The following is a 72,089-nucleotide window of genomic DNA, read 5'->3' as shown; positions in this document are numbered from 1 at the left end:
GAAGCTCGAGCTGAAATTAGTTTAGAATACCTTTTAACATTTAGGGAATGTATTTTGTTTAATTAAGTTGTATTAATTTTAGCGTACGCCGGGCCCGCTTAACAATTTAAATTACGAAGGTTACGTAGAAGATGTGCGAATATTAATTAATAAAGGTAATTGTCCCACAATTAAACTTAATTATAGTAACTTCATAGTTTCAAGAGTACCACTATATGGCGTAGACAGTTAAAGTAGGACTTGTCTATCTATAATATTTGAGCATTCCCGAGAATTAACTCGTTCAAATTAGATTGCAATTTACAGGTTTAATCGATCACAGCTAAAAAATTAACACTGCCGTAAAAGTTCCATCTCCCATTTTGGAAAGGTTGCTACAATTGTGATAGGGAAGGCTGCTCTAGTTGGTTTCTTTCAAATACCATTTATTTGTAAAAAGGTATCTTTTAATCCCACTTTAGCCGGCTGACTGGCTGGCTGACTGGCAGCAAATGTACCTACCACGCTCGTGAAGTTAACAACTTTAGGGATGAGTTTCCATGATGTGGGGTCGGCGACATCTGGGCGCCATTCCAGCCTGCTATACTAACGTGGTGATTTTTCTCTCTTCTGCTACAGTTTCGGTTCGATTATTTTCAAATCAGTGTCGTCACAAAGGTCTTGTAAACGCGCACAACTCTTTCCCGATGGAAATTTGATTTTTTCCGAGTTAGCTTCTTAGCATGAGCTAATATAGCGATTCCGATCACCGTTTTTTGGACATGTCAAAATTCCATAAAAAATTCGACGACGTTTTAAGCAACTTTCAAAGAATAAAAATTTTTCCGTCTGTATGTAAGTACGTATGTTGGTAATTTTCCGAGGTACCTAACGGCTCGGCGGATTCGGTTCAAATTTCGGTGAAACTTTTGGATAAGTTAAAAAACTAAAACTTTTGTTCGCCCAAACTAAATAAATTTTAATTAGGAATTACAATTATTAGTTACCTATATGATGCCTTGTGACATTAAAAAAAATAAATAAAATCAACAGATAAACATGAGCAAAAATAAAAAAAAAGAAAGGTGTTCCCAAGCGGTCCCCCGTCCAACTACTGACTGCGCCCCTTGTTGCCTTCGGTGATCGAGACAACTATTGTTCTAACGAAAACAATAAAATTGTGTATCTTTTTCTTAGAAAAAGAGCACACGAAAAGGATGTAAAAGCCATTTGGGGCTTTGAGCACTTTTTCAAAGATAGTTAAACAATTTTCGCATGCTTGACGGAAAGTGCGTCAAGTTCGCAGAGGGAAAATGCATTGAGTCCTGTATTGAGAAGAAGATGCACAAAGCAATACAAGGAATCCAAAACAAAGCAATTCTCAATTATGCACCAATAAAAAATTGACCAGAATTAATTATCGTTTCACATCCAAATTACATTGAATTCTGTAAAAGGTCAACAAAAATCTTCCTGTGGGAATTTGAACAATTTAGTATTTAGTAATAAAACGGCGCATACAGCAATTTGATCAGACTTTTGGCACTTTTGTGGAAATAAGACTGGAGTCGGCGACATCTGGGCGCCATTCCAGCGTGCTATACTAACGTGGTGATTTTTCTTCTACAGTTTTGGTCCGATTATTTTCAAATTGGTGTCGTCGCAAAGATCTTGTAAACGCGCACAACTCTTTCCTGACGGAATTTTGTTTTTTTCCTAGTTAGCTTCCTAGCATGAGCTAATGGTAGCTATTCCGATCACCGTTTTTTACACATGTCAAATTCCATCGAAAATTCGACGACGTTTTAAGCAACTATCAAAAAATAAAATTTTTCCGTCTGTATGTACGTACGTATGTTGGCAATTTTCCGAGGTACCTAACGGCTCGGCGGATTCGGTTCAAATTTTGGATATGTATATTACGCATACGGAAACGAAAAATAACGGGGCGGATTTTTGAAAAAAAATTTGAGCGCCGCAACGGTATTGAATTTTTTTTTCAAAAAGCAACCTAACATTTTTATTAGGGTATTCGAAAAACTTTACAAAAATTGTGCCAGGTTTTATTTAAAAAAAATGTCAAAGTTAAAAAACTAAACTTTTTTTTCGCCCAAACTAAATAAATTTTAATTAGCAATTACAATTATTAGTTGTATGATGCCTTGTGACACTAAAAAAAATATAAATAAAATCAACAGACAAACATGAGCAAAAATTAAAAAAAAAGAAAGGTGTTTCCAAGCGGTCCCCCGTTCAACTACTGACTGCGCCCCTTGTTGCCTTCGGTGATCGAGACAACTATTGTTCTAACGAAAACAATAAAATTGTGTATCTTTTTCTTAGAAAAAGAGCACACGAAAAGGATGTAAAAGCCATTTGGGGCTTTGAGCACTTTTTCAAAGATAGTTAAACAATTTTCGCATGCTTGACGGAAAGTGCGTCAAGTTCGCAGAGGGAAAATGCGTTGAGTCCTGTATTGAGAAGAAGATGCACAAAGCAATACAAGGAATCCAAAACAAAGCAATTCTCAATTATGCACCAATAAAAAATTGACCAGAATTAATTATCGTTTCACATCCAAATTACCTTGAATTCTGTAAAAGGTCAACAAAAATTTTCCTGTGGGAATTTGAACAATTTAGTATTTAGTAATAAAACGGCGCATACAGCAATTTGATAAGACTTTTGGCACTTTTGTGGAAGTAAGACTGGAGTCGGCGACATCTGGGTGCCATTCCAGCGTACTATACTAACGTGGTGATTTTTCTTCTACAGTTTTGGGGCCGATTATTTTCAAATTAGTGTCGTCGCAAAGATCTGACGGAATTTTGTTTTTTTCCTAGTTAGCCTCCTAGCATGAGCTAATGTAGCTATTCCGATCACCGTTTTTTGCACATGTCAAATTCCATCAAAAATTCGACGACGTTTTAAGCAACTTTCAAAGAATAAAATTTTTTCCGTCTGTATGTACGTAGTTATGTTGGCAATTTTCCGAGGTACCTAACGGCTCGACGGATTCAGCTCAAACTTTGGATATGTATATTAAGCATACGGAAACGGAAAATAACGGGCCGGATTTTTGAAAAAAAAATGTTGGAGCTTTTTTTTTCAAAAAGCAACCTAAAATTTTTATTAGGGTATTCGAAAGACCTTACAAAAATTGTGCCAGGTTTTATTAAAAAAAAATGTCAAAGTTAAAAAACTAAAATTTTTTTCGCCCAAACTAAATAAATTTTAATTAGGAATTACAATTATTAGTTATATGATGCGGGACAGCGCCGACATCAACAGAAGGCCTACATACGCCATAGATGTATTAATATGTAATTGATTTTATGTGTCTCAGAAAAGGGCAATCTTGCTGATATTCCTAAAATCTATTATTTTAGTTAAACGTTGACCATTTGACATGTGGTGACTGAATTTTATTTTCGCCTCAATTTTTTTGGCTAGGCGGGTGCAAATGTCCCCTCTCGGAGCCTATCGATGTCAGGAATTCCAGTGGAGCCTATGATTCGATATTTCATAAATTTTCTCAATAATTATTCTCATCCCGTTACGCCATCTGTATATTTTCTTTGTAAGCTTGGATAAGTTAGATCAATGTTATTGATATTTCATAGTTTCTTATTCTACCGTTAGAGGTTATGCAAATTCCCTATTTTTAATTAATTTTCTTCTCTTCTTAACGCTTGCGCTACAAGATTCATTAATGCTTCGTGTTCGTGACTTGTAAATCGATTACTACACGACATTTTTGTCTGCCTTTTCAAAAGATTTACGTTTCTTTCTTTAGTATTTGCTTCGTTTCATAGGATACACTTATTGTGCCTCATTTTAAGGCAAGTGTTTTATGGTGACGCAATATTTCAATTATTTTCATCGTATATGTTTTAGGGTTTCCTTTTCTTCTTTTGTTTTTCTTTGGCTTTCTACCTACCTACTTTGTTTTCTACATTGAGCATTCCGGTATTACGAACGACATCGATGTCCTTAATAGGTACATACGCAGAATTTGATTGCCACACCGTTGGAAAAAATTTCGACATCGACACTTTGCCGTGTATGTACGATAGGTTTTTCTGTTACGAGGAATCTAACATAGAAAATATTATAGAAAACGAAGGGATTGGGAGAAGAAATGATGATGAAAGGGGAGTTACTTGTCTATAGGGGAGTATAAATGGTAAAAAGGGCAAAAGCCGGAGTTAAAATCAAGCGAGAAAAATACAGACACCTTTGTGGTAGTGTATGGACCGAACGAGGATGAGTAAGTAAAAATTAATAATTCTTTTTGGGAGGAGCTTACACAGACAGTTGAAAACTGCCGAGGTACAGTCTACATAATAGGGAGGATTATGACAGGATCCTAGGGAAAAAGTAAAGAATAACAATGGGCAAAGTCTGATAGATTTCTGCTAATTAAATAATTTCATTATTGCAAATACTTTCTACCAGCACACGAACATACACAAAATAACAAGGACAGCACCAAGCCGAGGATAAGAATCAATTATTGACTACACATTAGCACAAGACAAGAAATAATGAGCAGGTGGAAAGAGTTTTTTGACGAGTTATTAAATGTTGGAGCTGCCACAGAAACTGAACGACATATGGAAAGACCCAGACGACAATAGGGAACGATTGAAGAGCTAACAGAAAAAGCGCCAGGAGACGATAAAGTAACAGCAAACATGGTAAAAGCAATGGGAGAAGAGGGAGGAGACACAAAAGATTTGAGGTTCTTTAATGTCTACTAGCTCAACGATACTAGGCAGTAGAAATTTTAATTATACAGAGTTGGTCATAAAGGCGGGGCACACTAATATTGCATTTTTTAAATGGAACGACCTGTATATTATTCGATATTTCAATTTTTCTCCAAATTTTGAGCATAATTTGTAAGAAATATAATGTACCCAAATGCAATCGTTAACGAGTTATCAAGTTTTTAAAATAAAAGGTATTGCTTTACAATCGAGTTTACAATGTATTGACTAGATAACCCGGAAAATATTGAATTTAAGTACCTTATGCTTATTACAAATTCTACTTAAAATTGACAGAAGAATTGAAATAGTGAAAAATATACAGGGTGTTTCATTAAAAAATGCCGCGCCTTTATGAGCAACCCTGTACAATTAAAATTATTAGTGCCTAGTACACATTAAATAATCCCAAAACTTTTGCATAAAATATTTCTAGACTTATGAGCGACCCTGTATATATCTAAAGGGCTTCCGTTACAATTTATCATTTCTTAAGTTCTTAAGGAATAAACTACTTAAAACTTTTTTGGGGACGACATTTAGTGTATTGCCTAGTTCAATTCTGATGTGTTACTGCCTTGGAATAATACCAAAAGGGATTGATTCCTTGTTACCTCGCGAAATTAAATCAAATTACTTATGTGGAAAATAAATGTTGACTCACGTTACACTTCGTATCCGCATCCCGTGTTTAGTTTTTAACAGATACGAGTTCTGAAAGCGTGAAAATACGCCAAATGGAATGAAATGGATCAATATAGCGTCGGCAAAAACAAAGTTGAAACAGAAAATTGAATTTACGAGAAATTATCTACAGACCGTCTCCCGACAACGACGCGACTTATTCGGCTCATACTGGAGGAACACGTTAACTTGTCCAACACTTCTCGAATAATACCCAAACACAGAAATGCAGACCTGTCTGAGGAGTAGTCACCTCGTATTACGATAATAGAATGTTTGTGCACTCAGAGACTGTAACAAAATGCGAGGAAGTAAATGACCTACAAGAAATGAAAATATATCGCCCCTAATCGAAAAGGTTTAGGTAGATATTCATTCAATTATCACCCTCGGGTACTAACAAATATATTTATTTCATTATTTTTTCACACTACAAATTGAACGTCATTACACACATTAACCCCCAAAAATAACGCGAACTCAAGCTTTCGATATTCTAAAAAGTTGTCCAGTTTGAAGGTGATTGGAAGATAATTATAATCCCCTACAAACATTCAATCAACGGAAGTACACATTAAGTAAAGCCAGGGCGTATACAACGATAAATCAACGGAGTAAATCGTTTTATGACACTAAACGATCGTGAAAATATGTTTAAAAATATTTCATTTATTTTAATATTCTCGTAAAAGCTATTTAAGAACGCGTTTGGTTTTACTTCTATTAACGTAAATGCTACATGTGTCCGTTTATAATAGGTATCGAAGAAGTTAATTGGTCGGAAGGGAAGGATAAAAAACCTTTTCCGAATTAAGCTTCCTTCCTCTAAAGGAAAGTGGGTTGTATGAAATGTATTAGATAAAACACGTATTTGAGTAAAGTTCTTTTCTCCGGAAGACAGTTATTTTTCATTACGTTATTGAAAACGTAATTGCGCTACGGTATATTGTGCTCAGTTTGATCACGGAAGTCATGAAAATCGTGACTGAAAAACTAGTTTTCTGCATATGGAGGTTTTTGTTCAGCAACTCAATAGTCATAATTAACTGAACAGTCATTGAAGGAATTGATTTTCTGGAATAAAAAGATAAGCATCTAAACATATCAAATAATAAGACAATAAACCGATACAACGAAATATCGAAGGATCCTCAGTATTACTTTTAACGACAATTTATTTTAATCTTGCATAATACATTTCATAATTATCAAAAATGCATTAAATTCATGTCTTGGTCATTGAGATAATGCTCTTGGTCTTTTTCCCAACGATCTTGGTGCGTAAATATGTTAGTCGACTCCGAGGTACTGGATGGTGCCTGCCCATTCCAGTCTTTCTCCGTCCATCCGTAACTTCGTAAACTCGGATGTTCTGCGATGGACATTATAGCCTGGATCCTCGATGCGTTTAGTTTAACGATGTTCTTTGTTTCACCAACTGAGCTCGTGTAAAGTTTTCCTTAATTTCTTTCAGCGCACACACTTCTTTGTACAAAGACGAAATTCGATCATTACTTGTAGAAGAATATACACTCCACTACGGTTACTCGACAATTGTCAGACTTTTGGGATTTTTATTGGTGCTTTATAAGTTTAGTGAAGTTGTTCTTTTTGGACGCAATTGAGGATATATTTTACAAGTTCGAAGGCGGTTTTCGGTATTTAAGCACAAGTTAGTCATTTACGTTTTGATTTTGAATAATCCTTTTTAGGCCTCTTACTTCTAACTTTTTCTGTTTTCTTCATTATTATCTACCGGATTGTGCTTTCTACATCGATATTCCTGAGTGGAAACTGCCGAATTTTGGATTTTCCCAATCTTGCCAAAGAAATATTCATTTGAGGAGGTTCGCCGCCATCTTATTAATTCACGCACGCCATAGATGAGTTTCTACACTACCGGCTGGAAAAATTCTACCAACTATTACCTGTGACCTACTTACACACGAAGTTTGGTGACCTATACTTCGATAATATTGTTCCTGAATTGTATTGATGCAGACCGTTTGGAGAACATTACTCATGTAAATTGCTTCGATACATTTGATTTTACTTACACTATCTTTCAAATCAAGACCGTAAACAATTAGTTAGCGACACGTTAGATAAAGCTTGCAAGGAACACAAGATACTGTACTGATCCATATCATTTGGTATCCGACTATTGTACCAGTTTTTTTTAAGAGTGCGTTTATTTAAGGTACGCAAGAATGGTGTAACCGGATTTTGCCATATATTATAATTTGTACCAAGGACACGCTTTCTTTTCAAAAGCCCCCATATTGCTTATTTGTTCGATTTTTGTACGAATTTGTTGTTCAATGGATCTAGATTAAATGTTCATTTCCAACCTTTAGTTACTGAATTTATTTTGAAATTAAACTGAGGTCCGCCTTGAACAGTAAAATTACGTTTTACCTTTGACATGCAGCGTGGTATCGTACTTGAGGGCTAAAAATTAAGGGTTTCTTTGAATTTTATCCTCGAAAATTTGCATGTAGCAGCGTCTCATTCATTTTCAAGGAGGGACCCTTTCCCTTTTCGCGCGTTTTCCATATCACCGCAAACGATAGACCTGGCTGCTTGCATTGTCATAATCATAACTAATGTTATTTTTTCGTGCAAAGATGTCACTCAAACTCTGTATATTGTTAGAAGCCTTGTGAAGAACTCACACCCAAATAATGGTTTCAAGTTGCTTTCACAACTTCAACAACTTCGTGAAATTTAACGTCGCATTATTACCGCATTATTAAACAAAGTTATCTTTCGCAAAAGTGAAAGTTTATGATTGAGCGTAATAAGAGTACTTCCCAAACAAACATTTTGCTGGCTACTACTTAATGCAACATCACAGTAAAGAAATGCTATCGCCGCTTATAAAACAAACAACTTTAGCGCTCTAAAAAGAAAGAGGCTTTGAATAAAAAAATAAAGACTAAGGTATTAGTTTCGCGGATTAATCCAGACCTTGGCAACTTTGTACAGTATTTTAAAGTTTTAAGCATCCATATAGCAAAAATATACAAAGTTGAGCCTCAACTTCGTGGTTCTTTTAATGAGTGCATTAAATGTCGTTTTCTTCCTCCTTGCGTAATGAGTTAATAAACACTGATATCATAAAGTAATTGTGTACTCACATTCTACAACAAGATCTGCTTGTGTTCAGGGGATGTTTCCAAAAGTGTGTCAGCTTCACTTACCTGAAAAAAAAAATTTGTTAAACACACATTACACCAACAAAAAAACATTGACTATATTGTAATATTAAATTAAATGCATTAAAAATACGCAACAATTTCTTAATTGGTGAACTTCCCCCAACTACTAACTTGCCCAACCTAGTAAAAAAGCAGGACGGACAAAAAATGTTTCTGGACCACACCAATCCATATGGACGCGCTATGCATTTTCACGTTAGCATCCATATCGATTTGATCGTGTTGGTGTTCGAAAACTTTCACTTATAACACACAATTAAATTTCCTCTAAAAAACTTTATAACTGACACGTCCGGTTTGCTTATTTAAAACTATTTCCCTTTCCATTCACTTCCTTCCTCCTCTCTTCAAAAATAATGCGCCGTCTTGGAATAATCTGTACATGCGTTACACATTCAGCTATAACATGTGCTTATCTTGAAAGTAGTTAGCTTACGGAGCGATAAGGAAACGTCTTATCAACCACCGAACTACTACGCACATAACGCCTAATGGAATAAATCGAGCCTTTTGCAACTTAAATTTATAATAAAATAAATTTATTTAAACATCATTAACAACTAATAATTAAAACAAAATCTACTTCTACCTCAAATAATACTCTGATCGACATTGCGTTTAATCTCCAATAAACAACCACATCTAACCCTATCAATAATCAAAATGCGTATACAGAGCTTCATTACTGCAGGTGCCGAAGCCAAATAAAACGCCTAACATAGTTTACACAACACTATACAGGCTGTTTGACGCAAACCGATACCTTTTCAGGTTGTAATTGATCATTTAAATCTGAACAGTTGCATACCAACGTAGTTTTTCATGATCTGTTGAAAGAATATATTATCACGATCGTTTCATTTCCGATTTTGTGGATAGCAACTTTCTTATTTTAAATAGAACCCACATTTCTACATAAAAATCTACGTCTTTTGATACCACATTATCCCAGCATTAAGGGTTTTCAAGTTATTCCAGATTTTTCGCAAACTCCGTTGACATGAATTTCAAAAACTCTTCCAAAATCAACAATATTACATGAGAATGCTTTACTCACTCTTCTACAGAGTGTTTTACAATTAATCGGCAATTTTAATTACTTCAAACCGTAAAAAGATTTTTTCAAATGAAACATGCTTTATTTTTTGCAGTTTCAAATGTCGAAAAAAGTCTATATCGATCAACTATTACATTCCCTATACCTATCCACTCAAAAAGCACTAGTGATCCCACTGCACAAAAAGGGTGATGTTACAAACATGAATAATTATAGGCCAATTTCATTACTTTCTGTATTTGCTAAAATTTTTGAAAAACTCATGAAAAAACGTTTGCTAAACTTTTTAAAATTTAATAAGATACTAGTCGGAAATCAATATGGCTTTCGAGAGGGAAGATCAACTGAAGATGCGTTATTAAATTTTTGTTCAATGCTTTTTGATGGACTTAATAAGCGACAATATGTTAGCGGGATTTTCATTGATATCACTAAAGCGTTTGACTCTGTGGATCACGATATTTTGTTACATAAATTATGGACTGTAGGTATTCGGGGTATTTCGTTAGAATGGTTTAAGAGCTATCTACAAAATCGGACACAATCTGTACGCTATAGGGGAGCAGTAAGTAAATCATTGCGGAATGTTTCTGGTGTTCCTCAAGGATCAGTTCTTGGTCCAATTTTATTCCTTATTTACATCAATGACCTGTGTGCAGCTAACCTCCGCGGAAGTTTAACTTGCTTTGCAGATGATGTGTTACTCGGCACAAGCCCCGGAACAATTGCAACATTCGATGCAGGCCGATTTAGATAAGTTAAGGTTGTGGTTCAATTACAACAAAATGGTTTTAAGCACCAAAACCAAGCTTCTACAGTTTTCTCTAAGACGTCACTCAAAAAGTATTAATATTTATTTTAAATGTCAGAATTGTTTATCTCATGAGCAGCCATACTGCGAAAGGTGTGTAAAAATTGAACAAGTTGAAACTATAAAATATCTTGGTATTACCATGGATAACTGTTGCCATTGGAAACCTCACATCAATACGTTAAAGCGTTATATGTATATGGCAATGAGAAAATTCTATTTGTTAAAATTTATCTGTCCGCAACCTATCTTGAAGAACGTTTATTACTCACTGATAAACTCTAAGTTGCAGTACGGTATATGCGTGTGGGGCGGTACATATTTGTCGTCCATAAAACCATTACTTGTTGCTCAGAAAAAAATAATTCAAATGATTTCTGGTGTGTCAATGTTACATTCGTCATTTCCCTTATTTGTTTCATTAAAAATACTGCCATTAAGATACATGTATGTGTTTCGTGTTTTAAGAATGTTCTACCTTAGGAGTGGTCACATAGAGGGTAATTATAACGTTCACTCAAACAGATTAAAATCTAAGAACCTTGTGTGGACTCCTAAGCCAAACATCGAGGCCTATAAGCATTTTTATACATACTGTGCACCATATTTATTTAATAAATTACCAAGCCACTTATCTAGTATAAGAATATGTACGAAATTTACAAATAATTTAAAATCGTGGTTACTAACAGTTTGCGACGTAGAAATTCTTTTTTTACAATAGATACACCATTTATTTATTTGTTTATTTTTATCTTTCTTTTTCGTTAATCTTTAAATAGTGTATTCTTCGTAGGTATAACTCTTTGCCTTTGTCTCCATCTTGCTTGATTTTTACTGTGATAACAAGAAGATAGGTTAATAGGCGTATTATTTTCTTATCTAAAGTTTAACTTTCATTACACCGTTACAAATCTCTCGCCACTGATATCATTATTACTGCAATTTTTAAGTTCTTTTTTCTCCGTTTAATTTATGTAGTGCATTTGGAATTAATATTAACTTGGTTTTTTTAAGTGATGGTAACCTCAACACAACAGTAATTGTTTAATGAGGTACCTATCTGCGATTCATCTAGTCTTATTTACTTGTTTTAGTTTATTATTATTTTTTTTTTTAGAACATATTGTTATTTTTTGTCTGTTTTTGTGTATACAATGATGAACGTGGAAATAAAAGTATCTATCTATCTATTTGTTACGCTTTCCGTGTTATATTAGATTTTTTAAAATTTTCTTAGGAGTCCTTGACATAAATGCGTTATCAGACCCGTCTTTTTATGGTTATAATTGGTATCATTCCTTGTTCACTAAATATGAAAAGAATCCTATTTACTTTATAAAAAATAAAGCAAGTGTCATTTGAAAAACTTTTTAAGGTTTGAAGTTATTAAAATTGACCATCAGTTGTAAAACACTCTGTAGAAGAGTGACCGAAATGTAAATCATTCTCATGTATTGTTGATTTTGGAAGAGTTTTTGAAATTCAAGTCAACGGAGCTCAAACGAAAAGCAGTGAATAGTAAAAAATTTTCAAAAATCTGGAATACTTGAAAAGCTTTCAAGCTGGGTATAGGAACATGTGGTATCAAAGGACGTAGATTTGCATTTAGATTTCGAAAATGCGATAAAGTACAGTGTTCTATTTAAAATAAGAAAATTGCTATCCACATCGGTACATCGTGGAAATATTTTCTTTCGATAAATCATGAAAAACTAAGTTGGTATGCAAATTTTCAGATTTAAATTATTAATGAGAGCCTGCATACTTTTAGGTAACGGTTTGCGTGAAACAGCCTGTATAATATATAAATTACATTACAGGAATAAACTTTGAAAATGGTAATTCACAGAGTAAAAATAGGCGGGGGACAAAAGGACTGCCACGAAAAAAAAACCAGGCAAGAAATTAATGTTCAGTTGAATAGCAAAATTAATTTTTCCTAAGGATATGGATGGAAATGAAAATAATTATCGAGTAACGTTACGAAATGTCAACTTACTAAAGAAAGATTAAACATTATAATAAATTCCCATAAATTGAATATTGGGTGATCACTCCAAAAGTCCACACATAGTAGTCCACGCATCTCGACCATTTATACGTCGAATTGCAAACTTTTTTATTTATGAAGGTATTGAAATGAAACGCAAATTTAACGCCAGTACCAAAATTTGGTTGTGCGCATGTGCAGTGCCAATTTTCTTATTTATGGAGGGATTTAAATAAAATTTGATACATGGCCACTTGGAATAAAAGAAAATTTAACGCCAGTTTCAAATTTTGGTTTTGCTCATGCGCACTGCCAACTTTCTTATTTATGGAGAGATTTAAATGAAATTTGATACAAAACCACTTGGAATAAAAGCAAAATTAACACCAGGTTCAAAATTTGGTTTTGCACGTGCTATAGCCATACCCACTAACTCGTTTTCTATATTTGTTTACACGATTATTCTACCTTTCTATCTGAGGCACCCTCACACAAAATAAGTAATATTAGATTAGTTCTGCTACCAACTGATTATGTCGGTACTTGTGGTAGTGACCAATAGCATAGCATTTCGTGTTCGGTATTTCTATTATTTATTTGTATATCCCTTCTGATACCGATAGATTTTAGTGTTTTGGTAAAGAGTTAGTATCATTAGAGCACGACAGTGCAAAATAGGCGTAAAACGAAAAAGGCCGGAGACAGAAACAAATACCCTAAAGAAGTTCATCATTAAATGGAATGCCAGTGCGACTTCTCTCTTGCAATTTAGTTTCGGGATAGAGCGATGCTTTAGCATTCATGAAAAGTGAAATAAATTGACAAGTTGGTGTAGTAAGTTAACCTTGCATAAAATGCGTTTGAAAGACAAATGTTTGGTCCATTCCCTCACGTCAGTTAATATCAATGAGTCTCTGTCTGCTAGCTTTCGAAGTTACAAGAACAAATGTTTGCCGTACTGTTGGGAATTTTGTTGACCGTCTAACAACAAAATGACTTCGCACAAGTTTAAACTTGCCACAATTGAGCACGTCGATTTTACCCAAACGTTACTGTCACTTCACAAATCTACGCTTCAAAAAATCGTATTCCCGAAAATAGATTTCTTTTCGGTATTTACTTGGAAATCATTTATATTTCGGACGTTTTAAGTTTAGAATAAGATTAATGATCTAGATTTAACTATATATCTGAAGGGAAAAAAACATTAGCGTTTTTCTCCAACTAATGTTCACCAAATATGCGACTGTAAATGTCTTTTTACGAGCTACTAAATGTAAGCTAACGGTACACAAAGAGCATTTATTATGGTAAATATTATGATTGTGATTTGTGACCCGCTTTATTTGAGTTAGTTCCTAAAGTGGCAGCTTAAATATGTATAAGTCTACCTAGCTAAATGAAGATAATGGCATTGTTAATATGCGCCCCTTTGTATAGAAAGTATTAGCAACCGCAAAATTTTAGTTGCTCTAATGGCGTCCACATACGTATTTGTTAAACAATATATCTACGTTTGTCGCTCAACCCAGGGAAATCGTACATATTTTTGCACCTAAAGCACGTTCTTGTAATTTATGATATGCAACAGGTTTAATAAATTTCATCCTATGCAATTTGTTAGGTACATCAGGAGGTGAAAATTTCTCTTAGATCTAACGAGCTTTGTGTAGACAGTTTTCCAAATATTTTGTGTATAAAGGATGAAAACCTAGATTTTTCCTTTCCTGGCACACTTTGTAATTATTTGTTCGCTGATTCTGACAGATTTTAAGTTAAAGTTTTTTGCAGCTATTTGTAATTGTATTTGATTTCAAAAAATATCTCAATAAATATAAAAGTTGACATTGCGCAGTCTGCGCATGCGCACATTTTTACCATCAAGATTTCTCTTGGTCCAGCGCCCATAGCTATTAGCTACCGAATTCAAAGAGAACTAACTAAATGTATTGAAATTTGTAGCAGTTTTAGACGGACGAGCAGACGAGCGGAGAGATGGACGGACCCATTTATGTGCTCAAAATAAAACTATTGTCATTTTTGATGCGGTACCACGTGGTCGATTGTAACGGGTGATCCATCTAATGTTTGGAATTTGAATTACCGATTATTTGATTTCCAAAACCTCAAATGTCATTCGGGAAGTGACAAATATTGAGTAAAGACATTTACGAAATGGGACGCTATACGCTTGAAGAAAGTTGGGAAATATTAAAAACTTATTTCCAAAGTGGTTAGCCTTCTACTCAAACTGTGCGAAATTTGCAAAAAAAATTGTCAAAAAAAATTAATAATTTAAAATTAAAATCATCTTTGGGGAGCGGGAGATACATGTTACTCCAACAATCCAGAAACTATTCCCAGATCTCAAAACCGAGATTCAAGCTGCTATTGCTGAGATAACGCCCGAAATAATTGGAAGTGTACTCAAAAATATATATTAGTTTCCTTGAATATCTAAGCCACGTCATGTGATTGAAACATCTTGACGTTCGGTAAAAACTTGGGGATTGAACAAAACCATCGATTAAAAAAACATAATCTACTCGAGAGAGGGTTTGCATCTGAGTTCTCGTAAAAACGTAAAAACTCACCCTTTAGTCTTGTTAATTCAATCTCTACATGGAGAACCATTACCCGTTACCATTGGAAGATCACAAAGTACTTTCAAACACAACCGTATTATTCGAACTATCACGCGTTACTGCTTATCAGGAATGTCAGTATAGATTAATAACAGGTGAGACATAGGACAGGTATTCCTTGATAGAGCTCAGTTTCGCGCCTACACACTTGTTTCCAATCGTCGTTGAAAAGTGGAAATTTTTGTAGAAAATTACTGCTTGACTTCCTTGGACACAGGGTTGGGAATCGAAGACAACGTCCACGGTTCTAAAAATTCAATTCCTTAACTCATTTTGTGTGTTTTGGAATACTCCGTGCCCGATTTTTGACTGTTACTTTTCAAACTCAAGGTTTTTTACTCTGATCGGCATGGGCTAGTTTTTAACTAATTCATCTCTGGTTTTCTCGTCCAATTTTCCTAAAAAGCGTAATTTTGGAGAACAAATTTATTTAAAAACCTTGTAACACAAATGACCATGTGGAAATAAAGGACCCAAAAATTTGTTTAATGAAAGAAGAATTCAGCTATCAAAGGTGGATTTTGGTAACCAAGGGTAAAGTGGCGATCAATCTTCAGTGTTCGTCCGGATAAATTATTCTAGCAAGATGGGCCAGAAGATGCCAGATTCGGTTTTCGTCTCCAATTTCGTTTTTCTTATTATTTTCCAAAAACTACTTTCTTTATCCTCGTGGTTTTTTCTGGCAAACATAGAAGTCGGCACAGTCGGCCAAAAATGAGCGTGTGTGTGTGTGTGTGATTAAGAAGAAAGATGTCTTTTTAGAAGATTTTTTCGAAAATTATAAAGCATATCCATGTTTATGGAAAATAAAGTTTATGTTCATTAACAAAAAGTATAATGAAGCTACGCCACTGGCCAAGAACTGCAAACAGCTGATATAATAAACAAAAAGTAAACAGTTTTTGTGCACCAATGGCCGCCACACGAAATTAGCCTGAACACCCAGAATTGCTCTTGATACGATATTATCAGTTTTACCATTGAATAAAGACAGTATTTTTATTCAATTGTTTTAGACAAAGCATTATTTACGAGGTAATGTTTTCTATTATTTTTTGTGTAACGGACTTTTTGATTAGTTCGAATGTAACTCAGTAGATGGCGGGAGTAATTCTGAATTTAAATCAAGTAAAATCTCAATTTCGCCCATTTTGAGGGTTATGAGGTTCAAAACCTAACAGAGTTTACTCACCTATCTTTTACTACAACTTATAATTCCCATAGGGAAAATTCTACGGAGAACCTGAAACGATTCCAAGAATTCCAATACGTACCTACTAAAGATTCTAATGTGATCCGATCCTTAGGAGATTTTGCAGAGAGTTTGATCCTGATAGGATTAACTCTTACCGCTGTGCTGCGCGTTGTGCCTATTTTTTGCTATTAGGTAGCCTTAACACCTCAAAAATGTTATCTTTGGAGTAATGTTATGCACTAAAAAGATTGGGGTTTGAGGCTATTTGAACAAACAAAAAAGGTAACGGATATAATACTTTACAAGGCCTATTTTTAGTGCTTTAATTATCAACGAGTTCATAATTTTGCGGTGTCGGTCCGTCTGTCTGTCCGTTAGCACGATATCTCAAAAACGAATGAACCTACGATGAAATTTTGAAGGTGGATTCTTTTGGATATTTGTAGATCGGAGTTCGCGAATTGGCAATGTAAGCCAAAAAATATGGAAGGCCCTTTTGACATCTCCAACCGAATTGCATGAAATTCAAAATGCGCATTGCTCTAGCCATATGAAACGCAATGCCATGATATAGTCAGGAGCTCGTTTGCTATACTTGCCTACCATTTATTAAGCTTATTAGGTAAAAAATATTTTCCCTTTTTCCCAAATTTTATTGGAGATGCATTTAATATGTAATCCTTTGAGCTCTGTTATAGAATTAATGTATGGTATGTGTATGGTTAAAGGTCTATTATACAGAATCGCCTCCAAAATATATGCAGAACATGCAGAATTGTAGGCTACGAAAATCAAAAAACCATAAAGAGCAAACTAATGCCAAAATGCTTATGGAAATCTACTATACGCCTTGTAATGGCTCATAGAATTGCAAAACTCTGATTTTTAAAAAATCCTTGTCGCAAAGGAATATAAAAATTAGAATTTAGTTATGTATAACGGCAAAATTTAAAGGATTGGAAGTTTTCGTGGAGAATGGAACCATCAAAGTACCTTGTTTTCAACGTATTCTTCTTAACGTTTATTTTTTTAAAAGTGGGTCAGGCGTTGGGAAGAATGATTTCGTGAGATGATATTTTGGAATTAACTTTTACATGCCACAACCAATTGGTCTCAGATTTTGCAGTGGTACCAAGTAAAACAATGGATCGGTTTGTGATGGGTCATTGGGACGTCGAAGAAATTGGTGATGTCAAAACTTTAAGAGCGAATAACTCGAAAACGGTTTGTCGGGGAAAAGTAACCTTAGAGGCAAAATGAAGAGAGACATATCTATTGGTGATGTGGAAACTTTCAGTCCAAATATTCGCAGAACGGAGTGTCGGAGGAGGGTACTCTCAAAGGGCGGAGTAAAGAGAGCGTCTAGACATAAAACATCTACTGGATATATCAAAAATGTTGGAGGAAGGTAGCTAAAAAGTGAAAATGCAATATTTCGGAGAATTTGTCTAAGGGCTTGATTCTTCTCGTATTAGATAGCGTAGATTTTAAATGTATGCAAGCGGCCTTTAAATGTTTATGTGTAAAGATTTTTCTATTCACTTTCCAACCGCTACTATTTGTGAAAAACGATTTTCTACTAGGCGTTCATAATTCGCTACTGCCATACTGTTCATATTCCCTTCTATTGGTTTCGCCAAAACAGTAACTATACGAACGTGCTCTATCAGTTTTGCTCTAATACCGGGTTTAAAGTACGTTAAAAAAAGGTCACAGTAATTTCTGTTGTGGTAACCGGTGCGTGATTAAACAAATTTATTAAACGTTAGCGGCATAACGTTACTTTATCACTTGTAAATTTACAACTTCCATTACATTATTCGGATTCATCGCTAATTTACAAATTAATGAACGCTAACTCGTGCATCAAATCGATAATGTAGTGGCATTTAATAAACTTAGGCAATGAATCGTTATCCCATTAAAGATATACGCAAAACGTTAAACGAGTGTGAAAATATTATTTACAGCTCATTTGAGAATTGGGCATGTACTGTTGATTAAGCACTCAAAAAAAGGACTTTTGTGAATTTAGTTGAATGTGTTATACTATCGATCCTTGCGTTTGATAAGAATCTCATTATATTTTAATTAGTATAATTAGTTATTGAATTTAACACGGAATTTCGTTCAACTTTGTTTTGTGATGGGTTTAACTTGTTCGCTTTATAATTGGTTTATTTGTAAAAGTGAAATTACGTATTAGGTCTGGTCATTGCGATAAGAACATTTGTTATCGCGACGAGTAAGCTTAAATTTAATTAGTTTCAAGATAAGCAAGCGTTATCGCCAATAAGAACACAACATGTGAACAGTTTACTCCGAAGCTCGCATTATTAAAATTTGGGTCTGATTGGTTGTTTGTTTACAAAGTCTCACAAACGAAATTTTTAAGTTGAAAAAGGTGGTCCGACAGTGTGTTGTTGGGTGTTAGGACGGCGTTTATTGAGGAAAGTTAGTTGATTTACTGTACGCCGTCAAATGAATTAATCGAGTTCGCGAGAAGAAAAATTAATGGTTTAAGTTGTGTGCCAATCAAGCCATTCAGTGCATAGTGAGACCTTTCTACAAGGTCCTCCACGTATTCGCTAAAGTAAGATACTTCTTTCCATGTTTGTTTAGTTCTTTGTACGCCAGAATATCGCAGTTAACGAAAACTGTAAGTAATTAAGTTTGTTTAATTAATTGTCTATCGATCGCTTGCATGCACGATACTTGGAAATAGACCCCTAGAGTCTCTCTCTTTTTCAGTTTTGTTGAATTGTATGAAGCCCGAATAAATATTATTGTATCAATGAAGAATGTGTTTAATCGAATCCTGCAGGAATAGTGTACTTTTCGCCTACAGATTTCTCTTCACAAAAACGTTAGTTACGGAAGAAAACGGAAACAGAATGCGCATAATTTGTAATTTCATTTGCCCTCGTCCCTTACCGACGATAACATTCAAAACATAATTTCTTCTACAAAAAACGCGTAAGGTATCTCCATTAATATACCGACCTCTTCAGTCTTCATCCTTGAAGTCATTTTCCTTTACAAATTTCTGGCGTATGCAAACATGTCACAAATCACAACTGCTAAATAAAGAGGGTAACTCTAACATTAAAATCGTTTCAGTTATAAAAATATTTCATTTAAGGTAAGTGTATCATTAACTAACTTAAGCGAACATCAAAGGAACTAGGAATTCCAACAACATTCCTCATGCGGGTATCGCAAAGCGTTCGCTCTATTTACGAAATCATCGCAAACATTTTAAGGAACGAAATCGACCTATTACAGCCACGAGATGTAATATTACTTGATGAAAACGTGAAGCAATAATTAGGTCGTCTGCAATTATTTGTAAGAACATAGCTACAATTTGTGAGGCTTTAAAATTTATGTATACTGCCCGTCATAAGCATCTGATCTCATTTTCACAATATTTGAGGTTATGAACGAGATTTTGAAAAATCACTGGCCTCTTTCGAGGCTATTTTTTCATAAAGAAAAGAAAGTCGTAACTTGAACTCAAATTAATGCCGAAACTGTTTTTTTACACAAAACACAATGTATTCAAAAATTGCTGTAAAAAAATCGACACTCAGAGCCAGAAACACAAACTAGGCGTTCGAATCAGATTAAATAAAGTCTTAATAACCTTACCACTTCGAAACCTCTTTATTACGCACACACTTAACTTCTTTTAAACTCGATACTGCAACTCTTATCTACAGCCGGAGAAAAACATGATATAAACTTTTCCAAATGTTATTCAAATAATTTTATAACACGTAAATTCTTTACAACTAAATAAACAAAATAAACAAATCACAATGCGCCTATAAATAAACTGCCTAAATTCACACAACAATACATACGCCCTTTTTGTTCTGCCTGGAGGTGCGTGAACTTGTTTGTTAGTGCATGTTGATTATCTTAGGGAACGTACCGTCAACAGAATGAATCGCAATTTAATTGACGTACATAAAGAAGTTGCATTAATCATTCATTATGCATTACGTTAAGTAAAAGATTCATGGCAGCTCCATTTGATACAATTTTAATTACATTAATTTCAATTAAAGTTTCAGAAACGAATATAAGCTCGTTTGTAATTATATCTGGTATTAATAATTATGAAACTAAACACAAGCTTAATGTTTTTGGGGTGTCAAAATGCAGTTAATTTTCATTGCATGTAAAAGAGCTCAGAAAGGAGGTAGTGAGATGGGCATATAATTAGTGTTTATCATTTTGATAGTAAAGGGTAAAGGAATGCTACGTGGAATCCAGTCGCATTAGATTGTTATGAACATGGATTTGTCTTAAAAGAGAAAAGTTAGCTACCTCGTAAATTAAATTAAATTCTAAAATTAGTCGCATGAGTAGCATTGGTTACAACCTTTTATTTTTGTATAAATTAAATTGAATTGAGGTTGTTAGAGAGTTGTGATTATTGTCAGGATATTTTAATATGGGGGTCACGACCCAACTGCTTTTTTTATATGAAGCTATGATATGTTTTGGTTTGGCCTCTGAGTAAGAGTAAAAGTTTTAAACCATATCCCCATGGTATAAGTGCTTCAGGGAAGTGGCTGCAAGGATACAGCTTGCCCACTTGCTTGGCGTTGGACTCAGGAGTTGTGGCGCCGCTGAGGTAGGGTTAGATGGAATCAACAGTCGTGCGCTGCATGTCCCCTTAAAGGGGGTGGGGGTGCATAGGCGACGCATATCCCCCTACGGTAGGCATACTTACGTTTATGTAATGAGGGCGAGCGTTTTGCCGCATCCGATAGGCGTAAGTAACATCGTCGAGTTTTGCCGTAAACTGCACCTGCTGGTGCGTCCCACGAGGGGGGGGGGGCTATCACCCCCTCTTTCCCTGACCATCCCTATCGGCGGTAAGTACCTATGCCTCTCTTGTCCCTCATTTAGGCGCGTAGATTACAATTGTAATAGGGGTATTTGTTGCGCAGTCACTCGCCTGGAACGTTACACTAAAACACAATAAAATTGGTAACAAATATTCGTCCATTAATATTAAAAATAACGTCGACAGATGAAACCTAGTACCTGGACAGCACTTACCTTCAAGGAAACCCTCAGGTTAGGTCAAAAAACAAAATAAAGTTGTAATTATTTGCATTCGAAAACCAATTGTAATTAAACTTTGAGAGTATTTCTCAGAGTTATTAGTATCCCTTCTGACTTTGTAGATTTCATTACAAAGTTGGCAAAGTGCTCCCTTAAGAGTTTCAGGACGAAATTGAATTAAATGCTAACACTATATCGGGGCATTTGACTGATGAGTCAAGTGAATTAACATAAAGGTTTAGAACTCGACTCGTTTCGAATAAAAAAAAGTTTTTAACGCGTTTGTAATATCGCCAGTATTTGGTTTGAAACGAATCGAATCGAGCCAATATCCCGTTTATTTAACCTGTTTAAATTATATTCTGTTTACTAGGATATATTTATTTTGGAGAAGGCATTATTTGAAGGAATCGACGCAGAGGTTTTCCACCAGGGCCCTGCAATAACGTATCCTGCAGGCCGCATGAGAATTGGAACGTCCCAAAGCGTCCAACTGAATAACCTCGTTAATCACAATACCACAAATCCAAATTGGATTTTTAGCTCTTCCAGCAGTTTGTACGTTCAATTTGTAAGTATAACACTTTGACACTCGTAAAAAACCGCTCGGTCACGTATTGACTTTTCATGTATCATGTGAGTAATCTCCCACTGAGTTTGATGAAAGTCGTTTATCGTCATTAACAGTTTATTACAACAAGATAGGCACAAAGTTTGTGAATATTTGACGCCCTAAGCAACTTAACAAAGATAAGTATGAATGGGGTTGGTTTCCGTTTTGAGCGTATCTTCCACTCACTTCCAACAGCGGCATTCAAAACTTTTGTATTTCGCCGGTAATTTGAATGTAAACTTTTATGTCCTTTACATAATTTATTCCTCCTTTTTGTACAAACAAGTAAAATACAACCTGTTAATCCCGCATCAATATTCATCCCGAAACTGGAATCTGGGGAATATAAACCAGCATCCTTAAAAGAAATATTACGTGATTACAACGATGCATCTGGAATCAGGACATTTTATAATTCAGTAAAAACAGAGCGACTGGATTTCCAATTTTAGAAATACTGTCTTACGAAATCGCAACTCTGGGTGAATGGGCTGGCAAGCGGCCAAGACGCTCTTTACAGGATATCGTCGGTATCATCTCGATTTTGGGAGACAAAAAAAAAGAATAGTGCAACTTATTCAATAATCACCGATTCACGCGAGCATCAGCTCCCGGCTAACATTCAGCGCTTCGTTTGACGTACGAGGTACTTGCTATTTTCCAACCTTAGCAATTACTATAAAACTTTCCCAACTTCTTTATTTTTCCTTAACAAAAACCCATAAAATTTGCATCTACGCTCATCAAATAACGATTTATACATCTGGTCATTTTATTTGCGCGATTTGCATCGAGTGATCGAAAAGCTAACAGCGCAGTGAAAAATTTCCACAAAAGATTTTTCGACGTATTAACGTTGGTAGCACTCAGCTCAGAAGTCGACTTTTCACACCTATACAAGAGAAACCTTTCCTAGAAATTAGCCCGATGTCGATAGCTTTACGGAACTGATATGCCCACTTTTCTTCTTGCGAACAGGACCTATTTTAAATGAAAATTAACATTTTTGGTATATTAAGGATTACAAAATAGAATTAGATTAATATGGGTTTCAAAGGGTGCGTCAGGTAATGTAATTTAATTTAGTTTGATTTAACGATGAAGCTAAAGCTCGTCTTTGAGATCACGCTGTTTATCCGTTTGCTTCGAGAGAAGCTATTTAAATTAATAATCCAAGCGCGCTTGAAATATCTAGTCTATAAGTTTCAAACAGATCCGTGGTAACTTTTTTTCAGTGACGACAACTAAATCCTCCCCCTATAAAACACAGAAAAATACAAACCAATAAATAACACAAGCACGTACATTGCAAATACATAGTACGTACAGCACTGGATTTATGGAAGTACATTTCACCTACACTTATGCTTCATGTACGAAAATAAGCTGCTTCTGCAGGCCCATTTCCGTAATGGACGCAATGACGGAAACGGAGTTTGGACGTATTCGACTCGCCTGTGCATGGAAGAATATCTAGAGGCATATCCTGAACATGTCGTTGATTACGAGAAGTTACGCCGCCACATTTTTTGTGTAGTTAAGCGATTTGACGATACAGGAAGTGTTGTTTGTGGAAAATCCCCTGGTCGCCCAACAGTTATTAACGAGGCAGTAGTAGATCTGCGTGCTCGTCTTGAACAAAACCCGCAAAAGCCACTGCGACAGCTATTCCACCAAAGTCTATAGCTTAGTATAGCTACAGTATGATTTGTGTTGTGGCAAATGTCATGTCTCATAAGAGCATTTATTTCTGGGCGTAATTTTACTTCTATTCGCTATAAAGCGGTACATGTGTAAATCCCATGCTTTGTATTAGTGTTTCTTTAGATTGAGATGGAATTGGTTCGTTGGCGTGTTTCAGTTCTAAATGACGTTTTAGACGATTGGCGTCTTTGTAAGTTTTTCCAGGACACGATAACTTAAAATGGCAAAGGAGACGCGCTACATACATAGTTACTGTTGGCAGATGTAGGAAGGCAGTCATTAAATAATTGGTGTTGGATCATTGGCCCACAATTGTTTGGCTGTCGATTTACAACAAACTTAAAAATCGACTGACGGGTCGTTTTTTCCCTCTTGTACAAATTGTTAGTCGGCGAGATAAAAAAAAATAATTAAATACTTGTATGCTTATAATTTTATATCCGCACGCATATAACTCTATAGAAAGTGCCGGCTGCTTTGGTGACGTCAGCAATCGCAGGCGACGCCGACGCGAGGGCTCGTAGTAATATTAGGCAATACGGAAAATTTGATGTTAATAACAAAAAAGGTTCCCATAGGTATGCCCAAGGTATTTCTCAGTAAAAAAAATCATGCTAAGCAAAAAGTGTCAAAATAACGCATATTGACGAATCGTTAGGATAGGTGTTTCACAAAAGATTCACACCTGTAATGTAAACTCCTGAAAACACCGAGACAGTCGAACTAATAAAAAAAAAACAAATCCTCTTACATAGATGTGTCAATATGTAAGCCGAAATAGCTCAGTTGGGGGGTTCAATCCCGGGTTTCGGCATTCCTTTTTTTTATCTTTTCCCAAATAAGAAATATGACAAATCCACAAGTAAAAAGTTTATTTTCTCATCATCAGAGAGCTGAAAAAAATCACTAAGGGTTAGTCAGAACTATTTTTTTTAATCTTGGAAAATAAATGAGAGCTGCGCATTCTCGAAAATGACATTTTTTGGTTTTTTGGTCATAACTTTGCTATTTGTAGGGATAGAAGAATCTTTGAAAGGGAAAATTAATCATCATAAAGTGCTGCAGGTCCGACTTTGTATCTCTTAGAATTTACGAGATTGGCGGTATCGGTGAGGTTCTAGGGATATTTGTTTCCGATATTCCGATAATGTTGTTTAGTTCGCACGTTTCATCGACGTTGGTGTGATGTAGGTTGCCTATACATGCCACATTGAGGTGTTCGTTATACTTGCCAATTTGGGCGGTGTATTTTCCATCGTCCTGATATTTGCTGCTTTTGCTTGTACGCTCAATCGCATTTAAACATTCTTATTTGCTATTTCATAGAAATTTTAACACCATCAGTAAAAGTTAATCTAGACCCAGTTCCAATCGGTTCAGCAATTTAGCCGGAAATAAGAGTACAGACAGACAGACCGAGAGACCGACAGGGACACCTACTTCATCATTTTGTTTGATTCTGATTGCTGGTGCTTCAAAACGTGCATTTCTGTCAAAAAAGTGAGGAGCGGGGTCAATACCTCGCTTACTAACGTGAAGGTGGTAAAAATCGTAAATTCACTTTAAAGAAAAGGTATGTCCAGCTTTATGAGTAGGCATTTTTAATTGTGGTTGATTAGTAACTAATAAATCGAATTACATAATATGTGCCCTCTTATAGAAGTTATGAGGAAATGGCAAAACGTCTTTATTTTCAGGGTAGCAAGATTATTTTTTGATATACCCTTCAAAGTTCGCCACTGGTAGGACACCTTGTCCCCCCGGTTTGGGGTCATTATCTTGGATTTTGGTCAGAGTCGTGGTCTTGGATTCTGGACCAAGTTAATGACCTTGAGTTTCGTCAAAGATTTTCCTGGTCTATGACATGGATGTGAAGAAAAGAAAAACAAAGCGTTTAATAACTAAATAAAATATGAGAGAAGGATTGTCAAATTTAATAATAAATTTTCTAATTTTTTTCTCTATCGAGTGACGTAAAAATCCAACATGGCGTCTATAAGAAACAAGACAGTTGATGTGATTTATTCGAAATCCCACAAGTCATAAAAAGTTTATTTTAGTACCATCCAGAGAGCTAAGAAAAAATCACTAGGGGTTTGTTCAAATTATTGTTTGATATCTTTGAAAATCGCATTCTGGAAAATGACATTTTTCGTTTTTTTGGCCATAACTCCGCTATTGGTAGAGATACAAGTATCTTTGAAAGGGGAGCTGCCTATTTTTGTTAATTTAAGAGACTCTTACGTTTTACGAGATCCACACAGTGAAAATATTTAAAAAAACTCACCCTTAAGTATATAACTCAAATTGAGATAAAATTTTTACTGAAACGGGATAATTAAGTAACTCATGTATGCAACAAGAAGTAAAGAAAAGGGATTTTGGAGGGTGTAAACGATTGTTGCGTTAACAATGATGAAAAAATTATAACAGGGTTGTTATGACATGCTCAGTTGTGGTATTGGTGGTGCAAGAAGCAAAGAAAGAGGACTTCTAAGAAAATTCTCATCTCTGTCACACATGAAAAATTCTTACCTCAAGTCAGATTAGAACACCCAACCTCCGGCTATGTAGACCAACACTCTACCACTACATAATACATAATATATTAGTAAATCATTATTATATGTAACATTGGAACAATAGAGGGTAAGATCAGTACCTATTAGATCTTGTAATATTACTACCTGCGATTTGCGCCGAAAAAAGTTCTGGCGTAAAAACTGGAACATGACCCCTGAAAAACATTATTATACCATTGGCATGACCTTCAGCGTAACACATATTCCAAATTTAAGCTAAATATCTCAAAAACTGCAGGAGAAAGAAAAAATTAAAAAATCGTTAAGTTATAACACCCTGTAGATCTGTCACGAGGCATTTTGAATTTTTAGTCATAAAATAAGTCAAAGAATTAGCCTCTTCCGTATGTCATATTTAGCAACAAAATGGTAGTTTTACGGCGGCGGCGAAACGTCCGTAAATCGGTGTCGCAAGTAGTAAAGGAAAGGGATTTTGGAGGGGGGAAAGAATTGATGAGGAGGCAGAAGGGTTAACAATAATGAAAAATTATAAGTGCTGGTTGCTTTGACTTGATTATTCTTGATATTGGTGCCTTAAGAAGTAAAGAAAAGGAACGGTATGGGGTGAAAACAATTTTTGAAGGTGCAGAAAGGATAAACATGACAGTGAATGAGAAGAGTATTGTAAAGAAAATGGATTTTGGAGAGTGTAAGCAAACATGAAACATTGTAAGAGGGTTGTTGTGGTATTCTTATTCTTTTCTTTGTGGGAACATGATGTGGACATTGAAGGATGAACATATTGTTGAAGGCGTAGAAGGGTTAAAGAAAGTGTCTACCAAATATGGTTCCAATCGGTCCAGTCGTTTGGCCGAAAACGGGAATACAGACAGACAGATCGACGGACACACCGACATCAGCGAGATTTTGTTTGGTTCGGATGTGCGAGATCCATTTTTTACCCGAATGCAATATACCTGCATTACCTTACTAATGTGCGGGTGGTAAAAATCGTACATTGACTTTAAAGAAAAGGTCTTCCAGCTTTATGAGTAGACACTATAAAGTGAAACCTATGCTCTCAATATAGGCAGTGTATATTTTAAAGAATCCTTTATTGAATTAATAATGCATTTTTAGCGCATTTCCACAAAAATATAAAAAAATGCGCTATTGTGATTGTGGCCACTTTGTCCGTCCGTCCGGACATTCGTTGGGACGCTACTAGTTCTTCATCTTAAGAGCTATTCTTCTACTATTTGGTTCGTTATGGTGTCGAGGCTTGCACCAAGGAAGGAATTTTTCTGCGTTTATTGCTAAAAAAGTTATTTTGAAAAAACCAAAAAACCATTTTTTACATGTTCCATATTTTTACACTTTTGCCTTTTATTAACGATCCTAGAGATCGTTTATAATTTTGTATTGCTGTCTGTCGTCCGTCTGGGAGAGAGCAGTAATCTGTCATTTCAAAAAAAGAAATACTCAAGACTGAGTTGTTTCAGTATGTAAGCCGAAATAGCTCAGTTGGGAGAGCGTTAGACTGAAGATCTAAAGGTCCCCGGTTCAATCCCGGGTTTCGGCACTTCCTTTTTTATCCATTTCAAAACAAACTACTTCAAAAAGACTTATCAAAATGTAACCGTAATGTTTTTGAAATTGAGAGCTGGGCTTCCAATCAACGGATATTTACGAATATAAATCGACATCATTACTATTTTTCAAAATCATTTTCCTTTACAATTTCCCGAAAATCAAGAATTGCATAACGATCTGGATAATCGCTAATAATCCTAACCTTTTTCAAATTTAATTTAGTGCGATACCAATGGGTACCGTAATTTTTTTAAACGTCAGCACGTCTGCGAGCAAACTCGCTACTCAGCAAATTGCGTAGTTGTCTTGGCTACTTTATGCCGTAATTAAACAGTCTAGTGCGTAGTGTGGCGTGGCAGCCATAAGTGATATTGTTGTTCAATGTTCAAGTTCAAGATTACCTACTGTGTTTTTTATTTTCACTTTTTTGTTGGCAAAAGGTCAGAAACTTTCGTTATAGTTTACCAATTGACTAACCTAAGGTACCGATTTTTATGGAGCGCTTATTGTGATTCGCATCAGGGCCGTCGAGAAAGGGGGGGCAAACGGGGCAAAATGCTTCGGGCCCCAACCCCCGTACCGCACCGTTGTACTTGATTGGTATAGTATCCAGTTTTGTTACCATAAATCCAAAATTACATAACTGCCTAAGGTGGAAATCGATAGGGCCTGTATCATTCAAAAAAGTTGGGGTTTTCCAGGAGGAATGGGCAATATTTTGTGGAATTAAAGTAAAGGTTATATTTAAAGAGGACAAATTTAAGAAGGGTGGTGAAGTGCATTAACGTATAAGGTGGAATTTTTGAACCTTTGATGCAGTCACACTGATCCAAAACAACTCAGTTGTTACCCCAAGCTGACTACAGTTGGCTAGATACAATTGATTTATTGCCACCTTGTCAAAACTAAGTAAATAAAATGCTAATTGTTGGCTTCGAAACGGTTGAGAATAAAAATATAGTTATTAGTGTGTTTGTCTTCAAATAACCTCTACTTGAATTTCACAAAATGCTGCCCATTCCTCCTGGAACACCCTGTATAGTTTTAGATGACTTCCTGTAATCAAAATACATCTAATACATTGATGGTTCTGAAATCGAGGTTGAGATACTGCTGTTCAACTTCAATTAAGGTTTGATACCCTATAAACTATTTGGGGTAGTTTTTCATTCATCCCATAACCTACCAGTTTTTATATCAATTCAGTCTTCCATTCGCAATACACATTTCTATATTTTTCTTTGGTTTGGACGATTCATCTGACATTGAAAAGGTGCTTACTTATTATAATCCCAAGTATATAAAAGGACGAAAAATACGAATTATCCACCCTTAAGAGCTCCACAAACTCGCACAAATGCTGTAATGAAAGGACTAAACAAACTCTGTTGAAATAATTATAAGAGATGAACGTTTTTGTCGGAAACATAGGAAAACACTTATTAAATAAATGACCTAGATACTTTTATGCGTAGATTTTACTTGCAAGGGACCACGGAATATATTTTCACTTTGTATATTTATTTAGAGAGACGAAAGGAAACTCACAATTTTAATGTCGCAATAAAATGGGGAAATCAATAACTTATTGAATTGGTTGAATGTTTCTGATTAACTCGATGAAGCAAGATAAATGAGATAAATGATGGCTGTCAAACAGCCTACAGATTTCTGTACGATTTATAGAAGGAATAAACTTATATTGTTCCTTTAATTCACCATTAAGACAGAAACATATGGAGGACCGTTCTGGAGAATTACCAATTACTCTACGTCCTTACATAAAACAATATTTCGCACCCTTACACAAATAACGAACACTTTAGCATTCTTGTAAACGTCGTTTTCGAAATTTTATTACTTGCGAGGAAATTACGCGAGAATTTCTGCATATATTCGATACATACACAACAATCTGGATCTTTGTATTTTGGAAAAAAGCTTAGCTAACAAGATATCTTGCGAAAACCTTTTTTTTTTGTCTTTTGATCCGAAACATTAGTGGGTTCTGCAATTTAATTAAAAAGAGCTTTTTCTTAAAATTAATACTGTGAGTTATTCAATAAGCTTAATGTATCCAATTTTATACGGTTTCCGGCTGTGCCGTAAGATAGCCCATGTTATTTTTTCATGTTTCATTTTCTTAATACATTTTTTTTTAATCTGTGCAAAATTTGCTCAGTTTCAGTGTAGAATCCATTCTTGAACACCAAAAAGGGTGGAATTTAAAAAATAAAGTGAGAACTACGAAATTTATACGCCGTAAAAATTTGTTGGACCATCTTTGCAGGTAAAACATATCCCAAATATTTTTTTACAAAATGCAGTGTAACCCTCGAAGTATATTTTCCAAAACCATCGGAAAATTCGAATAAATTAGAAACCGTTCGACTCAGGTTTATGGTTCCCCATATCAAATATCAAAATAAATAGAACTAAACTAAAATCTCGATTAAAATAAGGAAGTATGGGCCAACTTTCGAGACAACAAATGGTATAAAATTGAAAATCGGGCTAACCATTACCCATATATGCAACTTTTCATTAATCCATTCGCATTAGTTTCCTATATAACAATCAAACCATCTCGTCCTGTGTGGACTATCTTTTCCTCGATTTTTTAATTTAACCGATCAACAAAGGGGCAGTTATCGTAAAATTTAGGTACACTATAAATACCCATACTATTAAAAGTTACAAAATACGTAAGTATTTCTTAAAAACCATTGGAAAATATAAGGAACATTTTTTAAAACTTTTAAATTCCTTTATTGTACCAAAATTTCCTTTGAAATTCCGGAATTTTTTTTATATATTCATATTTATATATTCAGCATCTAGAAATTTAAAACGAAGTTCGAAATACCATTCAAATTTCAAATTGCAACATTTTATTTTAAGTTTTGGAGCATGCAAAATGAAGATGTAGGTACAAACAATCGTTTCAGGCAGATAATTTTTAAAATTCAGTTAAAATTCACCATATTATACAATGTGGAGTATGAAAGTTTGAAGCTGAAATCTAGAACGAATAATATCAAGGTATGGCGATTTTGAGCGATCAAATATCGGTTTGACGACTCTGCGATTTTTAATTTCACCGAAGGTCAAAAATTTCAAAATTTGGACATCTGCGGGTATAAAAAATGTTTCAAATCGCGATTGTGAAGGAAATTTCAATAATGGAGTTCAAAAGCTTCCAATTTTAATAAAGAGAATAAAGGATGCACATTAAAAATCTTTCATTTTTTATAGGTTTTAGCATTTTGAAAATTATATACCTATCTGAACTGCCATTTATAAGTTCAATTTTTAATGTTCAAAAGTTATATTGTGTATGTATTTAAAATTTAATTATTTTTTGTAATTTTTGCTTTTTACACCGTAATATTTCCTTAATAAATCATAATTTTTTCGTTTATTAAAGCAGGGATCACGAGAAGATGTATTTATAAGGTGAAAATTCAAGAGAAAGGTAAACAGAAAATATATTTTCAGTTCTGAAACGAAATTACAAACTCGTTTCAAACTTTATTTGAAAAGATAAAATTTTTTAGATACCATCAAAATGTTCTTTAAAAAAATGTCGCAGACAACATTTCCACCCTGTATACGTAATTCGGTCAATAACAAAATCCTTTTTACTTTTTCACCGTCTTATCTAAAATCGAGTCTAAACCGAGGTCTAAACTATATCATTTACCAAGAATTCTTAAATTTCCTACGGAATTCCGTGATTATTAATTTAGTGTGGGATTGCTCAGTTATTTTTCCAGATTTTTGAAATGTGTTTTTTTTTAAATGTGACCGAAAAAACTTGAAATGCCAAATTTTGTTTTCATTTTAGTTAGCTTAAAAAGTCGGAAATGGACGGTTCCTGTTAGTATTTTTTCTAGGAGAATCTGAATTTGTTCAGAATTTGCATAGCACGCTAGGTGTAGAAGCTATAGGCTACTACTTTCTTATTTTTTAGGGACGCCATATTGGATTTTTACGGAATTAGATAGAAGAAAAGAAAACGAAAAATAAGGATAAAAATTTCAAAATCAGAAGTTTTGCATTCTGTTCACCCACGGTTAACTCGATCTCTTTTAGAGTCTTTTTTTTTGTTCTCTCACATTCCGTAAAAATCCAATGTGGGGCCCAAAAGAAGTAAAAATAAAAACGCCCAGGAAACTCAAAATTGACATATCGAAAATTTAGTACGATTACAATACTTATTGTATGTAGTCGGAAAGTAAAAATGTATGGAAGATAAATTGTAAAAGCATAAACCTTCAAAAAAAGCAGATACTGCCGTTTTTGTGCAAAATTCCATCATCTATCATTTTCACAAGAAGGTTTTTTGTTATATCTCGTTTGATTTTTACAGTGTTTACAAATTTAGTTACAAATTATGTGCGAAAATTATTCAAAAACGGCTGAAAATAGACATAAGATGAACTCGCGGACTTTGTTTGTAGGTAATTGAGTCCTCTACAATACATTTTTGGTATCTGTTTCGGTTTTCCCTGCGTTTTAAAATAAATGCGCTCGAGCGTGATTTTGACAAAAACACTCCACTAATGGAAGGTGTGATAGATTCAGTCGATTTCTTCCGGTCTCTCTCGACCATAATCTGAATCAGTTTGTGTTTATTAACGAGCTCCTAGCGAGTTTAAAAGTTTGCGGTGTCTGTCCTTCTGTTCGTCCGTTCGTTAGCACGATATCTCGTAAACGAATGGACCGATTACGATGAAATTTTGCAGGTGGATTCTTTATCAAATTTGTAGATCGGAGTTCGTGAATTATTTTATTTATGGAAGCATGATATTTCATACATAACACTGTAAATAAAAGCAAAACTACCACCAGGTTCAAAATTTGGTCTTTCTAATGCTATAGCCATACCCAGGAGCTCATTTTCTATATTTGTTTACACGTTTATTTATACGAAAGATGGGTGTTCATACACCGTTTAGTATTTTACAACTCAAAACATTATTTAATTTAACAAACGACCTAAGGTTACCTTGTGCCAAGGGCTAGGAATGAAGTTAATTGTGTATGATCCAAAATTATTCGTAACAGCTCAAGATAACGCATTTCCATTGCTGATCTGCTAAGTAGGTATGTGAATCTTCTGTGACGGTTTAAACGTACCAAATTAAATATTTATATATATTTATATGCAAAAAGCAAAAGAAATCCGAATCGACTTTGAAGCGATTCGTAAATCGCACGTAAAAGGGCAAAAAGTGATGAGATTATATTTGAAGTAAATTTCGAAGGGGACGAACAAACATGACAAAAAACGGTTAAATTTGCACTGCAACAGCAAAATAGTAAAATTGAAAAGGATAGACAAAGTATACAGGAACGTGCTATTTTGAAGATGTAAATAGGTAGGAAGTATTGTAAAGTAAACCAACTCCTATCACCGCTAAAGAGAATGTTTCGGACAGCGATGCTTTCCAGAGAATTCGCCTATTACCCTTTGAGAGTCCTTCAATATACCTTTTTTGCCGCATCCGAATTTCAGAGACAATCGTAGAAGTCCCGAAACCACTTTTTTACTGAAAAAAAATGTAATCTGAAAGTAAAAATATTCACCCAGTTTTAAAATTAATAACCGCATTCAAACGTACCATCCCTTATTGATTAAACTTATTTAGAGCATCAGAAATGGGAAAAATTTCAGCGTGTTTTTGCTACTAGCCGACACCTTTTCTTGTTTTGCGAATTGCTCACTTCCGTTAAGGTTTAGATTGCAACACGGAATAGGGTCGAAGGGGTGTATATGTGCTAGTCGAGAGGAATAAGACACGTTCCTTCAATTTAACATTTTTCGGCTAGAGAGCCTGATTACGTGAAGAATACAAATTGTATGCTAATGCAGGTATTATTAGGATACTCCCTGATCATCATTACTTGTTCGATAAATTGTAGTTGTTTTGGGGAGTTATCGTTATATATTCACCCGCATTAATTTTAACACCGAAGAAAAATTGCGGAGATTATAGAGTTAAAAACCCATTACGAAACAAGCCGTATTTCGAAATTTATTATTTCTGTGTAGAAATCTGTTTCCTAAATAAATACATAAAAATGAAACGATCGCAAAGGTTAATTTTAGGCTTCCATTTGTGCGATTTATAATTGCGGAGGAGATACCATTTGAGGTTTACTCTTCCGCAAATTCAAATAAACGCCCCGTACACCGATGTTTCATTTATTCTCTCATCGCCAATTTAAAAGTGCCACTCACAACATCCCACGAGCTGGATAAGTCTTTTCGGAAGCAATCTAGATATACTTACCCACTAAAATTAAGATTTCCTCCCTATTAAAGTGAGACACAAAAGCTATTTAAACATTATTTTTATATTTTAATACACTCGCAAATTTCATTCCTAATTTGGAAAGGTCTCTGAAGAGCTAGTAGCTCCAGAGGGAATTATTTCGGTAACGATAAAAATACGAAAAACTCGATTATGTGCATACTTTAAAAAAGGTATCGAGAAAGTTCAGAAGTTCAAGGACATTAGGCAATTACAAAATGCGAAGTGTAAAATTCATTGGTAAAGAAAAAAGGGTGCGGATCTATGAAAAAGTTCCTGTAATATATTTTTTGAACAGTTTTCACATATTCCATCATTATGATGGATATGTATTTGCTACAACTTTCGAAAAAATTCAAATACGTAGCGCATCCAGAAAACAAGCTTCCCTACTTATTTTCTTTTAAAGTAAAATTAATTAGCCGAGAAAACTGATGTAGCAATTACATGTCGGCTGGACAGGTCCCCAATGGTGTCAGTGGCATTGCAGTAGTGGCCCACAATGGGAGCTCTTATTCTTTCTCCCGCCGATTCCGCGGTTCAATCAGGGATAGAGATCGATCCTTCCGGTTCTGGAATTCGCATTTTGGGATGCTTCTATTTCTTCGTGTTGCAGATTCTTCAAATTTTTCTAATCCTTCCCCTTCTAGCGCCTAGGCCTTAACTACTCCTTTCGTTCGTTCTTTTTGCATACGGTAGCTTATAGCTCTGGCACCTCAACCAAGAAAAATCTTAACGATTAATGTGCGCATACACAGACTGCGCAATGTAAACTTTCTTATTTATAGATTGCACGACAGATGCTGCTAGTAAAGACAAGCATATCGCATATTGTGAAAATCACATGTGCGCAGTATAATGTCATCTTTCATGTTCATGGAGATATTTTTTATGAAAGCTTAACCAAAGACTCTCTAAGAGAGACAAACATATCGCATATTTTAAACATAGTTTTTTTGCTAGCTCCTAAGAACGATTCCCATTTCTGAATCTCTAGGTACTTCCTAATCTTTGGTTTTTCGATTGATTGATTTTAGATTCGTCGGATATTACAGATTGCATTCAGACTCTTTTAGTTTCCTTAGATTGTTTGAACGATCCCATTACTCCGAATGGTTCAAATATATCAGATTATTCTTGTTCCTTGCGTCTCTGCGTTTTGAAATAAATATGCGAACAATCGTGATTTTGGCAAAAAAACTTCCGTAAGGTTTCATCTAGTGGAAGTCTAATAGACTTAACCACGAAATTGATTCACTATTGAGGAAGCAGTTGATACACCTTTATCAGCTGTATAGGAAGTGTGCCTCTATTCATAAGCCTTCAGTTGCGTCTAGACTTAAACTGTACTGTATTGTTTCTATTCTATAGTAAAAAAATCAAACGATAACTTTTTACGTCTCCTGGCCATAAAAGCAGTCTTTGCGGTATGATTACGATTTAAGGATTTCTTGGCAACTAAATAATTGTAACATTTTGGTTTGATCCCAAAAACTTATGCTTTTGGGCAATTTGTGCCAAATCTACTTCATTACACTACGGAGAAAATACAGTGTGTTCGAGAAAATATGCTCAACTCATATCACTTTTATTTATTTATTTATTTAACCAGAAACCATACAGAATAAAAATTCCAATTACATGGCACTGGGGCTCTGAACAAATATTAGGCGAGATTCGAAAAAATGGTTAATTAAAATGTTGTTTGCGACATCACGATCTATCCGACGGTTTTACTTCGAAATCGATGCAACATTTGGTCTGGGACCGAACCCGAACCCGGGCCAGAACTTGGAGAGTAAAACCTGGACCCGGAGATGGTTGGTAAAAGCCGGACCTGGAACCCAACCCGTACCGAGATTTTCTGGGACCCGGACCCGGTGGCGGTCACTTTTGTTGCTGTGTAGCAAGAGACTACTAGCTTGATAGTTTTATTGCTTTCCGACCGTCCGTCCATGTGGCCATAGCTCTTTTTAAAAGCGACCGATTGTTCGAAATTTGAACTGCGGGTTCTAGGGTTTAGGAAAGAAAGCTATTGATTTTCATGTCTCCATCAATAGGGATTCTTGTGGATTGGGAACGGTAAAAATTCAAAGGCGACCTCATACAATTGGATACTTTCTTATAAATATGGAGCGATTTTTGTGAAATTCCACTTCAGCTATAGCGTTCGCCTAAAATAAAACTTAATACGGTAACTACAAAAAGGCATAATGAAAGGATTAATTTCCCTGATTATTAAATGTACCTAATTCGTTTCTACTTATTTCTTCCATCATTTTGAAAATACGGGGTGAACGCATTTGGTGCACAGAAGGAGCCAAATCCAACCCAAAAAAGTAAAGGTTGGAACTTCGCCCCACCAAGTCCGGGGGTCCTGGTTTTACCTAGACCTCAACTTTTGTTTTGAACTACAATGCCTATGTTTTTTTAAGATCTTTAAAGAGAGCAATCACTGTAGGACAATGCAAAAAATGAAGAAATTCGTGATTTTTTTGTATACCCAACAACCATATGCATATTTTATATGTTGTCGTGTAGCAAATTGTGTCTGAAAAAAAAGTTGCCTCCAATTCCGGCCACACCGGAAGTGATACCGAAAGTTTCAATATGCGATCGGATAGATCGTAATGTTACATACAAATTTTTCATAGCTCCAAAAAAACCGACATTTTTACGATTTTTTTTAAGAATTCTGGCAAAATTTCTAAAATAAGCTAAGACGAATTTCTCACAAAATTTGTAAGCTATGCTTGAAGGAAAAGTTGTGAGTTGTGAGATTCCGGAAAATTCCTACCAGAAATTGACTAGAATTCTTAAAGATTCTTAAAGATAACTCAAGATTCTTCATAGGAATGAATGTACGTTTTCGAAAAGATCTTCTAAGAAGAAAATTACAGTTTTTAAAATTACTAAAAACTTTTCCAAAAGAGTTTCGAAAAAGACTGATCTTCTTTTATATGTTTACCAGTATGTATGATGGAAGCTTGTTTAAAGAGAAAAAGTGGAGGATGGTGCACTGGATGGTAGTGCAAAAACACTTGAGTAGAAATATACTTTACTGGTGCACGAATCCTGACATACCTATACGTAAAACTACTGCATACATCAAAGAGAAAAATGACGCACAGAACATTGAAACTGGTTAGTTTGAATAACGAAAATACTATGATATTCCCCAGATTTCTTTAGTGGATAAAATTGTGTTCAATGCAATGCATAATTTATGGTAAAATGCAATTGCATATGTACCTACGACGAATCCCCTCGACGTTCAACTAACCCTTTCTGCCTTGTGGCCTAATTAAAACTAACTATCACACGACGGTAACTAATTGCCATTCAGTGCTTTCCGGTAAAAAGCGGTAGGTAAAGCATTCTCCTTCTTTGGAGATATAAACTTGTGGCAGGCACTTCAAAGCGACCTTTTATAAACTGCTTGCCTAATGCAAAATCAAAGCAGTTTTAGTTCTACAAGGACCGTAATAGGATGCGAATATTTTAAATTCAGACGTATAGATTATCAATTGTGTAACAATCGAAAAATGAATTTGGAAAAAATATATATACAGTGTCCACCGACGAGTTAAGACGATTATTATAATGTGCAAAAACCAATCTAGTTTTAGAGAAAGTTTGTCTACACTTTGTTTCTGGCAATCCAGACAAACCCATCATTTTCAGGTTTTTCGTGAATAAGATCGACTTCTGGCCTAATATGGTTCAACTGTTATATACGGGCTGTTTCACGTAAACTGTTACCTAAAAGTACTTAGACTTCCATTAATAATTTAAATCTGAAAATTTGCATAACAACATAGTTTTTTACGATCACTTTTACCGCAACTTTCTTATTTTAAATAGAAGAGCCTATATTTTATTGCATTTTCGAAATCTACATGAAAATATACGTCATTTGATACCACATTTCCCTATACCCAGCATCAAAGGTTTTCAAGTTATTCAAGATTTTTCAAAAATTTTTATGTTTGACTGCTTTTATTTTGAGGAAAGGCTTCTTAAGAAAATTCAGCATATCGCGGTCACAATTTTAGAAAATCTTAAATAAAACGAAATCATAACAGATCATCGATCAATTATTATATTCCCTAAAATATAATAATTGATCGATGTAGAATTTTTTTTGACGTCTGAAAGTGCAAAAAAATAAAGCAAGTTTGATTTGAAAAAATCAACTTTTTAAGGTTTGAAGTTATTAAACTTAACCATTAATTTTAAAACACCCTGTAAAAGGGCGATCAAAATTTAAATCATTCGCATGTAACATTACTTCAGTATTGTTGATTTTGGAAGACTTTTTGAAATTCAAGTTAACGAAGCCATAGGTACAGGGCGCTAAAGAAAATCAGGCAAACTTTAAAAAGTTTGAAAAATATTGAATAACCTTTTGATATTGGGTATAGGAAAATGTGATATAAAATGACGTAGATTTTCATGCAGATTTCGAAAATGTAATAAAATATAGGGTGTTCTATTTAAAATAAGAAAGTTGCTATCCACATCCAGTAAAACCTGAAGTCAAACGATCATGATATCATTTTACGTTTAAAATACGATTTTTATTCATATATATTAAACCATATAGACTCTACTTTTTACGTTGATAATACGTATGCCGGGTGAATATTTTAAAACCGAACATAGGCAATGAACATGGGAAAAAGGTTTTTTGCAGATATTAACTTAGGGGGTTTGTAATGACACCAATCAAAAGAAGATTTTTTTCTCATCTAATGATATACGAATTAGTTGATTTTCAGGTGTATTTCTCATTATTTTATCAAAAATTCGGCAGTAATTCCAATTAGCAAAATCATGTTAAGCCATGGAAATTTCCTAAAAAATTGAAATAAGTTTTCACACAGACGGAATGGGATGCTCATTAAAATGCACGGAAAACAAATATCGCGTACTAGAGTAAATATTTCCGCTGTAAACTTTGTTTATTATAAATACCTTTTCCTCGGTGAACCGCATTTTACAAAAAAATTAATGCTAGTTGTCATAAACTGATAATTGATTTTTTTTAAATGGCCCTTAAACATAAGTTCATTAGCCGCAGCAGCTCATGTGTTTATTTGGACCTAGTCTAAACCTGTACACCTCTTGAGAAATGATTTCGACGTTTGAATCTGCTTTTTGTCTTACTAGTCATGGCTTAACGTGATTTTGGTAAGTGGAATTTATCGCCGAATTTTTGATAAAATAGTGAGAAATATACCTGAAAATGAACTGATTCGTATATCATTTGACGAGGAAAAACAATCTTCTTTCGATTGATTTCATTATAAACCCTCTAATTAAGTAAACACGGGAAGCAACTATCTACAAAAAACCTTTTTCCCGTGTTAATTCCCTATGTTCGGTTTGGGAATATTCACCCGGTATAAATAACCGTTTTTTAGCATTCGTTTTATAAACGTATATAACACCATTTTAATATACGCATATAAATCGTATATCAATGGGAAATAATAAACGCATAATATTCCTACAAAAACACAGCAACATCTGCCGGACATTTATAAATTATTAATGGAAGTCTAAATATTTTTAGGTAACGGTTTGCGTGAAACAGCCTGTATACAGGGTCATGTCAAAATTCTTTGTTTTCAAAATGTAAAAAAAAAGTTTATCTTTATCAATAAATGGGGCATTCAAAAATAAATAATGAATTGTTTTTCCCAAAGTAGACGGAACTTTTTTTTCTGTTGGCTTTCAGTTAACGTTTTCTAGTAAAAGGTCGTTACAGATTTGTACAAACGGAGGGCCAGGCGTACGGAAACATGTTGTATCTATTACTATAAAAAATATTTTGCAAAGTTTCAGGTCGACAGCACTTACTAGTGAGTAGTAGAACAGACGGACGGACAACAGATTAAAATTTATGTTCTTGAAAGGCATCATGTCGAAGGTCCCAAGTTACAAAACTTATGCGTAAACTTTATTTCAAAACTTACGGCGTATTTAACCGAAAGTGAATGAATTAACCAAGATAAATGTAACGTTTTGGCGTTTCCACTTTGACCAACGTTTACAAATCGCTTTGTTGTGGACATATGCCTTATTATTATAAGAGGCAACTTGAAGTTTAACAATCTTGGTACTAAAAAGTTCTTAAAAGTTGTGTGTCTTAGCGCTCGTAAATTCAAATTTGACAAAGTTTTCTTGTATTATATCAATCTAAGATGGATCTTTCCCGATGAATTCTTATAGTTGATAATAGTAGACTTTATGTTTGCGTTAGATTGTACAATACACTACTTTGGTATTTTCATCAGTTAATTACTGAGATAATTGGCATTGCAACTAACACTTAATAAATCCATATAATACATTAATTCAGTTGGTTCATGCATAAGCAGATAATGAAAGTCAGCCGCACTAATTTCATGTGCATGTTTATTCAGTGAAAAAAGTAGAGTGGACGTAATAGAGCTACCCCTACATTAAACATTAATGTAAAAATAAAACGATCCTTTGTCTAAACGAATGAGTGCTTTTGACATGTAACGTACAGAAGCACTAAATACCAAAAAGTTAATCTAAAAAACTCGAACTAATGAATATTGATATTTCAAATAATTTCAGAATGTGTCAGTAGCGGCCCACGTTGATACAGGCACGTCCATTATACTATTAGCGAAAAAGATACCTTTTCTAATCCCATACCTACGCGCTCAGTTCTACCCCTTCTTGTAGACAACCCCATTTTCTTTCTTACTATAAAGACATATGGGTGCTCTCAGCAACCGGTTACTTAAATTCCACGCCCACAAACATGAAGCCCATTGTATTTATATTTTTAGCCTGTTTATCTTCGCAAATTCGGGGGAACCACGACGCACTGTTTCTGTTACCAACGCCGAAACGGGTGCAAACGTATCGCCCATGATGCGCATGGAATGTAACATGCAAAAAATTGTGACGGAAGGGACCAAGACAATTTTTTTAATAAACCACCCCAAGCAGCATTTTTAGTATTTAACCCGAAACGTAATTACGACCACTTGAGAAACTCAAAAAAAGTGAATGGGGACTGGTGTACAGTTACGTCGTAGCTTCGTCTTTACTTCGTAGTAATGACCAAAATGGGGAACAATTTTATGGTAGCCCCTACTTTTTGCCTACGTGAAGGGAACAATGACGGCGACGGTTCCATAACCTCGCGGTTACGAGTCTTACGACCCAACGACGCCGCGACGTCGCGACTACGCGGCAGTCACTGCGTTAGGTAGAGCATCGTTTACCCATTCTTTTTTCTGTCTTTTTTTCACGGCTGCAAATTACATTTCATTTCATTTACCGACTAGTAAATATGAATGATGGTCAACATGAAATTACTATAACACTATAATTACTTCTTTCACATTTAATCAGGCTTTTTCCCAAAAATCGACTGCACCAAAATTACTCGGGAAAACGCTTTCTCTTATTAATTTTGGTGCTATAGAATCCAAAACAATTCGTACTTTTTCGATCAGACTTCTCAATCAAAAGTTATAGAACCAATTTCGAAAGATAATTCAAAGGGCGGTAACTTTTGAACTAGTAGCCCAATCTTGGAACTGTTTGAAATTATGGATTCTACAGGCCACATTCTATAAGAAAAAATTTTGTCCGGGTCGATCTGAGACAATTTTTTTTGGGGCCTCAAAAAAAGGCAGTGTTTAACCTTCCTTTTTCCCAAAAATCGACTGCACCAAAATTTCTCGGGAAAACACTTTTTCTTATTAATTTTGGTGCGTAGAATCCAAAACAATTCGTACTTTTTCGATCAGACTTCTCAATCAAAATTTATAGACTAGAAACCAATTTCGAAAGAAAATTCAAAGGGCTGTAACTTTTGAACTAGTAGCCCAATCTTGGAACTGTTTTGAAATTATGGATTCTACAGGCCACATTCTATAAGAAAAAATTTTGTCCGGGTCGATCTGAGACATTTTTTTTGGGGGCCTCAAAAAAAGGCAATCGACTGCACCAAAATTTCTCGGGAAAACACTTTTTCTTATTAATTTTGGTGCGAGAATCCAAAACAATTCGTACTTTTTCGATCAGACTTCCCAATCAAAAGTTATAGAACCAATTTCGGAAGAAAATTCAAAGGGCGGTAACTTTTGAACTAGTAGCCCAATCTTGGAACTGTTTGAAATTATGGATTCTACAGGCTACATTCTATAAGAAAATTTTTTTTCCGGGTTGATCTGAGACAATTTTTTTTGGGGCCTCAAAAAAAGGCAGTGTTTAACCTTCCTTTTTCCCAAAAATCGACTGCACCAAAATTTCTCGGGAAAACACTTTTTCTTATTAATTTTGGTGCGTAGAATCCAAAACAATTCGTACTTTTTCGATCAGACTTCTCAATCAAAAGTTATAAACTAGAAACCAATTTCGAAAGAAAATCCAGTGCACGCATGATATCTAATTGATAAAGAGGAATCATAAGGACTTTTGAGCCTTAAATTTAAATTGTGCACATCGGTTCTAATTTTATTATACAAATATGACGTGGAATGAATTTCCCCTGAAAATAATTGTCTTTTACCGCATAAATTATTAGGTTACCCGATAGTAGTCTGATCCAATCGGCCGTCCATCCTTGGTCGCGATTACAGAAAAACTAGCACAATTTTTTCAATTCTGTTATTGCCAACCAATGGTATGGCAATTGAGGATTTTGCATTTCCTATTTTGGCTTCAATGGCGCGATTCCAATTGGATCAAAAGTAAAGGGAAAAAAATTTCCATTGGTATTACTATGGTATTAGTGTGATGTGGATCCGAGAATGACGGTGTTCAACGGAAAATTTTTAATTTCTCGTAAACGAGAAGCGCACAAATTAGCAAAAAATTAGCACAAATATTTTGGCGATGTAACAAAATTCAGGGGTGCTAACTTAAACCAACCTTGAATATAGTCTTTAGTATTTGGAATATGAAAAAGCCCTCTTAGTATAATGTTATAAAATTTAGCAAAACAATTTTTGAACTCTAGAGTGTAATCTAATTCAGATCCCAAACATTTGAGGGAAATAATTTCCAACGTTTCCAGATTTAACTGAAAAGTGTAGGTACTTTTTTCACTCTCAGTCGCGTCTTGGATACAATGTTGAATGTTGCTTTTACATTTTCTATGTAACAGAAACCTGCATCCTTAGTCAATCTGCACCCATGAATTTAAGACGTTGGTGCTTCTGGTTTTTTGTTACCCGGTTGGTAGGTACTTACTACCTACCCTTCTGTATGCATTTACAGTTAATAATAAGCAGAACTGTTTAAGTATTTATTATCATTATCATCATGCACATAATATGTATAATATTATAAATAATAAACTAAATGTAGGCAATAAATTGAGGGTAAAACTCCTCTCTCGCAAATGAGATGGAAATCTGGTCTGTCTTAGTCGGTGACACTGGAATGGACCACGATAATTCCTCTTCAAGGCCAGTTATCACCTTCCCCATTAGTAAAGCACGTTTTCCATTGTGGGAAAAGATACATTCGCACTTTTGATTTGCGTAGTGAGAAAACGCACTAATATCTTCGTCTAGGTTCAGACGTGGGGCGCATGTCAGTTTGAAAACCTTTTGGACAAGCTCCTGGACGTGGCATACTTCTACATCTTGGTAAAAGTCTACCTGTTTTCCGTACGTCTGTTTTATATACTGCCTCCACAATTTCGGATTGTCGATCACCTCCATTCTTCTGACGGTCACCTCCTGCGCAAACAATTTGTCAATTCGTTCCTTCCAATACTTGTATAGCTTTTCCTTGGGGGGCACCTCAAATACTGAGCAGATTTCATAGCCAGAAAATTCCTCCATCTAAAACGATATTAAATAAATAAACTAATATTGAAATTTTAGGATTTTATTACCTTATAAAACAGTAGCAGGAAAAGAACAACCTAGAGCGAACAACAGCCAAGACGAAACTAATTACCGGGGTGTAAGAAATCTTCTTATTGTGTGACGTTTAACGTTTTAATCCGCCAATGAAATTTGAATCAGCATATCCCAGAAGAGGATAGTTGCAAGGAGGGCGGGTTATAGTTACTCGCAAATATCACTACAGACGTTGATAAGAAAACGGTAGAAAACTGATATGTTTTGATTCATCCATGCCGCCATCAAGTCTTCTCGGCCGAGATGCCTCACTATCGCTACTAGATAATTGTTTAATTATTCCGACAGGTCCGTAGCCAGGATAAAGTGGCAGAGATGGAAAACAGTTTTCTAGGTGGGTCAATGCTTTTTCGCAGTGTTAGCATTGCAGTATTTGGTTTGCTTGCATCCGGCGCCTAGGCTTATGTTATCGTCTGCCTGTGTCTGTGTGCAATTATTTTTTTATAGATAAAGATATTCGATAGTCAAATGCTTGTGAAGATGATGGCCCCTTCTAAACAATATTGTTGTATAGATGGGGCCAAACCATGTTTCGTCCCCACCTGGCTATGGGCCTGTATTATACTGTTGTTAAGTTGCACGTGTTAATTTTGCGGATTAAATATTTACGATATATGAAGGAGGAATTAGATTGTTCATTTTTGTAGGGAAGAAAATCTTTACGTCAGCAAACGATTCGTATCCATCTCTAGCTAAATTTTCTAAGTGAAAACAATGAAAAATATGTGCGATAGAGATATCATTTTGTCTTCGTCTTGCGATAAAAGACGCATTTTATCGATATTAAATACTTCCCCGTCAATTGCATTGCGCAAAGTACCCTCTCCCTCAATTTCTGTAGGCATAAATAAGGATCGCATTTTTACAGCAATTAAATCTACAATGACATGGCAAATCATCTCCCATTTCTTATTGCTTACATCAGCATCCACATACCATTCATCTCATTACGAACAAATTTCCATGCAACCGCTGCGATAATCCGGCGACTGCTGACAATGGCATACGCAGTGGCGGCGGAAAGGGAGGGCGGCCGGAGCAATCCAAATTGCTCGTTTTCGATTTTTTTGGGGGATATTTTGAACAAACTTTTGTGCGGTCTGTTAAAAACTAAGCAGGCCCTTAATAAGGGACTATTTTTACATAACGATAATTTTTGATACTTTTTCGATCTTCCCACAAATAACTGAGCTTTATTGCATTTTTGGACTTTTGGACTGCTACGTTCGCAAAAGGCATATGTCAAAATTGACATCGTTGAAACTTTGAAAAGTAAGTACGAAAAGTGCCAACCGCCTCTTTCTATCTCTTTTAGTTTTCAAAATATCGCCGAAAAACATCGAAGACAAGCAATTTGGAACAACTTGTACGTATCTGTTTTCATGGTGCCTACCAAGCACTGTTAATTTGGTAGCGACTTGTAGAAGAGGGGGGGGGAGTATGAGGGCGCAATTTTGGTTGGCCGCCCCGGGCACCAGCGGTAACTACTCCGCCATACGACGACAAATTTTGAGGGAGAACTCAATGAAAACGTACCTATTTGTGTTAAACTTGAGAAATAACGTGCTAAAAACGTTCATTTTTTTTGTAAATTTTGTAAATGTCTGGATACTTGGTTTCTCTACACCTATCTGCTCTTCAAACCCATCTGGCGACCTTTAAGGGCTAATAATAATACCTCAAATTCCTTAATCATAGAGTCTTTAAAACTCTTTAGCCAGATAGGATCCAAGTGAGTATAGGGGCCTCTAAGATCGTTGTAGAGTTTTCAACATTTTTAAGACCTTTTAAAAGAGTCTCAGTGGGTCTCCAAAACGGTTTCCAGGGATCTCTAGATACTCTAAGGAAATCTCTACGGGTTTTGAGGGTCTTCAATTGGAGTTTCAGTGTTTCGGAGTAAACTTCAAAAGCCTTTAATACGCTTTAAAACGTTTCTCTTGAACAGCCTTTAAGAGATTTTATGGATCCTCAAAAGCTTTTAAAAATGATCCCTAAAAGTCCTAACCATTTTCCAAGAGACTCCATTGAGACTTTCTCCATTCTTTAAAACCCGAGCTTTGGAGGACTTGTGTGGGTGTTTGAGAGCAATTACCTGAAAAGGTTTTGTAGAATCCTTTAGGATCTTTAAAACCTTCAAAAATACTTTAGAAACTTTAAGGGTCAAACTTTAATGGAATTCCTTAGTATTTGATGGTTTTTAAGGGTTTTCAAGTATCCAAGGGGTCTTTAGTTCATAGACCTTTCGTCTTTAAGAACCTTTCAAAACATCTAGTTGTCAAGAGCTTTCGAAACTTTGCAAAACCTTTAACGCCCTTAACAAAGTCCTATAGTGTCTCTTTACTGGCTTTTAGGAGGAGCACTTATAAGCGGAGAGCTGGCTACAGAAAAAAGTGACTTATCGCTACATGGCTGATTTTTTGTGTAAAAGTATCCTGATACATAGTAAAGTGGAAAAAATCGTTTCTGCCAGGGAGGTCCCGTGGCTTAAAGTTGGGAAGAGTGGTCAAATATGTCAAATTTGAATAAAACTGCTGATTTTCCGACTACATTTATCTCTGGCGCTTTTATTTTGAACCCGACACAAAAAATGGATGAAACTTTTGTGTACAGTTTATCAAGGCAAATCTTTTTTGTATGTAACATTTTTAGTTATGGTACCTTACTTTTCGAAAAATGTGCAAATTAAAAAAAATTATAAAAAAAATGGTTTAATTTTTCAATTTAGAATTACTAAAAAGCTAAGAAACACAAAAAAACTGTAATCAACTTTTTTGTAGGGTTTTGTATGCCGCATTGGCCAGTGTGTGCAAAAATGATTATAAAAATTTTTTTGTTATGGTCTATGATCTATGGCCTAAACCGATTTTGATGAAATTTGGAATGTTTCCAGGATTGCATGTGAAATCGCAAACGACCTCTTTTGGTTTCGGTCCGTTACCATTTTCAGGGTTTTTGAAGGTGTTAAAAGTTTAAAGTTCATCTTCTGGCTAATGTAGCACAAGAAACTACAAAAAAATCCATAACAATTTTTTTGAGTAATTACCTTAGTTCTTGAAGAAATTTTAAATTGAACAATATTACACTATTCATTTCATAATATATTGTAACATATTATATTTTTATTAGAATTTTACATATTTGACCAGCCCTCCCAACCTTAATCCACGGGATCTCGCTGGCAGACATGATTTTCTCTACTTCACTATGTATCAGAATACTTTACATAAAAAATCGGTCATCTTTCTTATGGGTCTTTAAGAAATTTAAAAGTATAATAGTGGCGGATACTCTCAAAAATTCTGTAAGAGGTTTCTGGTTTGTTTTAGGGTTTTTAAAGTCCGTGTCCCTGTTTTGAGATTCTTCTTCTGTTAGCTTGGGAAGTATCCCCAAGAGATTTCATTGAGCACATTTGAGCCATTTACGAACTTTAATGGTCTTCAAGAGACAGTAAACGCCTTCAAGGAGCTTTCGGAACCGAGAGGACTCCGAGGGGTAAACCATTGAGCAAAAATGTGTACACAAGAATTTCAAAAGTGTAAAAGAATTCCAAAATTCAACAAAAATTTCATCAGATTTCGAAATCTGCAAAATAATTCTATTGAACTCCCAAAAATTCGGTTAATTTCCAAAGAATTCCATTGTGGCGCAATAATTTAGTTGATTTTAAGTCAAGCTTTTAGAACCGTGTGAATGCTATCATCATGGCATCGAGCGGTGAATGCTTAATATTTCTATATCGTAACTCATCTCTTAGTTGGTATTCTCAATTTTATACCTTAAGTCTACTGCTCACAAGCCAAACATTAAGGACTTATGAATCTGAAATCCATTCAATTAAACCTCTTTGAAACTAATAACATCTTTCACTCAACAAGCGAACATATCTTCGGCTTCGAGGGCTGCGCCGCCTCGCATAGTCATCTTGTTTACTTTTCGGGAAAATAATAAGTATCTAAGTGCCTACTTAAATGCGTAAATGTATTATATGATGAGAATACAATCTTTTATCATTGAATTGATATGCAATTTATCAGGTTATCTTTATTAATTCGATTTTTTAAAGCAGTTATTTTTGTTTTATTATTTTCCCGAAAACTAAACGAGATAGGGTGGTAGCACTTATTAGTAAAGTTATAACAAATATGTCGTAAATTCCAAAAATCTAATAAAAAAAAGGGTATTCCATTTAGAAGAATGAAGTTAGTTAGCGCCACCTGCCGTTAACGCATTTAATGTAAATACCTTTTATCACAAAATATATGGCCCTAGCTTACATTTAAAACAAAGTTTTTAGAATGTTAAAATCTGAATTAGTTTTCGAAATATCGCTGTCCCACTCTTCACTGAACACCCCGTATACTAATATTTGGCGTGGGCAAATGAATAGGGCAAAGCTTCTCTTGAAATTTGTATAAGATAGGTATTATCGTTTGGGAACTAAATCAAAAGGAATATGCAGTACCTATTATCTAAGATACCTACACAAGCAAAATGTTCTTCGATTACAAAGTTGGGCACGGTAATTCGAATTTGACAAACTTTCTTAGTAACTATTTATAGGTACACCAACCTGAGCAATATATTCCACTGCTTAATTTTATAAAGTTTATAATAATGGGTGTAAAATTTGGAGGGAATGTGACGATCAATATAGCTTTGGTCTGGTACGTTGAATAGTACTATTACTCATAATGATTGTCGTAAGGAGAGAAGTGAATTTCATTAATAAACTGCGGCGAAACGGCAGATGAGATGGAATTGATCGGTTCTTCCGCTAACATAAAATGACTCGACTAAATGTTTGCGTTATTGTCATTTGTAACTGATCCAAGCGCCAGAATAGATATTAATTAGTCCTAAACCCAGTTGATTGCTTTTGTTCACGGATAGACAACTAATTAAATCAGACCTCAAATGGAACAGTTAATTAATTTCCTGTATAATTAAATGACCTCCCATGAGGTAACTTTGGCGATGCAGTAATAGTGCTGGCAGGACGTATAGTGTACTTGATCGAGATATCACTTGCAATACTAAACATGAACTCAGAATGTTATTACTTATTACAGTCATCAAAGGGTCCCAGTTAGATGTGCGGTCTACCACAAGGTATCTGGTTCGATATGCGGTCTACCATAGCTGCTCCAATTATACGGTCTCTATTGTGTATCCAAAGTTGTTTACTATGATATGGTTTTGAGATTTTTTTTATATCTCTTGTAAATGTTAAGATCGTGTCCAATACGTGATTCAATAAGCGATCTACACCCAAAATTGTTTATTCATTATAGTTAATTTGTTATACTTAAAAATAGTCCATTTCTAGGTTAAATTGCACACTATTCCGCATAGGGTTCCCTACAACGCCCTCGTAATTAAGTACTTTCACTGGAGTAGGTACCATATTAATAACAAATTCTTCGGCAAATTAATTAATTGTTTTTGAAATTGTGTAATAAAGACCCATTTTTGTATAAAATGATTCATCTGATTTCGTTGCCCGCAGGAATGGAGGGATTGCTGTGCGCTGTGGAATATGCTGGGTTGTGTCATCGATGTGGTGCAGAAATGCAAGAAAAAGGGAAAAGAGACCGTGGTTGAGAATACAGGCCAGTTTACCGTTGGCCAAGAAAAGGGTGTCAGACCACCAATATTTTTGTGTCGAAAGAAGAGGGAAGACATACAAAGGGAGGTTGATGTTTGGTTCATCGCTTCAGGCTGATGAATTGGAACACCATTAGATTACGCGCATCCAAAAAATTAATCATCAACAATGTTATGTGACCCATCAAACAGGTGCGCATACCTAGGAATTGAAAGATCCTGGTTAGACGCCAAAGTGAAAATTTACAAAAAAATGAGTGGTGTTCCAACGCACACTTTGCAATCTCATTTAGATTATCTCGCATGGAAAGTGTTGCCAAAAAACGCAGACGATCAGTTTATTGCCTTACTGTATGTACAAGGTGGGTACTTTCTTATGGAACACCCTTTATTTTAAGAGATATAAAAAATAGAACTAGATGTCAGGAGCTCAGTTTTAAAGAGAAAATCATTGGCATAAACAGAATTTGACTATCTTTAACCCTTTGGCCGGTGGGGGGTGTTTCTCGAATTTAGGCGATTTCTTTAATGCGCTATAACTTTCTTATTACAAGTATTCAAGATAATTGATTTTATCAAAATCTTTCTTATGGCACTTTTTTATGTAGAATCCATCGCGATTCACAGTTTAGTTTTGATAGTTTTTCCTATACGATTAAACTACATTTTTTCATATGGGCCTATATATTTTGGAGTTTTTGAAAAGAGCGTAAAATTTCCTAAATTTTGATGTATCACTTGTTATATTTATATTGCATGTTGTTTCCAATATTGCTTTTTCTACATTAAAATATTTGTACTGCGAACATCTAGGTTTCCATGGCGAACAAAATACGGCAGAATTGTTTAAAATGATAATTTCTTGGGCATTTAAAAATTTGTATTAATTACAAATATTTTTAATTTCAAATAACACACCAAATACAAAGGACGTGAAGACTCATATGAAAGAAACAAATAAGTAATATAATATATAGGGTAGTCCATATGAAAAAATGTAGTTCAGGGTCGTATTACAAAAACCCCCCGTATAAAAACTGTATATCTACATATGTATAAGAAAGATTTTGCCAAAATCAATTATCAAAGTTATGAAGCATTAAAAAATTGACTAAATTCAAGAAACGCCCCCTAGCGGCCAAACGATTAGAAGGAGCTGAATTCTATTTGCGCCAGTGATTTTCTTTTTAAAATTGAGCCTCAGATACTTAGGTTCATTTTTTTCCCTCTTAAAATAAAGAGCGTTTCCATAAGAAAGTGTCCAATTTGGACCACCCTGTACAAAATACTTAAACATAATAATTAAAATGTATTAATGACGGTAGTTCGTGCATTTGATATCATAAGTGAAATAAAAAATTCTTCAAAAGTTAAAAGGAGATGGATGGATTACCTACCTATTTTAAGCGGCCAACGTAACGTTTCCATGCTTTAGAATTTACGACCTTATTGTTGTTAGGTAGAAAAGTTACGTTAAGTATCCATCTATCTCTTTTTGACTTTTGAAACTTTTTCATTTCGCTTTATGAAACAATTGTACATACGGTTTTGGACAGAATTAATGTTCCTCGATTATCTCAACTCAAGTGTAGCACATAATTAATCTACCAGCCCTCCTGTGAGTTTTGAGCTTCTTTTCAAAATGACGAAAGTCTCTAAAATCGAAATGAAATTGAACTAAATCATGGAGGAACTGACATATTTGTACTTTTTCTAAAGTTGACGTATCTAAGGGGGGAGATTACTTCTGTCCACGATTGTACGTACAAATCTCCACCTTTAAAGGTTAATCCTAAACAAGTCGATTGCTTAATTACCACCAACTGTATCTAACGGAACAAATATTATTTTTTGGAAAAATATATAATTGCTTTTCTATCCTTGGAAATATTAATTAATTGTGTTTTGACATAGAACCTCTATTGGGCAAACACATTATTCTTCATAGCAATTAATTACAAATTCTCTGATTATTGAGGTAAAGTTACTTACTAGAAGTTGGTTACGACGAGGCGTTGGGCTACTAAACCACGTTGGACATACAGAGGCTGGTCGACTTACCTAAAAAAAATAGACATAAATTAATTTTGTAATAATCCATAAGGAGCAAAAACCGAAATCAAAGAATAGCTGGGTCATTTCAAGCACAGTCGACATCTTGATTGGTTGATGTGGTGAAAAGAGATTTCTTTCACTAACACCTGCCAATCATGTCAGTCTCCACGGTTTTAATAATATATATAAAATATTAGTTTAGTGTTTAGTCTATTTAAACGCACCCTATGTAGTAGGTACTCGACCAAACGAAGCTTATGACTAATTGACGAAGAACTAAATGCATGAGTGGGTTCTCAGTAGAAAGGCAATCCCATATTATAATTTATTAAATATCCTTTACTATACTTCATTTTCTTTTCAGAACAATGTGCCGCTTACAATCAGTTCCGGTTCAAGAAGTTGCCTGCTGATGGAGCTAGAGACACAAAGACTTTCTGATACAGTGAGCAGAGTGATACAAGGAACAAACTCGGAATGGGATCACACAACCTATGGACCGGAGGCAGGCGCTAATCTTTGGAAAATATACTGAGCGGATATGAGGAATAAATTAAAGTACTCCAAATTTGAATACTAGAATGACCCACTATGGTGAACGATAAAGAGCAGCTGTCCTAAAAAAGTCCAGAAAAGAGGAAGCGAGCTTAGATATAACCGCTACTGCGATGCTGTTGACAGGACAGCAGTGATTGGAGCCTGCACATTTTCTTGGAACACCCTCAAAACAATTATTGCAATGCCATTATCACTAAATAACCGGCCAGCTCCTAGGCCATAACACGAGGAAGTTTTTTCAGAGAACACCATTTTGATAACTGAGAAGTTATTTTCAAGCACAGTAGATATAAGTATCCCAACGGTTGTATTTAAAGCGGGTCAGGTGCTTCTATAGTCAGTGATCTGCCTAGTATAGGTACATGATTTTAGTTATATAATTATTTTATGTAGTTATTCCCGATTTGTCTTTCATACCTAGGAGGTCTTTTGAAAGAAAATTTAAGAGATACCTCTTGTATATGGAAGATAATTGGGAAATTTAACATCATTTGTAGCTAATTTACTGGAACATTATCTAACGCGGTTACATTTTTATCTACTTTCTTTTATCTATGTGTCATATTAACTTCATTATTAACTGATTCTTCTGGAAAAACGCTACAATGGATGATAACCTATTGGCAAATTCAAGGTTTTCAACCCATAAGCAACACAACATACACCTAAGTAATATCTAGGACAAATAACGGTACATGATTTTTATCATCATAATGGAGTATGTAAAGTTGCCTATTCTTAAATCGAGTGTTCAAAAGAAAATTGTGAACAAAATACTACTTTTCCTATCTACACCAAACTAGTAAATCGGGTAATTATGGGAGACTTAAAGTGTTGTTAGCTGCCTATCATCAACACTTAATTTTCGCGTTCCCGAGGTAAATTTTTAAGTCGTTTGAACCAAAAATTTGAATGTTAATGCTATACATACTGACTGACTGATTCAAAGTCGAGGGCCACCATGGGGACCTCGGGAACTGTAAGAGATAGGTATATAACTATATAGTTTAAATTTGGCAAAGTGGCGTATTTTGATGCATAACAAAATGCAGTTTTGAAACTGAACAAAATCCGACTACTTTCGGAGATATCCGGAAAAAAAAGAAATTTTGCAAAATCGTTTTTATTTTTTACTGAAGTTATTTAAACAATTTTTTCAAAATAAATGACACATTATTATGGCCACTTTTTGCCCTCTACAAGATGATAGTTTTAAATTTTAAATCCGAAGTTTCGTCACCGGTTAACCATCATCAACTTGAAGTAATTTTTACTTTTTCTGTTCTCGCATTAACGTTGATGAAGTAGCAAATGAATTTATTGGTCGACTACCAAAATATCGCAAAAAAAATCGGCGTCATAGTTTAATTGTGAACAATGAACATAGGTACCATGTAACTTTCATTGTGTTACAACCAAAAAGGAAGAGCTCAAAATTTGTGTTACGTAATATGCAACGTCTATTGTATAATGACGCATCACCTCTTGTTCCAGATGAAACTACCCAACTTAGAGCAAGGAATCTGTAAAATGGCTATATGCAAGATACCTACATGGAATTGGAAAAGTGCGGCTGGAGCATATTTGTACGCAAATATTACACCCCCAAATGCACCTCCAGAAAATATAGTTGAGCAAGTGCGTGATCATGATCAGATCGCAGATCAGTCTCACACCTTTGAGTTCCATTACAGCCAAGAAAAATCGAAGAGGTGTTATTTAACTGCAGATTTGAATATTAAGTTGATGCACTATGAAGAACGATGCTTTGAGCGTATCCCTCTAGAGGTGAAAAAACCTCTACATTTAATACTCCACGTGACAAAACCACTAAATTTCAGGGTACTTTTATCTATTATGCTATATTTTTACGCACTTAAAAAATAGTTTATTGAATTTAATTAATCCTAGTAGAAATGTTACTATCTGCAATTTGTTATGTTTTTTTTTTGTTATTTTGTATGTGTTTGTATTTTAGAGTTATTATCAATTACTTATAGTTATACTTACTAACCTGGAGATTTGTTATGAATTTAGATATAACATTTTAATTTGTGGCTATTTTATGCATGATTATGTTGTTGTTATAGTTATAGGAGGGGTGGTAGACCGCCTATTTGACGAACTCTTCCAATTGTTAGCCTGGGCTATCAATAAATATTTCATTAGGTCGTTGATATTACGTTAATCTAATTATAATTTCTTTTTTTTGTATCATTTTCTTTGTACAGTGTGGTTTAAATTCGTGGCTTCAATTAGACACTTTTAAAAAATCTTTGGAAATAACTGACATATCATTGAAAACTGGAAATGTCAAATTTGGTTTTCATTTTGTCTAGCTTAAACGGTCGGAAAAGGACGTTAACGCTTTCTATGGGCACGGAGAATCTGAATCTATTATCAGAATTTCAATAGAACGCTAGATGTAGAAGCTTGCTTATTTCTTATGGATGCCATATTGGATTTTTACGAAATCCGATAGAGGCTAAAAAAAGAAATTAATTTGAATGCACCGCCATCATATCCATGTTCATTGAGCAACATCTAGTTACCTGTGAATGTTTTGGTGAGAAATGAATGTAAAACATCTGAATTTTACATTTTTCTGGTAAATTTACGTAAAAAGTGTGACACGTCATTATTTTTCTTTTTTGTCCTCTCATTCCGTTAAAATCGAATATGGCGTTCTTAGGGAATAAGAAGAGTATCCTGTCGCTTCTGCATATAACATGTTAAATGGAAATTCTGATAATTCAGATTCAGATTCTCCGAAAAAAAAGTGCTAACGGGAACCGACATTTCCAACCGTCGAACCTAGGGAAAATGAAAACGAAATTTCACATTTTCAATTTTTCGGTGATTTCTCAGTTCTTTTCAAAGATTTTTCAAAAATTTAAAATGCGCTTTTTATCCACAAAAAGCGAGACAAAAAGGGACACCGTTACGCCCTGTAGAAATATTTTTTGTTTTCTCATAGTGTAGATGTAATTGAAACGTTTGCTAAATCTATTCCATGAAGTTCTAATTTTATTGGAATAAGTATGATTATTATAATTAGTCAGAGTTGATTTATAAAGAAATGAAAGACTCTTCAAAAGCAGCAAAGGAACATGTAGTACTTTGCGTCGATTTTCAGTTCAGCAGAATATGCCCCTGCCGAAAGTACCTTCCTATTTAAGACGGTTGTTTATGTATATGTATAACTTTTGTGTGCATCCATCTAAAAATCAAGTCTCCCTTTTTATATGATGTATACCGAAAATATAGCAAAAAAGGCGTTCCTGCAGCATTATACAGGGTGTAGTAGTCGTCTAGAGGAAAATTCATATTTTTTACTCAGAAGATAATGCGGAATCACGTAGTGAAGGGTTTTATCGCTCGAAATGATACACCCTGTATAACAAACATTCGGGATAATAATATAAAGAAATTGTATGTATTTTCTGACAACTGCTGCGCACAAAATAAAACAGAAGTAAATGGGCATGCATGGTTATAGCGCATTTTTGGTAGATCAGTATTTTATTAGCAAAGTTCAAAGGAACAAATCAGACTTTTATCAAAAGCTTTTTTTATAGAATTTGTCATTTTATAACGAAAAAAGTGTATTTGTTTACTTCTTCCTACTGAAATTACTTTCTATCGATCTCACTTGTAATCTAATGTAATTGCGGAGATCGCAGCCGCACAGCCAGCCAGCCAGCTCTAACAAATATTCACCACAATTCAAATAAAAACTCCACATGCGTTAAAAACACTATTGTGCCTACAGTATCTTGCTGCGTTGTGTAAAATAGGAAGATTAGACCACATAGTGCATCGTTTTCCAAAACCAGAACAGGTCATTTGGAATAATCGAGAAAAAATTAGTTCTTGGCCGAATCATGTACCACGAGGGAATAAAAACTTGGCAAAATCTTGTTTAATACAGTTTTTTTAGTAGATGTGAATCAAGAAATGATTCTAGATTGTCATGGGTGTAAAATCGCTTTTTTTCCTACCGAATTTATAGGTATTTTAAATATTCTGAAGGTATACAATGTTTTGTTTCTGCAAGTGGCTCTTAATTTTCAAAATTTGTTAATGTTAATTGCCTATATGTTCAGTTTTGGATTCACCCGGTATACATATTACGTATCTCTAAACACTAGGTTATTTACATTAAAATCGTATATTTTTACAATTTATTCAAGAAGAATACAAATAATAAAAATATTAATGTTGGTAAAATACACAGGGTGAACATTTTGTCTGGAACACAATATATTCAAAATAAAATTTGCTCAGAAGGCAACTTTTCACTGTGTACACAACTATATAGGTAATTACCTATTTCATAATTATTCACTTTTGACGCTCCTCAATTATTTTCAGCTATTTTTGTGAATTTCGGGAGGTGGGGAATATTGAACCCCCTGATTAGTTTATTGGCTAGAAAAACGCCTGATAAAATTATCGATGATAGGTATATGTAATTTGGGAAAACGTATACTTACTGCAACAGCATGGTATTGTGTTCAGCAGATAAGGTACCTGATCTGGTAAATGTAACATACAGCACGAATTAATCACTTTATACAGGGTGTCCAAGGCAGCCCATATAAGAAGGTATAAAGCGAATAGATTTGTGACTGCATAAAAGACCATTACAGCAAAAATATTGTTGATTGCTTGGGATATCTGTTGTATCAGACCAAAACCCTAACTTTGAATTAAGTTTCGTCGCGATAAGTGTGTTTTAGCTGTTTGTATAGTCAAAGACTTCAATTTTTCCGCTACAACAGCAAGTGACAACTTATTTTATACTATTCGTGTTTAATTTTGGAACGCGTAAATTTTCCACTGAAACACGTATCGAGGGATTATGAATTTAACAACAGAAGTAAAATTGGAAAAATGTAGGTGCTGAAGCAGAAAGCTTTTGTCCCAGCAATTCAATTAACTTAGTGGCAACCTTTTCGTTCCATTCATGATACACCGACGACGTATAAATGAAAAGTACTGGAAATACACGGGCTTCCATTGTATCATTATAAACAATAAGTACAATAAGTAATACCGACGCCGTTGTTTAGCTCCCTTACCGTCTTTACTCGAATTTAAGAAATTATACAAAATTAGCGTAATAAAATCACCGCGTCGATTAATTTAGTGAAACGTTCTTGTAATACTATGCGAAAAATAGCTTGTGGTTTTCAGTAACAAGAAATTTTGGTTTACTTCCGAGTAGGTATATAAAACCCTGAAAGCTTTGACTTAATTTTATACATTACGAAAAGAACATTTTGTCGTTTCAAGATACTTTGTGTGTGACGATAGGTATATTAGTACACAAAATGATTAAGAGTACGCGGCGCACCAAAAAAGCTTGTGTAGTTACAATATTTCCAATAGTGAGGACATTTAATTAAGTAAGATTTAGGAATGTATGGAAAAGGGCTGCTCCACGTTTTTAATTGGCGGGCCAAACGAACGATTCAGACATTTTAAAACTTGCCTGCGTGGGTCGCATGTTTGTAAACGGCAGACGCGTCCGCTTGTATGCGAAAATTGACCCTTCCCCACAACTATTTCGGAATGCGAACTCACTTTAATAACTGACTGAATGTGTGCCATAATGGTCTAGTGGCAAGGATACTTGGCTTACAACCGGGCGGCTCGTGTTCGATTCTTGCAGAAAAAGTTTTTTTTTCACAGAAATACGATGGATCCCACTACATTCGTGAGGTCCCATTAGAATGATGAAACATTTAAAAATTAAAACAAATTTCGACATTCAGTAATTATTAATTTGCCCAATTGCATACTCGTTTATGCAATAAATTGCATCAGTACCTACTATTTATTAAAGTGACGCACTAGTACACAACTTACTGTAGTACCACAACTGCTCCAATCCTCCATAGCAGCACGGGGGACATTTTTAGCGAAGGGAAGAAAGTTCTCTCGGGTTCTCTGCGGAATTTATTACCAAAGTCAACGATATTATCAGATTGACATTTGAAGGAATCTATGATTCTCTATAATTAATCGCAGGTCACAGATGAAATGGTACAAATTATTTGTCCGTTCAATTGTCAAAAATCGCTTTAAAATTTCAACTCTTCCTGTTTGAAGAATCTCAGGAAACCTATTGTAGTGTATTTACATATATTTATTGATAAAGGCCCCTTACCTGCCTATTTCGTTTCAATTTCCTTTTACACGAGATTTCTCAAGCAGTCTTCTACGTCCTTTCGCATGATATACAAAACGTTCGAGTTGATGTACGAAAAATGGTTACCAATATAGTGTAATAAATAACAAGCGTTAAATTTTTAAGAATACGGATCATGTAAATTTCAACGCGTGGAATGAAGTGATTTACGAGGGTTAAACAAATTTATAGTATGAATTTTAGATATAGCCGTAAAAAGATAAAGATATAATGGATGTATCGATACAAGAAGGGTAAATTCCAAATATGAATACAAATTTTGGCATCAGCAACTGCATTATTTATACAAGCGTAATGACAGGTAGGGTTAAAATGCCATTACTTTTCAGAAATTATATACTCCTCTGCAGCAGCAACATTTGTCTAAAATCTAGCTAGTGCTGGAAGAATATCTTTAATCCTTTTTTTCGTAACAAGTAACCTCCTTCGTCAGTTGGGAAATGAAAGACAAATCCTCGTCGTCACCTCTCTTGAAAAATGCAAAAATGCATCAGTGCACTCATCACTGCCTTGAAGCTACCTGCGTTGAGGAACACCCGGTATATGGACTCGAGGTGATTCGAAGACCATAATAGCTCTGAACATATTTAGTTCTGCTTTAGGAATTGGAATTAACAGGAAAGTTTTTCGTAGCCGCCGATAATACCGTCATCCGTTTTGAAATGGTTCGCGTAGGGATGTACTGTACACCATCCGACAGCTCTTGGCATGGAGAAAATGATCCCATTCCATGTGTTAAATAAAACAAAGACGGAAAATCTGATTTAACGACTTAGAGCCGGACAGCACCGATAAGCAACGGGTCAATTGAGTAAGCAAAACCCCTACCGATTGAGCTGGGCCTTATCTCGAAAAAGTGCTCTTAACGAGGCTCTTAATTAACTTGAATTTTGATACCGGTCCCGTATTTTTTAGACGTCTGGGAAGGACGTAATTAATTAAAAACTTTTTAAATTTGCAGCCTGCAATTGGTTGGATTATTTCTACTGGTATTGATAAACCTCTTTCCGTCCATCCCCTGAAAGTATAGGAGAGCCTAGGAGGAAGGGCTGTTAATTCCTTCCCTACGCTTTGTAGGAATTTGGGCTCCTTTACACTCTCTGAATTGTCACAGCCAAAAAGGAATTCTCCTGCAGTGGCCTTTTCTCGGAAATCCTTTGTAATGTTATTCGTATCATTAAGAAGGACATTGATTTTTCCATTCCCGAATGAGCCATGTAAATATTGAGTTGAATTGTCTGGAGCATTTCTATCATTTGCCAGGATAGAAACAATTTCCGGATTTAATTTAAGCGGTGCGAGATGTGGACAATTTCCTGGAATTGTGTATTGCAGGTTTAAGAATCGGACTCTTAACCTTAACCTCACGGTTTTGTAGGGCCATCATTCAGTAACACGCCCCCAAGGTCGTCTAGAGCTAACGAGGGGTCCTCCACGAGCAGGGTGTTTCCGTCGTCTTGAACTTCAACACTTTCCCTAGTGGGAGTCAGAGATGCCCTCGGAGTAGGGCTGGCCGAACCTTGATCCTGGACCAGAACAGGAGAGGTCCGTCAGAGGAGTGTACTTGGACAAGGTATAGTTGGTTAAGTTAAGTTGCTTAAAGAAGCATCAGACGTATAAGGGCTTCACGACCTTGAGCACGAACCAGAAGCGCGTTTGCGGCGCCTCTCCACAGCGTGAGCGAGATCCCTAACGAATATAGTCTGAACAGATGCAGTATTTTTTTCTCTAAAAAAACTTATTTAGACTTTTGCTCTAAAATAATTAGGGAAGCTAGTAATTGACTATAAAGAAGTTACCATTGAAATCCCTATGCTGCGTCGCGCTAGGCACCACCCGGTATATGAAGTCTGTAAACCCAGTAGAAGCAAAGTTGTAGCTCATGAAAAGTAGGTTCTCATTCGTCAAATTCCAAATCGAGTACTTCAACGTGAAATAACAAAAAAATGAAGCAATTTTTGGGGAAAACTTATGAATACTTTTTTAAAGTGTTTGAAAAAACCTTTCTTTTTGTTTTTAAGAAAAGTTCCTAGCATCAAAACTAAGTGAGCTACGCTCAAAATAAGGTTGGTCCTTTTTTTTGGTAAAAAAAATCGAGGAAATCACCCCCTAATTAGCACCCCAAATGTAATTAAGCGTTACCACTTTACAGTTTACTTTATTTATGTATTGTTTATAAGTATGATCTGTAAGTTTGACCGGTGCAAAGTGCTTATTTTATAAGGGTAGAAATTACGTGGTAAAAAATAAAAAAAGCAAAGAAATCTAAATTTAATGTTACTGTATAATTAAATAATCCCAAATTGTTTGAATTTACAATTATATGATTAATGGGGGTAGTTTCCACCCCTAAAAAATAAACAGCAACGAACGGCACAAGTCCAATTTTGAAATAGAGGGTAAGAATAACCTAAATCCAAATTTCCATGCAAATCAGTGGAGTCAAGGTAGTCTATGACATTGTTTTAATTATAACTATTTTAGAGGTAAGATTTAGGGGTTAAACTATGATAAAATCGTAAGTTATGTTGTTTAATGTTAATTGATATTTATTCACTCCTTTAAAAGATGATTTGAATCAATTACCAGCTTTAATTTAGGTACAATTATATACGATTTTTTTCTAAGGGGTAGTTTTTTCCGCTAAAAAATAGAAAGCAACCCTGGGCTCAAGTTCAACTTTGAAGTGGAGGGTAAGTAGAACCTAAATCCAAATTTTCATGCGATTCGGAGGAGACGCGGAAAATTGCACAGTATCGCCGTATTCCACGTTCATTTACTGGCCTATTAGTACTTTTTCTACAGTTAAAGCATCTAAGGGAGGACATTACCTCTGACCACGACTGTACATCAAAGAAAAAGAAACTAAAAACAAGCTTATTAATTTTCAAAAGCGGATTTACAGCATCTTTTTATAGTCGATCCTCGAAAATCTTGAACTTTTGGGTAGGGGATAAACTTCCTAGTCCTAGTCAATGTTCGATACTTTTTGCTGACAGGAAATGTGCCCTGATTAGGTGTAGAATTTCCGATTGCCAAAAACGGACAATAATTTTAAAACAATTCATAGAGGAGGAGGGGGGCAGAATATATCGCCACGATCCTAAGGATTGGCAATTTCTTTCTGTTCTTCTATAAGGTAGTTAGACACAGACTTAAGTATATGTAAATCTGTGGTATAGATTATATGTCAATAAAACAATTTGGAAAGGTACCACAAACCCCCGCTCCGCACCTCTATTATAATATATAGGTAGATACATAAAAAGATTGAAGCAGAACTATTACGAAATGGCACAATCGATCGCACGTTTGATCCCTTTGTTAAAATGAAAGGTTTTTTATATAAAAAGGATGTTAGTAGAATTCCCATCAATACCATTGACTCTTTAAAATTTAACATCCGATACAACCGTCTTAAATAAGGTAAGACCTTTAAAAATATTTAGAACGTCAAAGCACAATTTTATCTTTAAAACGTTAAAGTCTTCAGAACTTGACAAGAGCAAGAAACCGAGTTACGAAATTGAGCAAATAAATTTTCTAACGAATCGTTGGCATTCATTCAAATTCGTGATTTTAATTAATATAAGGTTCGACTGATGAAAGCGAATGTCACAGTTGAGTTGGGGGTTGGAAATTCCACTCTTTTACATTACGCTACAACGGTCGATTGTTCTCCGTTACGTTTACCGAAGCAGCACACCTGCTGCTAGCATAACTTAAAAGCGATCTAACACATAGAATTCTGAATGTATTTTGACTACCTATCACAGAAATTCTTCCCATTTTGACGAAACCCTTACACAGAATCAGTAGAAAGGGTGGGCGTTAATTATCCCTTGCTCGATGCTCAAATTGGTTGTAAGAGTTGGTCAAATTAGGAAATTAAACACCGCAACTGTCGACCTAACATATCCAGAATGAGTAGGTCTTGGATTATGTACCTGAATACTTTTATTTGAATTTGTATACACATTAAGAGGAGCGACTAGGTAAAATTCCACATCCTAACGTTAAACAAAGGCAAAAAGTCTAATCCTGTTAAGCGTATTTATCTATCCTTATAAACCGGGCCGCCATCGTAAATTAGAGGGAAGCTTAAAGTAGGTACGATAACAAAAGGTTTTTGTAGCTCCATTTTCGCAAATTATTTACAAATTTGATTAAACTTACCTATTGTAACAATAAATGTTAGCGACCTATCTACAAATGAAGTCTACACAAACAAATTAAATAATTAACGTAAGCAGTGGGTGAAAGATGAGCATTGCCACTTTTGGTACACCAAAATCGTGTATTTTCACGTCCCCGTTTCACATTTTCATTAAACGCTTTTAAATAACGCAAAAAGTTTCGTTTTAATTTGAAGTAGGTAATCATTGACCATATGTTCAGGGCCTGAAAGTGAAAGAAAGGTATGGTTGTCATTGCGCCCTCGATGATGTGGTAGATGAGAATTTAATTGGCAATAAACCAAAAAGTCTACCCCTTAAATAATGTTCGTTGGCTATATACGCTGAGTGCTACAATAAAAAAATTCAGAACTGTTGAGATCAAGAATTGGTTTGGGGGGATAGGATTGCCTCCACCAAAAGCTTCTTGCCTTTTTTGAGAGCTGATAAAAAACTAGCAGATTATATTCCCACAAAACACTTTTTGTGTTCAATTGTTCCTCATTTCCGGAAAACGCGGTTTTGAGATCAAAAATTATGTGATATAATGGAAGCATAGAGACTAGGAAAGTAACGAGTAGACGGGAAGCAGTTGTTTTTTCAAGAAGGCGCGAACGAAAGAAACTTGAAGAAAGTGGATGTGGAGACGCGGTTAAGGACGCTAAGGACAGGAAGCACAATGGAAACCCGAAAGTATAATTTTGAAAAGAAAGCGCAAAGGAAGAAAACTTTAACAAATTAGGTTCAAGGAAAGGGAGCGTGGAGGCTAGAAGGGAAAGAAGTAATGTTGCGGTGAAGAAGGAATGAAGGAAGCGTGAAAGAAGACATAAATATAGGAAGGAGGTGTGAAAGAAAAAGGGTATGAAAGGAAGTGTAAAATAAACACGAAGAAAAAACAGATAATGATGAAAGAATGACGCAATGGAAGTGAGTGAGGTGAAGGCGGAAGAAAGGCTAAAAACCAGAAACAGTGATGGAAAAAGGTAGTGAGGAGGGAGGTGTAAAGAAAAGAATGAAGGGAGCTTATAAATGGCGTATTGAAGACATGAAGAAAATAGAGATGTGAAAGAAGAGGGCGAAGGAAGATTGTAGTGGTGAAGAAAAAAAACGTACCATCGACGTAGACATGAAACACTCGTGCAGGAAATGCGAAGGGAAGGGACTTAAAAAGTAGACATGAAGAAAGGAAGGGTGGAGATTAAAAGCACGTGTGACAAAAGAACACACACGAAGCAGTGAAGAAGACGCGAAAAAACTCAAAGAAAAGAAACCTGAAGGCAATCAGTGAGGAGGAAGCGGCGGGGCTGGAAACAGGCTCGAACAAAAAATACACTTAGGAAGGAAATGAAAAGGGGTCGTGATGGGAAAATTATAGAGCCATAAAAAAGATCGAGTTGTGAAGGAAGGGTAGTGAACGGAGGAAACCCGAAGGACGTTAGTAAAGTTTCATGTGCATGATGTCAGCAAATTCAACACGGCGTTTCCCCTCACGCAGTAGCGCTTTTCGGTGGTGCATGATCGGTGGATATTGGTGGAGATATAATTTGTTTGTTTGGTGGTACGTGCTGTTATTTAAGGCAGTTCAGTCTTAGTTAAAACGGAGAAGAAAAAAATACTATTAGGGACAATGGTGGCCTCCTCAAGAGGAAGAAAATTCGGGAAAGATTTTACTGGACCAATCTCTAAGATGATGTAGCAGAATGGTGCCGCAAGTGTGTTGTTTGCGATGCAAGCAATGGCGACTCCCGAAAGCACTCATGCAGCAATACAATGTTGGAAGTCCCTTCGAAGGAGCTGCACCATTCCCAGAAACTGATGGGGGAAACAAATACACTATGGTTGTGATGGACTACTTCAGCAAACGGGTGGAGGCCTACGCTTTGCCAAACCAAGAAGCGGCTACCGTCGCGGACGTTTTTGTGAGGGGATGGATTTGTCGGCCCGTGTAGCACAGTTCAGTTAAAGTTGGACTGTGATGCAAAGGGTCCCTGGTTCGAATCCGGGTTCGGGCATAGATATTTGTAAATGTATAGTGGGTTGGGTTGGTAGAGCAACCTTGGCTGAAACCCCGCCCACCCAAAAATAAAGGCAAACTAAAATAAAAAATAAAATTAGGAGGTCTGCATGAAATTCCTACGGAAAATCTCCCCCCTCTCCTTTTTCGAAAATAAAATCTTACCTTACGAAAATTAACGGAGCATAAAATGAAAAACAACAAGCCTTCCTCGTGACGGTAAAGAAGGCAGAAGATTAAGCTACGGTACGGTAAGTACAAGAAAGCAAACATACAAATACAATAAATGACAAAAGATAACCACAAAATTCAGCGTTTACCGGTTTACCTTATAAAGAAATCCGAATGTTGGGGAAGTGAAATAGGGAATTTCCATCTCCTCGCTGCATTCAGTACTACAGCAAATTTAGTTTTTATTCGTCTGTAGTTATCCGAAAAATATAAGATGGACATTGAGCTTCTCGTCTTTTAAGCGCGCTCATTTTGAGATAATTTTGAACGCCGTCTGCCGGTTCTTTCTACAACGTCATTCATTAAGCATGCTTACCCAATTAGCGCAAGACTGGTAACGTGTAAACAACTCGATTTGGAACTCGTTTCTATCCTGGTTTTCGCTTATTATGGGAATCTAACATGCTTAATAATTAATTAACGGCGCTAAAATATCAAAATATTAATTGACTCCCTGACAAGAGGAGCCGGAAGGGAAAAAGCTGATAAATTCATTACAAAATTTACGTACATAGCGGCGGTAAAATAAAGAATTACACAAAATGTAACCACATACAACTCACTCTCGAGCAAATAATTAAATTCTGGATCTCTTTCGTAACGAAGCGATAAACTCGATACCCGGTGTTCAGCAAAGCTGGTCAACTTCACAAATATACGGTGTGGTCATAACTTCGGATATGAACTTCGGGGTGGAAAATAAGTACTTCATTAGAACCGAAAAACTAGGACAACTTCATGGTGGAAAGAATGAACAGAACAATTAATAGACATCTCTCCAAACCATCAACGAGACTGGGATCAACATCTATCATTATTCCTTATCGCTTATCACTCTTCGGTGCATGAAACTACCGAACAGACTCCTTCAAACATTATATTTGGAAGCGAAATAAGGCTTCCATGTAACCTGAAGTTTGGATGCAATCCTGGAGAGCGCATTGCCGATGATGATAGCATGCCAGAAACTTTCATCGGAAGATGGATGAAGCCAGTGACCATAAGAAAAAACGATATGACGTCCGAGATAGTACAGGTGGAGAGCAAGCTGGGAATTTTGTTTGGTTCTCTAATCCTAAAAGAAGAGGTGGGTATTCTTCATAGTTCCAAAAGTCATGGAAGAGCCCTTACGAAGTTATAAACGCATAAATGATGTAGTTTACCAGATCCGGAAACCACCTCGAAGCAAACAAAAATGTTTCATTTTAATATATTGGCCTGGTACATGGGTAGTATAACGAATAACAAATAAACAAAGTGGACTCTTTTAGTGAATTCATGGTTCCACGGCAGTCATATAATTCTACACTAGAAAAATCATCTCCTTCCTAGGAAGAATTGGATTAGGTACTAGGTCTGAAGCTGGTTGAAGTGTGTGACAAACGACACATATTTACTTTGAGAAAGTTGAATGCGCAAGAAAGAAAAAGAATTGTCGAAGTTGCTGAGATGTTTATCGTCATCTTTCCTGGAAATTTTGCCAAAGGTTATCACAAGTACGGGGGATGTTATTTATAGCCGCCACTAAATTAATAAAGTTCTATGCTGTTTACTTACGCCTGTTTAACAAACTTGATTTTGCACTTCGGGCGACGTCAACTTTTTATGAATATCGGTCAACATCATAAAAGTCTGTAACCTATAAAAAGAGTTGCTTATTCTAAGGTTAGAATTATTAAAACTTGTTAATTATTGATTCTTTTCATTAGTAAAGTGTTTTGTACTGTCGCACATGCAGGTACCGTTAAACCATGGTCCAGCGCGCTTTTATTTGTACTAAGGACAAAGCAAGTGGAAATCGACCATACTAAAATAGAAATAATGCTCTCCTAATTCTTTCCTTGCTCTTCCGTTATTGCCGCATGAGTATATGTTGCAACTTTATCGCAGAATCTCGCATTTGAAAAAAAGCGTCTCTTTCCCGAATCATTTAGTGGACTTTGGCTTAAAAACGACTCTTGCTTTGTAATTAATTTATGGCGACAGATTGGCTTTCTGCAAAAAATAATTAAACGTTATTAATGTTAAAAACAGGGTCGGCGAGAAATGAATACTATCATTCGTCATAGCTTTATTAATGCCTTTACTGCCTCTTTAGCGTAAAAATTATTCATTACCTTACGAGTTTCCCTTACATCAATTTTAAAATTCATGAATCACCTACTTTATGTAAATGACTTCAGGTGGTATATTGTAGGCGCAAGATTGAGGGGTTTTTGTGCTTTATCGCGACCTTCTTGAAAATACGAAGTCTCCCTGCTTATCTCCAGTTTCCGTGGACAAATCAATATATCGCCGTTTGCATCAGCATTTTGGTCACGTTTGGATACACCTATAATATTTTCTTGCGACTTTTACACTTCTATTGTTTTACCCTGCCAATCGGTAATTTACGTTTTCAGTTGTTGAGTCCTTAATTTTATATGCCACCCATAAAGTATTCAAAAATTGCACTCTCCACCAAAAGCGGGACGTTTTTCTATTAAAGCAATAGCCCAAAAGCCATATATCTTTTACCCATTCGAATAGTACGCCTATTAAGTAAGTTGGGTAAATAGCCGGTCCATTGTGATTGTTCGTTAATATTTTGCCCAATAAAAATTAAGTACGCAAATTCATGCATTTGATGGGGTGTGAACGTGTAAGCTAATTATTATTAACGTATCCAGCGGGTAATGTGTGAATGGCGTGCACGTGTATTCTACAATTGTATGTTATTTAAAATAATAAAGAACATAATTACATGAAAAATATTGGACACAATCGATTATAGCGTGCCGCAGCAAAGTCATCATAACAATAAAAATTAACTTTTCGTGCACGTAAAACGTTTTTACACCGAACGGTGTAGGTACATTTTTCGCTTGAAAATTGCGACTAGCAAAACTTTCAAGTCTGTTAACTATCGAAATTTACAATCCGTTTTTACGGGTATATAGCGGCAAATTTTTAGGGGCGGCAAAAAACCAAATTTGGGAAATAATTATTATCGTGAAAAAATAACATAACCTCTTGAGAAATTGAAGTCGGAATGCTACGCACACTATTACCAACTTAAAAGTAAGCGTGAAATATGGAGTAACGTAACCTAACATTTCGACGAAAGTATGTGAACTTTTGATTTAGGGCTTCTCCCGCAATTTTTTGTTGAAAACGCTTAATCTTGCGATTTTTATCAATTTGATGATCGTACCTGGGGAGCGTAATAACGCCACGTAACCGTTAGATCCTCTGAATTCTCTGAAACACGATTTAGTGGTTACATTTACATGTTTGTATATTATTGTTTAAACTGGAAAATAAACTTGAACTACGTTATTTGAAATTGTGGTCTTTTATTATTTTGGAAAACCACTTCTGAATTTCACATTCTAAATTTTACGTAATAGCGTATTTTCTTAAAAGTAAAGTTAGATATAGTCCCATGATCACCTCCTGTTGACGTAATGATGCGGAAATATTAATAAAAAAAGGAGTAAATTTCTCTAAAACAGTTATTTCGTTGTAATTCAAACAACAGATATTATACTGTGTTTCAATAATACTTTATAAATTTCATAATTAATATAAAAAATGGTTTTACAACTAACTAAATCAATTTGAGCACATTATGAAACAGAAAATCGTATTAACACTTTTCTGTAAAGAGTAAAATATAACTTTGGTTGGGGTATAAAATGCTTTTATCTGGTAGGGTGAGTTGGGGGGCGATTTTGAGAGGCCCATGGGCACAAAATATGTAGATCCGGCCCTGCAAATAACACATGGGTAAAGAAGTATATGCGGAATGCCATTAACCAATATTTTTTATTCTTCAACATGGTCCTCTTCTAGAGCGATACACCGTTCGCAACACTTCTCCCACGTCTTAAATAATCCTTGCATCCAGAATGAGCGTTTGTAGCAGCGATTACTTTATCATAGCCATATATTTTTCCCTAGAGCATCCTTTTGGGATTTCCATTATTTTTAATGATCTTTTACACGGTGCATTGTCTTGATGAAACACATTCCTGTTTCAGTAGACACAAGTCAGCTACATACTAAGCGGACATTTTGTTTGAAAGACTGGATATATCTTCAAAGCAACATTTTTTTAAAATAAACTTTTGGTTTATAGCGTTATACGGACCCCGAGCTCATGAAATTAATAAAAATGGTTAAAGGGTATCTTACTTAAGCGTTTTCAACAAAAAAAATTTACGGAGGAAGCCCTTAATTTTCCACAATCTTAATAAAAAGATCACTTACTTTCATCGAAATGTGAGGTTGTTATTTCATATTTCCTACAAATTCGTAACGGTTTATTATTCTCAAGTTGGTAAAACTGAAAACCTCGGTAATTTTCAGAAGAGACAACTTATTTTTTTGTAGGGTATTATGTTAACTTCTTCATCTACAGTGTATTAAAAGTAGTATAATAGGTATAATACACAATAGACTTTTAGGGTTACTTCGACTTATACACATAATAAATGACACTTTCATGTGGATACACTAATAAAACCACTTTTGGCAGTGCACACAGTCTAAACAAACGATTTAGGGAAGAACCTCGTAGAGAGAAAGTCACATCCTTTCCGTTCGACCACCTTATAAACTCAAGAGGGAAAGGGGCACCACTCGCATCTTCCATGCGCTGCCTTTTTCGCATCGAACGCCTTTTTGGTATGAACAGATGATCAGTCTCGAACGCCTTGCACATCCAAGAGGGGAAATGCACCTCTCGCATCTCCCGCGGACCGCCTATTCCAGATCGAACGCTTTTTCCGTATGAACCGCCGATTAGCCTCGACTGCAATCCACATGCGAGAGGAGAAGGGCACCTCTCGCATCTTCCGTGGGTCGCCTTTTCGGTATGGATCGCCGATTAGTCTCGACTGCAATTCACATCCGAGAGGGGAAGGGCACCCTCTCGCATCTTTCGTGGGCCGCCTTTTCTGTGTTGAACGCTTTTTCCGTATGAACCGCCGATTAGCCTCGACCGCCTTGCACATCCGAGAGGGGAAAGGGCATTATAGCATCTTCCATGGGGTGCCTTTTTCGCACCGAATTAATGAAACGAGTTAAAATGTAATTATGTCATGGTTTCAATTGATAAATACTTTGTTTATGAAGGATGGGTAAAATGCTGTTCATCTGTAAATAATTTACACATGAATTATGTAAAACATGTAGATAACTGCTATTATGTTATAATTACACACGCAAAGGCATGGTTTTCCATCATAATATTTTTAACAAAATATCTGCAAAACAACGTCGAAAAATGTTAACATAATTACATAACCTCTTAAGAACTTGAAGTAAAGCACTAGGGAGTAGGGACACTACTCTTACCAACATAAAAACAATCCTGATATGGAGTAACACATTTGACGAAATGAACTGAACTCTTAAATAAGATTGTGGAAAATTTCGGGCTTCTTCCGCATTTTTTAGCGCATTTTTGGTAACAAAAAGGAGCTTATCATTTCACTTTGTTCGGCTGGCTGGCTGGCTGGCTGGCTGGGCGGATTGAAAAACTTTTGATCTAGACATCGTAGAGAGGTCCGGTTTTTTGCATTATCTCCGTCTTGTCGAGTTATTGGCGCAATGGACATTCATTAAGCCCGTAGTGGTTGCGTTTAATTAGAATTTGCGAAATAACTAACGCCGCTTGAAAACTTGTCCGTGCGTATATCGATTTTAAGCCGATCCGATTGACGTAGAGGAATGGCTTTTTTATAAAATATACTTTTGGCATTGCCTAACTACGGTCACTAATATGACTTATCTAGGATAACTACTTCAAGGTGAAAACTAATCAAAATCATAACACGGTGATGAGTTTTACAGTTTGTGGTATAATTTTGGTTAAAAATATCGTATCCAGGTCTGAGCGGTTTTTAGCGTAACACAACGAAGTTGAGGTAACGCTTATGTGCTCGTGTTTCCGTCTGTCCGTCCCCCCGTCCGTCCGTCCGTCCGTCCGTTCCATCGAGATCTCGGCCCCTGGGACACCTAGAGACTTCGGGTTTTCGCTAATTGATAGCTGCTATGGTCTATATTTGCCCATTTCAGACAGTTTTATTGCACTCTCTATTTTGCGCAGACTGCGCATTGCCAACTTTCTTATTTATGGAGATATTTCTTTGAAATTTTAACCACAGATGCTTCTAGTAAAGGCAAACATTTCGCACATAGTAAAAATTATGTGTAGGCATGCGCAGTGACTGCGCAATGCCAACTTTCCTATTTACAGAGATTTTTCTTTGAAATTTTAACCACACATGCTTCTAGTAAAGGCAAACATTGCGCACATACTAAAAATTATGTGTGCGCATGCGCAGTCCCTGCGCAATGCCAACTTTCCTATTTATGGAGATATTTCTTTGAAATTGGAACCACAGATGCTTCTAGTAAAGGCAAACATTTCGCAAATAGTAAAAATTATGTGTAGACATGCGCAGTGACTGCGCAATGCCAACTTTCTTATTTATGGAGATATTTCTTTGAAATTTTAACCACAGATGCTTCTAGTAAAGGCAAACATTTTACACATAGTAAAAATTATGTAGACATGCGCAGTGACTGCGCAATGCGAACTTTCCTATTTACTGAGATTTTTCTTTAAAATTTTAACCACAGATGCTTCTAGTAAAGGCAAACATTGTGCACATACTAAAAATTGTGTGCGCATGCGCAGTCCCTGCGCAATGCTAACTTTCCTATGTATGGAGATATTTCTTTGAAATTGGAACCACAGATGCTTCTAGTAAAGGCAAACATTTCGCAAATAGTAAAAATTATGTGTAGGCATGCGCAGTGACTGCGCAATGCCAACTTTCTTATTTATGGAGATATTTCTTTGAAATTTTAACCACAGATGCTTCTAGTAAAGGCAAACATTTCGCAAAAAGTAAAAATTATGTGTAGACATGCGCAGTGACTGCGCAATGCCAACTTTCTTATTTATGGAGATATTTCTTTGAAATTTTAACCACAGATGCTTCTAGTAAAGGCAAACATTTTACACATAGTAAAAATTATGTAGACATGCGCAGTGACTGCGCAATGCGAACTTTCCTATTTACTGAGATTTTTCTTTAAAATTTTAATCACAGATGCTTCTA

The 72,089-nt window shown here is 35.4% G+C and overlaps 1 long non-coding RNA gene across 1 annotated transcript; it reads left to right on the top strand.

Annotated features, from left to right (window-relative positions):
- The first annotated feature begins 28,294 nt into the window (after positions 1 to 28,294).
- Positions 28,295 to 54,464, top strand: LOC116166210. The gene is made up of 4 exons (XR_004144291.1): positions 28,295 to 28,471; positions 49,627 to 49,916; positions 52,144 to 52,695; positions 53,832 to 54,464. It is a non-coding gene; the product is annotated as an uncharacterized LOC116166210 (long non-coding RNA).
- Positions 54,465 to 72,089: the final 17,625 nt, after the last annotated feature.

This window comes from Photinus pyralis, unplaced genomic scaffold (assembly GCF_008802855.1).
Source record: "Photinus pyralis isolate 1611_PpyrPB1 unplaced genomic scaffold, Ppyr1.3 Ppyr1.4_LG3a, whole genome shotgun sequence".
NCBI lineage: Eukaryota > Metazoa > Arthropoda > Insecta > Coleoptera > Lampyridae > Photinus > Photinus pyralis.
This window is presented reverse-complemented; position numbering and strand designations above follow the sequence as displayed.